The following is a 72089-nucleotide window of genomic DNA, read 5'->3' on the forward strand; positions in this document are numbered from 1 at the left end:
AAGTCAATTTTATTATAATTTAAATTTTATAAATAAATAAAAATTTAAAAATTAAAATTTAAAATTAAAAAAAATCTTTTATATTTATCCTAATCACATTTGTAATATAAAATAAAAATAATCCATAAAAAATCTAATTCCTTTTCATTCATTTGGAAACAGTCATATTTCTCCTTTCACAAATCCAATGTCTCAACGAATTTTCGATGCCACCGCCCACCAACCATCGCGGTGTCTTTCGTCGCGCTGCGCGGTCTCTTCTATGTGTCCCATCGTCGTCCTTCTTTCATCGACACCGTCGCCCACTGTTGCGACGCAGCCACCGCCGGTCCCCTATTCGCGACGCGCGATCAACTACTCCAATCCATGGTGACTCCTCAACTCGCGATGCACAGTCTCCGTGGCTTCCTCCTCGCAACGCGCTATCACGAGTTTTCCACCGTACACGCAACACCGTCCAAGATGTCATCGTCGGTCACCCTACAACTCTTCTTCTTCTCCTCTTCTATTTTGGTTTTGAATGATTCTTTTAACTAATTTTTTATGTTTCTTTATCCTGAATTTCGGATGATTCTTTTTATTATTTTGGATGATTTTTTTCATATGTTTTGTATGTTTTTTTTCTAAGGATTTAGATAATTCTTTATCTTATGTTTTGGTGTTTTTTTTTTAGAGTTTGGACCCTTTTTTTAAAAGAGAAATTAGGGTTTGAGTAATATATGGTAAAAGATGAATTAGAATAATAAAAGAGATAATTAATAATCATTAATTTTATATTTTAAAAAAAGTAAAATTTAAATAATTAATGATAATTAATTAGTATAGAATGTAGTTTAAATATATTTGTTGGCTTGTTGTTGGCTATATCCCTCTTGATTTCCTAGCGGAATTGATAAATTAACGATGGGTTTTGTCTTGTTACTAACGAAAATTTCTTTCAAAAACATACATCGTATTGTAAATTTGCCAATACATCCACCTTTTTAATAGATTATTCGTTGACAAACTTGGACACTTTCACATCCTACACGAAATTCTATGATTATTATCAAATTTATCATCGTTTACTTAAAAAATCTGACGATTAAAAATGTTTAAATTTTAAATATAGAATCACTTGTATTAGTAGAGCCTATTTGTTTCTCAAATCAATAATTTTAAAGAAAATAAAAGATCAGTACAATGAATTTAAAATTATTTTATTTATATTTATTAATTATTATAATTATGTAATTTTAGATATAATAAATATGTAATTATAAATATTATACATATAAAATAATAAATATTAAATTAAATAAGATAACTTTAACTATTTTTTCTCAATATTTAATTCTTCCTTTCAAAAGAATGTCTAGCCCATTATATATTTCTTAAGAAGTAAGAAGCAATTAAAATTGTTTCATAAACTTGAAATTCACATTTCACCAACCAACTTAATAAGAATATTGCTTCTGCTTGGTGTCGTTCTCTTTAGTCAAATCCCTACGTTTTATGAATACTAATTTAGTGAACAACATAACTCATTCCCACTTATAATAGTAAGCCTTTTTTGGTCCTCTCTTATTGTCAACTATGTCCAAAGCAAATAATGTGAATGGAAATCTAATGGAGAAGAGCAATAATAGTAGTAACAAAGAGTCACATAAATCATTGTTGAACCACCAAAGATTTTTCCCCAAACACCACAACAAAGTGCACCCAATTAAGCTTCAGAGAAGCTCTTCTCCATCTCCATCGTTGTTGTCATCACAAAACTCAGATGATTCTTTGTCACTACTTGATGAGAATATTTCATTGACTCTGCATTTGGCTTCTCATACCAAAGAATGGTAATTAATGAACATGAAGTTAAGCTAAGTCCACCACAACAGATCAATAAGAATGAATCTGGTGAATTGAAAAGGTGCAACTGGATCACAAATTAACAACTGTGGTGTGATAGATCAAGTTCATTCTTTAGCTTATTTGATTTAATATTCTCTTTCATTTAGTTTAATTTAATTTGTTGCACGGATACTTCAAAACTGGTGTCATCTAGTATTTAATTTATAAATATTTTATTAATAGTTTTATTATTGCCTTAGTGTTTTAATTTACTTTGAAATAACTAAACTCTTGATGCTTTATTATGCCACATAATTTGGAGATTTTGACCAAAACATATATGTTTACTCAAGAAGAAAAAGCAAAGATGCGTGTATTTGACTTGCATTTTTATTTTTTATTTTTATTTTTAAAATTTTGTGAAAAATAAAAAATATGAGGTAAATAGAGAAAATATAATTTTATTATTTTTGTTATTTTTTATAAAATCAAAAAAATAAAAAATACTAAAAAAAAAATAAAAACGCAAACCAGAAACATCTTAATAATCTTATACTTTGTTTTTTTTTTTTTGTTTAATATTTTCGCCAAGAGAAGCAAGAAAACAGAGCAGTTTTTGGTGGATTTGATCCTAATATTGTGGCCAAGATGGAGGAGACCGAAATCAGGGAGATAGCTTCAAACAAAGCAACTTTCTCAGCGGAATGCAGAGTTAGGTGCATTGTAGCCAATGCCAAATGCATCATCAAGGCTAGTACAAAGTGATTGTGTCATTAAAAAAGAAAAATTATTCATATATCGTTACAATAACTAAAACTTCTTCTCATTATCTTTTTATGATTTTATAGGATAAAATATTATTTTATTCTCTAATAAATTATAACTTTATCTATAATGTTAAAAAGTGTTTTATTTTTGTCCAAAATATTTCATTTCGTTTTATTTTTGTTCTTTAGTCAAAATTATATTTTTTCTTCTAAAATTATTATTTTTTTATTTATTATCTTCTTGTTCATATTTTCTTTTACTTTCACTTTTAAATCACTAAAACCATTATTACGACTACTAATGATTGCTTTGGTTAACCTTCTTCTAATTGAAATAAATCATGTTTAATTATTCTGTTAATGTTATCATTTTACTAAATTTGTAATTGAATACTTTTATTTTAAAAGCTTTTAATTATGTCTCTACACTATTTTTAATTTTGTAATTAGATCTTTGTCATATAAAAAAATATTAAAATCAACAAAATATTATTTCATAAATTAAAAGTACCTACAATTAAGGGTATAATTAGATCTTTGGCCACATTTTTTTTTGAAAAAAGTATTCTATTAATATGATAAGGACCTAATTACAAATTTCAAAACAGCATAGGAACCCTATTAAAAGCTGTTAAACTATGAAGACTTAAATACAAATTGAGTAAAATTATAGAGATTGACAAAGTAATTAAATCAAATTGTTAATTATATATTTTTAAGGTAAACTACTAAAATAGTATACAAAAGTTCACAATCACTGACAACAACAATCCCAATAGATATAAATAACAAATAAGGCTTGAAAAATTTTAAAATAAAATAAAAATAACTAGATATCGAATATATATTAAAAAAAAAATTTTAGAGATCAGAATTTAATATAATTTTTTACAAATATTATTGAATGAATAAGATCTTTTCTCATCTTTGAAATTTGGTAATTTTACGTCAAGTAATTTTTTTAAAATAAAAATATTGTGAATGACCAAGCTTTTTTGAAAAAAAAAATCTAGAGATCAAAATTTGCTCTACATTTAAAATGAATAAGTTATTTGTTAAATACAAAAATTTTGTCACTTATATAAAAAATATAATATTTATTGGTTAGTTAGGTTGCATTTTTAAATTATTCAATGGCTTATTTATTACTTGTATCTTTAAGAATTATTTTTGACAGTTGTATAAATTTTTTAATATCATTTTAATAATTTATTCTATATTTTTATTTTCAAATTCTTAAGAATAATTATTTTTCATATTTTCACTTGGTACTTTGATACGTTTTGGTAGTATTTCATGACTATCTTAAGAAAAATTATATTAAAAAAATTTAAAAAGTTGTAATATTTGGTTGTTTCAGCCATTAGATTATAAAATTTTATTCAAGATAACTTGATGAAAAATATTAAATTAAATTAAAGAACCATAATTAAAAATTAAGTCAAACTATATATAAGGTCTTATAGTATAATAAAATAATCTTGAAAAAAAAATGGAGAACCTATTCTATAAGTGAATTTCTTTTTTTTTTTCCCTGTATAATGCCATAAATATGTTTAAATGTAATTTGTTAAATTGATGTCAAGACGAATAATATCTTCAATTACTTTGATTTGATGAATTTACAGTTAGTTATTCTGCTTTTGATTCTCCAGAGATTGTGAAGGAACGTGGATCATTCAGTAGTTACATATGGGGTTATGTAAATCACAAGCCATTAAACAACAAATACAAATTGCCAAGAGATGTTCCACCAAGGACTCCCAAAGCAGATACGATATATAAGCAAGGATCTCATAAAGCGTGGATTCAGATTCTTGAGTCCAGTCATAGTCTACTCTTTCATGCAAGCTGCAGGGTTAACCAATGGTCATCTTTTGGATTGTTATATAGACACAATCAATGTGTAAGGCTAGCAGAAAGATCTTGGAGACATATTTAAATTAACTTGGAACTTTTACTTTATTGTTTAATTATTTGGAATTTTATTATAAGGTATATATTAATAAGTTTTCCAAACATGTGTAGCATGAAAGATACATTGTTTTGTTTGCTGCATTTTATTGGGCTTCAAATATATAGGGTCAATTTTCTTCTTCTCTTATTATTATTATATAGCCCCATTACGTATGGTGCAGGGATTTTTTCCATGAGGAGTGGATTCTCTCCCGGTGGTTAATTTTGTTATTAGTCTCGATAATTATTTAATATTTATTACTGTAAATATAATTGTGGTATTCTGGTTTTGTTGTTGTAGCCTATACGTGTTCTGACTCCGTATGGCACACTTGTTGATGTTTTCACGTTCGAGCCGGCGGATCCAACCATAAATCTCAGGCGGCAGAGACTTGAACCATATTTACGACGAGCAGGATTCTATTATGCGTCATTAATAAAGCATTTTGAGTATGACAATCCGCTGATAAATGCATTTGTTAAACGATAGCGTCCTGAGACGCACACATTTCATTTTCCGTGGGGTGAGTGTACCATAACACTAGAGGATGTGGCAATGCAGTTAGTGTTACCCATTGATGGCGAGCCTGTTAGTGGTACTCTAAGGTCACGGAGCAAGTTTCACCAAAGAGATATATGGCAATGGTGCGAAGAGACCGGTATTCATCAGGATCACGTTCTTTAGCTCTTCCAAAGACGTCTGCGACGGGATCATTATCCACAGTGGATCATCACAAACAAATGTAACACCTTCAGATATAACAGAAATTTCTTCATTAGGATATACGACAACGTAAACATTTTCGGTGGCCATAGACACAACACAATAGCATCTACAGAATTTTTAGAAAGGAAGGAAACACATAGAGATAGGAGAGAGTTGCTTGAGATGAATGTTTCGGCGAGACACCAAAAAATTTCCAATCATGCTTGCAAATTGTCTTCCACGCCCTTTTATATAGCGAATTCCTGGCTCCATTTCGTGTGGAGTACAGCTGTTATGGTTCTTTTTCGCGTCTGGTCCAGAAGAATTGTCCATCTGGTCCAATTCGTGTGTATCACCAAGGTATTGGCCCAATTTGCGGACGCTGACCTAGAGATGTCCATTTTGTGGGCGCTGACCTTGAGTTGGAATTCTGACTCATTTCGTAGGCGCCCGAAAGGAAATGGTGACAAAAACTATTTCGTGGATGATTGCCATGACATGGACCAGCGTATTCTGAAAAATATTTTCATGTATGCGTATTTGAAGAAATAATGTGTTTTTTTTTTACTTATTTTAATAAAAAAAAGCCTTATACTTTCATCCAAACAATTATAAAGAAAGAGAAATCACAACATTTAACTTGAATTCAAAAGGTTACTACAATAATTATCATATATTTATTTTAGAATAAGGTAGAAAACTTATTTTTAATTAGTAAATATTAACCAATTTTTTAATATAAAATTATTTTTTAATCTTTATGTTTTAGAGAATTTAGGATTAAAATATAGAATTAAATTTAAAACAAAAAAATGTTTCAAAAAAATTATCTATTATTGATGATAAAATTTTTACCGAAAAATGTTAACTCCTTAATTTAACTCTTTGCCTTAAAGTAGATAACATCTTTTTTTAATACTCATTTTTACTCATTACTTTAAAATAAGAGTAAACACCCAACCCGGTCCCTGTCCATTTCTAATTAGGACAACGCGATCTCTCACTAAAAAACTAACCCACGCCGGTCTCTGTCTATCCAAAAAATCACTCATCGTGCCCCCTCCCGTTTATCCCCCGTCCATAGTTGACGGAAAAAGCTTATGTGTCACTTACCGGCGCTGATCTGGCAGTTAGGCCAAAGTTATGTGGCAAGGTGGATAAGTGGGAATGGACAGGGGTCGATTTGTCCCCCTGTCACATTAAAAAATGATGTCGTTGCTAGGTTAATAAGAAGCAAATGTCTCCTTCATCATTTCATTTCCCAACCACTGCACAAAGTATTCATAGTCTAAACAAGAAACCTTAGGGGACCATGGTTGGAAGTGGAGAACGTTGTGCATCCTCCAACCTGCGAGCTGGTGATAGTTGGAGTTATAGCATGAACTCTAATGAGAGTATTGTAGGTAGAAGGAAGAAGAGATGGGTCTTCCCAAAATGCTATTTGCGGGTCTGATGCTGTTCTATTCATGTCTGGGACCAAAAGTAATCCGAATAGGTTATTCTTATGGTGCCCTAAATTCAAGGTATGTTCATGTAAAATTTTATGTTGAATGTATAAAAATTCTATATTTAGTTCCAGGTCTGTTTATAGTTTTAACCTTTTTGTATCTGTCTATATGTAGACTACAGAAGGATGTTGCTCATTTTTTGTATGACTAGATGATTATGTCTCTTTCTTTAATGAGCATTTTTTGAACACAACATCAAAAGGGGTACTGCAGAAGAACTAGCAGCGATTTGAAGGCCTTAGTGATGCGGTGGATGACAAAGTGGAAGAGTTAGAAATGAGGTTGATTGGATTAGAAAATCAATTGGGGTTAGGTTTAGGGATGTCAATGGGGCGGGGCGAGGGCGGGGGATGCCTCCCTGCTCCCCGTCCCCGCCCCCAGAATTAATCCCCGTCCCCGCCCCGATCCCCGCCGTGGGGGGATAATTGTCCCCATCCCCATTCCCCGCGTTCTCCGTATTTCCCGCGGGGCCCCATTCCCCATCCCCTTATGTTTAACATTCATATGAAAATTATAGTAAAAAATATCAAAAAAATAAAAAACAAACTAGAAAATACTATTACAAACACACAAACATATCTTATCCAAGATTATAAGTCCACAAATACAACATAGTAAATTATAGTCCATAAAATAAAATCTTAAAATACAATTTCCATTCTAAAAAAAATAAGATATAGTCTTTAACATCAAGTGAAAACTGGAGAGAGTTGGGGCTGTGGGAGAGAACAGCGTATGGTGCTGTGGGAGTTTTGGAATTTGAACAAAGTGGAGATGGAAGAGAGTTGGGACTGGGAATAGAGAGTAGATGGCGCAGTAAACAACACAGTGAGTAGGGAAGACTGAATAATAGGATTACGATTTTTTAATTGGTGAAATTACTAAGAAACTCCTATATTAGAAATAAAGTAAGGTTATTTAAGAAATTTCAAACATTCGGGGAATTATCGGGGATAGGGCGGGGATCCCCGCTCGGGTCCCCGCGCCTGTCTCGGGGGAATTTCGCTCCCCATCCCCATCCCCACGGGAAAAATTCCCTACCATCGGGGCCCCATTCGGGGTGGTCCCCGCGGGGATCCCCGCCTCCTAGGGATTTTTGACACCCCTAGTTAGGTTGTAGTATTTTTGCATTTTTGATTGGGGTTATGGTTGCCTGTTTATTTAGGACAACTATGTATGCAACCTAATGAATAACTTTAGGGTATCTAAGAACTGTGTGGCAAGATGAGATTGAAAATGTAAACATTTTGGATGTAATTTATATGAAGATGAATTATTATGATGAGTGTTTAAAGTTTGTTACTTAAACTTAATGCAAATTAGAGCAGCAAATATTTGTGCATGTAACATAGATTGAAGTAAACATTGTAAAGCATAGCAAAAAGTACTATTATATTCATATTGTCAAGAAAGATGTAACTGATATGTTCACAGTGATAATATCATTGCAGAGGCAAAATGGCCCTAATCAAAACTTAGACATTTGTAAATACCAAAACACCAAAATAACAGCAAAACATTTGCTGACATAATTGTATCCTTCAAACTAAAGTCTCAAAATACCAAAATAACAGTATCACATATCTCAGTATCACAAATCTAAATTCCTATTATAAGTGTCACCCCTGCTTAGGAGGCCTAAGTCCTGGAGGCCGGTAGCCGGGTGTTGCACAAATTTTAGAAGTCGTGATGCTGTAGTTGAATTTGCAGCTGCCATCGTCTCTTCAGAAATCGCATCATGACTGGTTCCTGTAGTAGTCTTCCCAGCTATTGAGTCATTTGATTGGAGCTGTGAGCTGTGAGGTATCAGGTTTGGGGCTTGGGAAGGTTGAGATTTGAACCATAAGGTTTACCCCGGTGCTGGTATGGGTGGAGGCACGAAAGATGGAGTTGGAGGCCTAACAATCTGCTGCTTCTCCCTAACTGTTGGAAGGTTGTCATTGGAATTTTTTCCTGCAGCCTGTAACAATGTAGATTTAGCAGCTATATGAATGAAAACTTTAAGGGATTGAGATGTAATAATTTGTTGGATGAAACAGGTTTTGTTTTTTTAAACAATAGAAAAAATATTACCTCCTCAGCTGGTGGTGCAGATTGCGAAACTGAAATTTCTTCTCTCTGATTTTTGGGTAGTTTCTTCTTAGCTTTTCTGGCTTTACTCTGTGACAAAATTCAATTTATTATAGAAAGCAAGCAACAAAAAACAATTCTCAAACACGTCCATTGTACATAACACAGCCATTTTCAATCAAACAACATTTAAACCTAATTAGTTCATAACACAACATTTCTCAAGAAAGCAACAAATAAACCTAATCAGTACATAACATAGCCATACTCAACCAAGCAACATATAAACCTAATCAGTGCATAACATAGCCATTGTATCTCAATTCTCAAACATAGAATAAAGAAGTTATTGTTTGGGACAAGTCAATTCTTAAAGCTAACACATTGTACCTGATCAGTGTTTGGGGCTGGAGCAGTGTTTGGAGCTGGATCACTACTTGTTGCTGGATCAGTTGATGATTTGTGAGTTGTTGTCTTCTTCTGTGCTCGTCTCTCCTTTTTAGTCATAGGCTTCCAGTTGGGATTTTGTGCTGCATTCGGACATGTCTTGTAGTAATGGCCCTTTTGGCCACACTTAGAGCAAGTAACAACGAATGTCTTCTTTGGCTTGGTGGTGCTCATCTCTCTCTCAACTGGATCGGCTCTTCTCTTCATCTTAGATCTATGAGCAGCTCTCTTGATAGTGGGAGGCAGTGGCCTTGGTGCATTAGTAGGTGTCCAGTACTCTTCACTGTTGACTGGTTTAATGCAATGTGTATAAGTTGCTCTGATGGCTTCCATAGTTAGCCACTTATGCACAAAATCTTCAGCCTTAAGACCCATTTTAGCTAGTGCTGCAACGACATGTCTACAAGGCATTCCTATGCACAATAACAAATTGATATAGAATAAAAAAAAGACAATGGACATATAGTGATAAACCAAAAATTATAACAACTAAATAATTATCCAATAACTATATAGCCAGACTTACCAGTCAACTGCCATACATTGCATGTACATGTCCTCTTGTGTAGATTCACACCCACTTTATGGTTTTGAGAATGAACCTCAAAGAGGACTCTTTCTGAATCACCAGCCCATATAGCTCTCCATTTATGACTCTTAGGCTTGATAAATTGATCCAACTTCTTATGTTGGACTGGTGCAAGTGGTCCAATGTGAGCCTCTAATTTTTTCTTGTGCGTTGCCATTTTTCTCATTATGTAGCACTGCAAGCCTTCACACATGGTTAGAATAGGCTTTTCCCTATGCTCTTTCCTGTGCATTCCTCTTAAAAATTTCTCCATGATGGAAAACAGGAACTACTTCTAACTCATCCATCTGAAAATTATTTTTACTAATCAAAATCTATTTCATGATAATTTAATATCATTGTGCTAATCATCTAAACTACTGACAATTAACATGAATAATTTAACAAATTAACTAAAAAACTTCAAAATCCATTCAGTATCACAACATTTATAATAATAAACAACCAGGTAACCCATTTCAAACTACTGAACACTAATACACCCACATGCAATTTAGGAACAGATATTGGATTAGAATGATGTTTTTGATACCTAGATTCATTACTAACCTGAATGCCAACTCAAGCTGCCTCCACTACACGACGTCAGTCACTCCGTCAACTACGGCGTTAGAGAAGTCCTCCGAGTGCGGCCTTGTCAGCACCCTTGTCAGCACCAACAATTGCTACTTCCACCACTCTCTGTCCTATCGCGCGAAGAAGGTTGAGGGATTTTGGTATTTCTATAAATTTGAGTTAAGGCTTGGGGGGTTATGAAATGATGAAGGAGACGTTTGCTTCTTATTAACCTAGCAATGACATCGTTTTTTAATGTGACAGGGGGACAAATCGACCCCTGTCCATTTCCACTTATCCACCTTGGCATTTAACTTTGGCCTAACTGCCGATCAGCGCCGGTAAGTGACATATCAGCTTTTTCCGTCAACTATGGACGGGGGATAAACAGGAGGGGGCGCGATGAGTGATTTTTTGCATAGACAGGGACCGGCTTGGGTTAGTTTTTTGGTGAGGGATCGCGTTGTCCTAATTAGAAATGGACAGGGATCGGGTTCGATGTTTACTCTTAAAATAAAAGAAATTAAAAAGTAATTGTTAGGGACTATTTTGGATTTTTCTCAAAAAAGAGTGAATACTCCACCCAATCCCTGATAATTATCTCGAAAGAACAACGAGGTCCTTAAGAAAAAAAACACTCAATCCAGTCCTTGATAATTTTTTTTAGGACAGATTAACTCATGTGCAAAAAAAATAACATTAATTTTTTTTGTACAGGGACTAATCCATCCCATAAAAGTAAAATTCAGAAATCAGGTTGGTATTTTTTTTGTCAAGAACCTTATTGTTTTTTGAAAGTAATTGAGCTATTTTAAATTTTTTCTCAAAAAAAAAAATGTTATATGATTATTCAAAAGTCAAAAGTCAAAACATAACCCGAAAATGGCAAAATGTATGTCGTTTTGAAGTTCAACGAGGTAATAAACGGTGTCGTTTTGAATCAGGGACCGTTTTCCGCAGTAACAAACACACTTGGAAGTTGAAACCGCAGAGGACGGCGATGCGAATCACCATCGACGCAATCCCTTTGGACCTTCTTCCCCTGAATCTGAATGTGCTCTAAGCCATGTCCTCCGTCCACGTCGACATCGCCGACGATGCTGCCGCCGCAGCCACCGACGGTTTTTATTCTCCGGCCAAACAGAAGGCCGCGAACCGCCGCCCCACCGTCCTCACCATCCAGCGAGCGAGGCAGACCCTCTGCGCCGCCAAGGTGAAGCTCATCCTTGCGGTTCTCACCTTCTCCTTCATCATTTACGTCTCCTCCAAGCTCAGCTCCTTCATGGGTTGGAACCCTCACTATCCTTCATTCGTTTCTTCTCCCTCAAGGTTTACAAAAATGGATCTTTTTTTCTTTCTCGATTTTCAGTTTACGGTTGTTTTGCTTTGCAATTGATTGTTGATTGTTCCCTTTTTTTTAATGTATATTTCAATGGAAGATCATCTTATTTACTATTTTAGTTTTTGGAAGCATTGATTCCCCCCCCCCCCCCCCCCCTTTGCGTATTTATTTATTATGTTTATATGGGAAAAATTCTAAGTGACATGAAATTTCATTGGATCTCATGTTCTAGAAGTTAGATTATGGTGACGAATCAGGACTTCACAAAGAATAGTGCCAACCTCAACATTTTCATCATTTAGAAAAATTCTCAGAATGAAAAATGCATCATGATTGCTAAGAACTAGTAAATTATTATATTTTATGATAATTATCATGGATTTATGATGATGGAGATTACCTTGAAAAAAAATTTGTTGTGTAAACCGGATCTAATAATATGAATGATTTAATCCATGGTTCAGGGGTGGCTATACTGTGCTGATAAACAGTTGGAAGCAGAGCTCTGTCCTTAAACAATCTGTTGCTCATTATGCATCATGTCGTAGTGTTGAAAGAATACATGTGTCATGGAGTGGAAGTGAACCACCATCGGAGAAGCTGATAGCCCGTCTAAATGAGATTGCGGTTCTGAAGTCCGAGGGAGCTCAGAAAGCAGACTTTATATTTGAGGTCATTTCGGGAGATCAATTAGCCAGCAGGTTTAGGCCAAAAAGCTACCCCAACACTGATGCGATTTTCTCAGTTGATGACAATGTGATTGTTCCGTGCCCTTCTCTGGATTTTGCTTTCTCTGTCTGGCAAACTGCTCCATTGTCAATGGTGGGATTCGTTCCTCGAACACACTCAGTAAATAAGGAGGTTTGTACTAAGATTTTATCATAAGCTGTGCTTGCATTTTACTCTCATTGATTTCTTATAAGCAGAATAATACATTCTTGCAATACACACACAAAGGTAAACAAAGATAATGCTTTCAAATTCCAAAGGCATATTTTAGGAGAAGTTATATGGTTGTATTGGTAGTGTCTCCTTAAATTCAAAGGTTGGCATTGAAAAAGAAGAAAAAGGGAGAGGAGGGAGGTGAAAATATAGAGGGCAACATGTGGGAAAAACATGGTGTTACAAGCAAAAATAACAAAAAGATGCCCTAACCTAATAGTAAGATAACTGAAATGTGATTGACACTTTTTGCATACCGCTATGTTATTAGTTTTGCATACTGTATCTGACAAATTTGTCTTTTTATATCACAGCAAAATAATGTTGCATATTATAGATATGAAGGATGGTGGTCAGTTTGGTGGACGGGAACTTATACCATGGTTCTCTCAAAGGCTGCATTCTTTCACAGGAAATACTTGGACTTTTATGCTCATATGTCTCCGTCGATTCAGAACTATGTTGCTAACGAGAGGTTTGATATATCATTAATTTCCTTTTAGTGGTTTTCACCCTCCCTTATATAATCTTCATGTATGCTTATTAATATTTTCTTTTCTGTTTTTGGTTTTGGTGGGTGTTCAATTTCGTGTCCTTGATTGATGTATGGACTTGTGTAACTGTTATCTTCAACAGGAGTTGTGAAGACATTGCAATGTCCCTCCTCGTAGCTAATGTTACAGGTGCTCCTCCGGTATGGGTCAAAGGTAGCGCTTCTCTCTTTCTCCTTTAAGCCACTTCAAATCTTCAATCACAGGTAGAGAAACATGAATATAGCAATTAGGTCTGTTTGACACACTTGATAGTATAAGGCCTGTGAAGAGATTTTACGAGCAATTATATATTGCTCTAGTAAGTTGTAGTGTTTCTTTTGGCATGGAGCTCTTTTTTCCCAATCACTTATTTGTTGTATTGCTTTAATATCTATCAACCGGCTAGTACTTCATCTATCACTCAGCTTGAAGCTAATAAAAGGTCAACATCTTCAATGAAATTTGCAGGCAAAATCTATGAGATTGGGGCATCTTCCATTGGCAGTCTGAGAGGGAGAAGCCTACTGAGAAACAAATGTCTCAACGATTTAATATCACATTATGGTAGTATGCCTCTTGTTCCGACTAATTTCAAAGCGGTTAGCGCTAAGAATGAATGGCTATGGTAGTCATTTTGTTTTATTAATCAAGGCAAAGCCATTTCACCTAGAAGGAAAGATTTTGTGTGATTTATGAAGGAATCTGTCAATAATGTGAGGTGTATATAGATGTATGTTCTAGGGTCTCAATAGTTTTTTTATTCATTAATGTTTGGTACAAAACAAGCCTGGTCTACTGCCAAGAGTGGTGATCTTGTGAAGGCCCTTTACTCTATGTAACTATGTATGACTCTAAAATTAAATTACCACAAACTAGAATGGAATCATTGAAAATCTCTACTGATTAATCAACTATCTTTACAGTGAATGTTTGTTCTGTGTCTGTACCTACCTAATGGAGGATGACTCTGGCCTTTGGTCATGTAGATAAAGTGATAAACAGAAAAAGTTAAGATGAAACTTGATGAACTAAGGATGGTAAGTGCATGATTTAAATTGCTGTGGTTTGTTGATTCGTGTTAAAATAAAGAAAAGTTGAGTTGAACTTTATTAAACTTTAGGAGAAGTGTGTTAACTTGTTCTTAAAAGAAAAAGGTATGAAAATGATGTAACTTTGTTTTGCCCCCAAAATGAAAAAACACAGAAAGTTGGATTTAATTTAATAAAATTCAAGAGAAATGACTAATGAGTATAATTTATCTTAAAAGAGGGTTGTAAAAATTATGTATCTTTGATTCTTTGTTCTATTCTCCAAGATGGAAAAATGTATGAAGGTTGTACAAATGGAGTTGTGTATCCAATTAAAAGAAATTCAGTGTTTATTTGATGAATAAATAAATAAATATGAATAAAAATGGTTCGATGTTCAGAAAATACAAGTATTAATGTCAACAGGTGTCTAATGAAGAGAAATAGAAATGGATGCTTGCAAATTTGAATCTTAGAAACTTGGTGTATGCAACATGAAATCATGCATGCATCTTTATCATATTAAAACAAGAGCATCACTCTAAAAATCAAGAATATTATAAGTGGTTGAGCCAGCTCTTCTCTCTCATCCATTTAGTAAAAATTGGTTAAAGGAAAAAAATAAAAATAAAAAGGAAAAAGAAAAAGAATGGTTGTTCAATCTTGAAAATCAGCTCATATTATTAACTCGCTTTGCCAAATTAATCAAATCTCCAATGCTATAAGAGTAAGCACACATGGTTCCTCAAATGATTCATTCAAGTTCTACGTCTTTGACCAAGGGAATTGATTCCTTTATACTTATTTCCTTTTTAATTTTTATGCAACTTTCTTAAGCACAATTTACACCAAGTATATATATTTAAGAAAAGAAAAGAATTTGCTCATGTTGAATTGTTTTCCCACCAAATAAAAAAGGCTGAATTGTTTTTTCTTTCATCAAAGGTTCCTTTCATATTTTACCGACGAGTTGTATTAGTCATGATAAAGCGTATTGTTGAATATTTCAAATCATGATGTAAACTTGTTTGTGTTGAAAATCTTCAATTATAAGATTACAAATTTCCATCACTAAGTTAAGCATGGAACAATTCCACGTTTGGACGCATTATATTAATGAGCTTAATTCTAACTAAAATTCGTGTAGTTTACTGTATTTTGTAATTGAGAATTGATTTGAAAAGTGTTGGACGACTCATCAATTTGTGTGGCACAAATTTCGGAAAAGCTTTTGCACTATTGGCTTGGTAGGTGTCTCCAATTGAATCAAATTAAAGTAGCACTTTAAAAATAAACAGAGTGCTAGCTAGATTAATCAAGGTTGGATAATGTCTCCTAAACTGCGTTTGATTTAGAGAGTAATATTATGATATATAGACATAGAAATATAAAATTATATTTAATAAATAAAATATAAATAAAAATATTATATTTTAAAATATTAAATTAATATATTATATATATTTTTTTAAAATATAAAAATATTGAATAAAAATACAATATATTTTATTATTATTAAATTTTATAATTGTATTTTTTATTATTTTTTTTTCAAATTTTATATAAAAAATAAATTTAACTTTTTAGTTTTATTCTATTTTATATTTAATTTATTATAAAAATATTATACTTTATGTCATTATATTTTATATCTTATTCTTAACGTATTTTTTTGTTCAGTATCCAAAATTAAAAATAGTCCTATGGACCACAAATTAAAGTCCTACACTCCTACTTCCTTAATTTTCTCATGAATGCATGACACATGAGATATGTATGTTCATGAACTAGGGTGCCCTACATCTACAACCACCATCCTCCTAATCCTATGTATCAATCGCTTTCTACTCTTTTTTTTTTAATCCGTAAATTATTAGGATATAAAGTTTTATTTGATTCTACATAGAAATAGTATAGATAATTAATTTTTAATTAAATTTTATTATAAAATTAACTTTTCAATTATTATTTTTAGAGGATTATTCAGAGTTTAAAAAATTAAAATTTAGAATTTAAGAATAATATGCTTTAAAATATGTTAATTTATATTTATTGCAATTGTCTAAATCGGACAATGAACTTTTTACTGATAAGTGATAATTAATTCAAATAGTTTGTTATTTAAGAGAAGATAAGTGTTATGGGTCAGTAATTTTAGTATTTTATAGTCATTAATGATATTTTTAATGTATGAGATTTTATCTAATGATATAAAATTATTCAATTTTTTTTATTAATTACATACTAACCAAAATTTAATAAAAGTGCTACCCTTAAATACTTTCTTAAGAAAAAATTATTAATGATGAGTCTTTCTTTGAAGTTCGAATAAAAAGTACAACTAAATAAGAAAAAAAAACTCTAGAAGAATAAATGTAAGAATTTATAGGAGAAAATTGTACGCAAGCAAAAAAAAATAAACAAATATTCTTTGAGTTGCTTTATATACAACGAAATTAAAAATGGATAAGCTTAAGAGTCTAAAATAATTGATGCTGACTTAGCTTAAGGGAAAACGAGTTTCCTTTATTCAGAAAATAAATACTATATATAATAATATAATAAAGAATCTATAGATATTTTTTAAATAAATAACGTGTATTATTAAAATAAAATTCTATATATACATTATATTATTTCATATTAGAAGAGATAATGTATGTTTAATAATTGATATATATGATGATGACTTTCTAGCTATTGAGCAACATCACTCTCCTACGAAACAAATTAAATAGAAAAATGCAAACTATCTATCTACGAAAAAAGCTTTGCTCTAAAAGCTGCAAATTCGTATAATAGATTGGGTGGAAAATTAAATAGTTGTGACTAACTCACTTAATTAGCTTCAATAATTTCAAATTTTATGAGAAAGATCGATGAGGATATAATGAATTACCATGAAAGAAAATCAAACAATAATACATTTAACTTTTGTATGTGATTATATATAGAACTTCTTAAAAACAATAATAAACGGAATATTAAATATCGACATTATTCAAAGGAAGAGAATATTTGGGTTGAGGCTTCCATTTGACTAAAACATTCTCATTTAGTTTACTAACCTTTTTTTTTTTTAAAAAATAATATTAGATTTCTAACATTTAAATTATCTTAATTTAAAAAATAATATTATGCTGACTGAGCCCGAGTTAGTAGTAAAAGTCAAATTTGTTGGCCATAAATTAAAGTCATTAGCAAGATAGCAACCTTATTATATAAAAAAAAATGTTTTTCAACCGAAGGCTCAACAAATCAATTTACAGTGACAGAGACTCATTAATTTAATTTAAAGATAAAGTATATTTTTTATTTTTGAAGTTTGATAAAAATTGTAAAATTATTTTTAAGTTTTATTTTGTTTTAATTTTGTCTCAAAAGTTTTTAATTTGTATTAAATATATTCTTAACGGCTAAATTTTCAAAAAATTTATGACCAATCTTATAATAATGCATGAAAATTATGATTGATTTGCTTGTGTTAAGAGTTGTTCTTATAAAATTGCTGTTGAATTGGTCTAAAATTTTTTGAAAAATTAGCCGTTAAAAGTATATTTGATGCAAATTTAAAACTTTTTGGACAAAATTAAATAAAACTTAGGGGTATTTTTAAAACTTTTGTCAAATTTCAAAGACAAAAAATATATTTTATCCTTAATTTAAATTATTATTGTATTAAAAAAACAAAAAAAATTTCTCGTCTGATAGATACTGATTAAATTTTTTCATGTTTTCTTAGGCAATGTGGTAGCACACTAGTACATAAGTGGCAAAAATGAAAACAACTATAGCTGCATATCGTTGTATATAATATATTTATTTTATTTAAATAAAAAATCCGGTTAAATTAATATTTGACTATGTTCAAAAGAATTTAATGTTTTCTTTTCTGAAGTTTAACTAAGATATATTCTAAAGACATATTAGCTAAGAGTATAAAGTAACAAAACTTTCTGTTGTCAATGCATTTATTATGTAGAAAATTTTAAATGTTTAAGTTTGATTTATATATTTTATATAAACTTTCTAATTTGTAGTATCCTTAAAGCGGGTCCTAACGAAGATTTCTTTTTTCCTAGTAATTAATAAGGGACAATATATATATATATATATATATATATATATATATATATATATATATGTGAAATAAAAAAAGACTTATATATTTATTTTAATAATACATTTTCTTATCATATTTGTCCAAACAAGAATTTTAAACTACATAATCAAAACAGTGAAGGATATTATTGCTTTGAAGAAGAAAAAAAAAAAAACTCAACGACATGATGATACCGAAATCATAAAATATTAATTAGATTTGATTTGGCATTTCATCACTATGCCCTTATCTATCCATCTCATACATAAAATAATGAAGTGCAACTGTGTGTAAATTGACCTAAATTAAGAAAGAGAATTTATTTAAGCATAAATTAAGTATGATACAGATAAGAATATTGAGATAGAGATAAATAGCTATATATATATAGACAAAAGAAAGAATGAAGATATTAAAAAAAAAAAATTGAGTAGTATTTATTAAAAAAATGGTAAAATTTTATTTTAAGTGATTTGGACACGTAAAAAAATATTAAGACCATATCTAATTAAAATAATGATAAGATGAAAAATAAATAGATGACAATAATAAAAAAAAAACCTAAAAAGAGTAAAAAATTAAATCATACATAAAATGGTAAAAGAAAATATATATATATTAATAACCTTATTATAGATATAATATATGATTGAACATAATAATATCGTTTAATTCATATAGTTGATTTCATCTAATAGAATAAGACTTTGTCTTTATTGTATACTATTATAACCGTCATTATCATAATGCGGCATATTAGCAATTAGAGGATTAGAAAGTAAAATGAAACAAAAGAAACCAGCTAATGCGTGTTGATCTTCTTCAACGTAACCCTTGAAACACCAAGGTCAAGTGGGGTTTCATGGCCTCAAGAGTCATATGATAGGTGAAACAAAGCATTAGTAGTAGTTGGTGCCAATTAAATTTGAAGAAGCATGCAAATAACTAGAAAAAGGGAAATTACCTACTCCACTTTAATTTGCCACGCCATTTTACTTGATAACATCTCCCATCCACTGCCACCTCTCTTATTGCTTGCTCCATTTAAACATCCATCTCCCACATCACTCTTAAAAGCCATGGAACCTCTCATACACTTTCTATTAACATCTCTTTTTTTCATAGATTAATTAAACAACTCTTAGCTCAAATTATATTATTTATTACTTTAGTTATTTACATAGTTTAAGAAATCTAAAATTAAGAGTCAAAACCCAAATTTTACTAAATTTTCAATTAGGTATTTATATTTTTTTTATTGAGTCTCTATACCATATCAGATTTTGTAATTAAGATCATATTGTGACAAAATAATGGAATTAACAGAATATTCCGTTAAACAAAACAAATATACCTAACACTTGATTGAATATTTCGTACAATTTAATAGAATATTTTGTTAATTTCAATATTTTTATCACAGCAAAAACTTAATTATATAATTTGATATGGTATAAAAATTTAATTGAAAAGAAAAAAAGTATAAATACCTAATTAAAAATTCGGTGAAATTAACTATATAAAAATTAATAGAATAATTAAATCTATAATAAAAAATAATCCTAGTTAACAATAAATAAATATTATTATTTATTATGCTTGGAATTGTATAGAAGCTAAGTAATATATTTTTTTTTAAAAGTAATTAATTTGTTGTTTTGTTTTAAAAGTGATTAATATTATTTTATGTTTTGCTAGATATCTTTAGCATGTCATTGCAAAATTAGTAGGTTTCACAACCTATCTACCATAACAAACATACTCTCACTTTTCCAAAGAGATCCTTTAATAATATATACAACTCCATATTAATTAATTAATTAATTAATCAGGTTTAGATGTGTTGGAGACGTACTATATATATAGAAAATCCCTTAATTATATGAATAAGACTAGTAGTGTAAACATTCCAGTAAAAGGCAGACTGAAAGAGAGAGGTGATGACAAGTACAAATGCCTTGGAATAAAAAGAAAAGAGGCTATGAAACTTTATGAATGTATGAAGATATAAAGAAGGTATTATGAATTTTAGGCAATGATTTAATTGTGAATAACAACCACATGAAAAGAATGAACCATAACAACTGGAAAAGTGGTGCACTTGCGGGTAAGTTAGGGATAAGACGTGGTCAATCAAACGTGATATGAGGCAAAAAGAGTAACGCCAGAGTCCCAGCATGTGCTTCATTAGTTCATTTGTAGTTATATAGCAGAAAACCATGAATTATATTTATATATATGCAAACAAACTAGAAAGAGAAAGTCTAAGAGACCATTATTTTTATTAAAATTTGATTAGTATTTAATTATTAAAAAAAAAACCGAATAATCTTATACCATTATACACAAGTTTGCACTATTAAAAATATTGATAAAAACTAATTAATGATTATAAATTACAAAATTTATTGATTTCTAGCACTCCTCAACTAAAAAATTGCATTGCTGAGAGAGGCGTATTTGCAACAATTCACATAAAAATTAAAGACTTAAGAAGATCCTAAGCATAATTATAAGCAAGAAAAGGTAGGTGTCATGTGTATGGCATGGGTGATGGGTCCCAGTCCCAATCCCAGTGCAGACAAACAACCTCAGTTAAAAGTCCAACAACTAAACTGGGTTTCTACCTCACATACACACAAGCTTCCCCAATTCCATCATCAATTCTCAAACTCACTATGACTAAACATTTTTCCTTAACTTAATACTTACAACCTTCTCCGTTGCCATGCCCTCCCGCCAACTCCTCCCTCACCGCCGCCACCACCACCACCGCAGTATCCTTCTCCCACTTATCACTGCCACCGCCGCCTCCCTCCTTCTCCTCGTTCTCTTCCTCCTCTTCCTCCGCCGTCGCAAGCGCACCTCCCCGTCCACCACCTCCACCGCCGGAGACGACTCCAAGCCCCCCCACCGTCTCTCCTACACCCTCCTTCGCCGTGCCACCAACTCCTTTTCTTCCCCACTGGGCCATGGTGGCTTCGGCACCGTCTTCTCCGGCACCCTCCCTCCTCCGGCGAGAACCCCCGTCGCAGTGAAGCTCATGGACCCCACAACAACCTCGCAGCAAGGCGAGCGCGAGTTTCACAACGAGCTCTTCTTCGCCTCCGTGCTCCGCCAATCTCCCCACGTCGTCGCCGCCGTGGGATTCTCATCGGACCCAAAACGGCGCCGTTTCCTCCTCGTCTACGACCTCATGGTAAACGGAAATCTCCAAGACGCTTTATTGCATAGAAAGTGCCCTGAACTCATGCAGTGGAACAAGCGCTTCTCTGTTGCGTTGGACATAGCAAAAGGTGTTCTTTTCCTTCATAGTTGTGACCCCCCTGTGATTCATAGTGATATTAAGCCCAGTAATATTCTCCTCGATGCTGAATTCAATGCCAGAATTGGGGATTTTGGACTTGCCCGTTTGAAATCGGATCCCAATTTGGATGTTTTGGATGGTGGGGGTGATTTTGAGAAGAAAAAGGAGGGGTTTTTGGAGTGTGATGGTGGTGGGGTTGTTGTTGCCGTGGATGATTGTGAAACGGAAAGTGTGAACACTGGTTGTTACTTTGAGGAGGGTAGTTTGGGTGTGGATCAATCTCCTGAGTGTTTTGTTAAGGTGCCCAACTTGGAGACCTCGCCGGAGACTAGTGGGGCTGGTGTGTCGGCCTCACCGGAGATGGCAATAACATTGGCGGGGGCGGCGTCTCTGTCACCAGGGTTTGACAAGGCTAGCAGTGCTCAGAGTGAGAAGGGTGTTAAGAAGAATGGGAAAGGGATGAGGAGTAATTCAGTGAGGGATTGGTGGTGGAAGCAGGACAATGAGGAGGTTGCAGCCTCAGGATCAGGATCAAATCCTGTTGGGGAGAGTAAGACGGTGAAGGATTATGTGATGGAGTGGATTGGGAGGGATGTTGATAAGGAAAGGCCAAAGGGCGAATGGGTTGGAGAAGGTGGGCAATTGGGGAAGCAAGAGAAGAAGAAAATGAAGAAGAGTAGGAAGCACCAATTGGAATGGTGGGAATCAATGGAGGAGGAGAAGTTTGATGATGTTTTAAAGAAGGAGAAGAGGAGGCCAGCGAGAGAGTGGTGGAAGGAGGAGTACGGTGAAGAGCTCGAAAAGAAGAAGAAGAAGAAGAAAAAGAGGAAGGGATTGAACAGCGATGATGATGATGGCAATGGGAGTGAGTGGTGGGTGAGCGACGATGTTTTGTATGGGGATAGGAATTTGAAGAAGGCCAAGAGCAAGAGCAGGAATAACCGTGGAGGCACAGATTGGTGGTTGGAGGGGCTAAGTGGCGACTTATGGAGAACTCGCCGGAACAGCTTCGATTCGGCTAGTGGAGAAATTCCAAAGAGTGGTGGTGTGAGTAGTACTCCAAGCATGAGGGGAACCGTTTGTTATGTTGCTCCGGAGTATGGCTACAGCGGAGATGTCTCTGAGAAGTGTGATGTATATAGTTTTGGTGTCTTGTTGCTAGTTATCATTTCAGGGAGGCGACCCCTTCAGGTGAACGGTTCGCCATTGTCCGAGTTTCACCGTGCAAATCTGTTGTCTTGGGCGCGACATTGCGCTAGAAATGGGAAGCTCGTCGAGCTGGTTGATCAGTCTATTCAGTCATTAGATAAGGATCAGGCTCTTCTGTGTATCAAGGTGGCTTTGCTTTGTGTGCTTAAGTCCCCTGCTCGCCGCCCTTCGATGAAAGAGGTTGTGGGAATGCTTTCCGGGGAGTTGGAGCCACCCCAATTGCCCATTGAATACTCGCCTTCGACCCCTTCTCGATTCCCATTCAAGACCCGGAAGAAAGGCCGGTGAGTTTCTAGTAGCAGCTAACCCTTTTACATGAGCAATTATAGTAATATACTTGATACTTCATAGCTCAATTTACCAATGACCCATAATTGTATAGGAAAAATAGGAGGGAAAAGCTCTGTTCTTAGTTCTTACAATTGGTTTTCAAGTTCTCTCTATATTTCTTTTTTCTCCTTTTAGTTTTTATTTTAGCCTTTTGATCTTATTGTTTTCAATTATCCATGATTTCATAGTAATACCATTGTGGCCTACTAGTTGGAGATTGGTATGTGTATATATAGATACACCTCACATATTCTTTCACACTAACTTATAGGCTTTGCCTTGTGATTGTTGTTTATCTTTTGCGAGTTATCAGTTATGACTTATGAGTTATGACCCATTCTTTAGTGATTAGGATTCAAGAATGAGGCCATCTTTGTAGTTTACATTTGGAGATTAATTAATGTTAGCAGTATACATTACATTTAGCTAAACTTGCAAAGGAAGTTACTCCTTTATGGTGTGGTCCATTTTATGCAGCTTTTGTAAATTTGAGTTGTATAGGATTTTATTTCACAGTTTGCATCATTTGATTTTATGCATAGAAGGAAGAGCCTTGTTATTTATTCATTCATATGGTAGCTGTTGTAATAAAAACAGAACATTGGAGTTCGAAATGGTGAAAAAAAAATCAATGGAAGTAGAATCTTTCTACAAGCTTTTTCCATGTGATCCATTGTTTGAATTCATGATTGTGGTATAGTAGCAAAATAAGGCCAAAATTGTGGTCCTTTCTTTTTATGCAAAGGGTTATGATATAACTAATGATTTTTTTGAACAATATCAACAACGGGTCTTAAAATTAGCTAAATTCAAGTAAAACACACTACATCTCCAAATTATTCATTTAAATCTTAATATTATAATAACCATTCACACGCCTAATGAATTGAACATCCGATATATCTATTGTTCACATTGTTTAATATTTTTATTATTTACCTATAGTTTATTATGGAAATCATGGTGCTATACATTAACCCTAACATTAGTTAGCACATTAATTAATTCACTAACCCTAGTTATTATACTATTCCATTGTTCCCTTGTAGTGTAAGACAATTAGACAACCATTTCAAAAAGAAACTAAAAAAAAAACAATTTAAATTCTGATTGGGTACAGATCTATGATAGAAGTTTGACCAAACTTAATTGGATGGATATGTCTCTTCAGTTTAAGTCACCAAGGTCAATATCATAATTCATATTCTTAATTTGGTTGGAACTTGCTGCAACAAAAATATATCTTCCTATTTTTGAATTACATATATTGAAATGTACTTGAATATTTATGTAAATGAATCATGTTCTTTACTATTACAAATTTATGTCATGTATTTGTAAATGAAATTGTATATAGCTCAATTACAAGCTTACTTGCATTTGAAGTTAGATGCATTATTGCATTCATAACTATTAATAAAGGAACCTAGTGTAATGGCATGTTACATTACCACATGGTATAATAATACAACTAATTAATTGGCAACTGTCCTCAATTAATTGTATGGTCCTAACTAACCAACTCCTAGTTATTGACTAGCTAAAAGCTAAATAATGGATCTTCAATTCTTTATAAGAAAATTTTAGACATTGTGATTATTGTGTTGATTGTTATTATTGATAGGGCCAAAAATGGGACCCATAAAAAACCTAATATGAAATAGTTTTATATATGTATTACATTATCATGTAACCTCACCTCAGTGAAAATAATTGTTTTTAAAACCGGACCGGACCGGCCGGTTCGACCGGATTAATTGGGACCGGTCATTTGGCCGGTCCGATTAGCCTCTAGAACCGTTCTGCAAAAAACCGGTTAAAAAACCGGCTGAACCTATGGTTAACTGGCAAACCGTACGGGTTTTTTCAAGTCCCGGTTCGCTGATCCAACAATCAAAACAGCGCCGTTTTGATTCCAGAGAAAACAAAAACCCAATGCTGACTTATCCCCTTTCTTTCTCTAACAAACACACCCTCACCAACCCAGGATTCTCCTAAACGGCGAAACCCTATTAGAGCCACCATCACCATCTCCCCTTTCATTCTGCTCTTCTCCTCGCGTCGCCAGAAGCTAAGGTCGGTTCGGGGCTGTTGTTGGCGTCGCCGTTTCTCTGTCCGAGCTCTCTGTCGCTCCTTCTTTGCTCTTCACCGTTGGTCGTTGCCGCTTCTCCACTCCTCGCCGTGGGTCGTCACTGCTTCTCCCCTCCTTGCCGTGTCGTTTCTTCTTCTCACCTCCTCGTCGTTTTTGGATGTGGCCCCTTCTCGTCTCCCCGCCATTCTTGTCGTCGCTTCTCTGTTTCACGTTACCAAAATTCCCAATTTGAATTTCTCTATCTCGCTGGCTCTATGCTGTCTTTTCCTCTCCTTCATTAAATCCAGATAACGTAAAACATCCCCTTTATCCTCTTCAGTCTTCAATAATGTTCAATTTGTTGTAATTGTATTACATTGTTTTCTTCTTTATTTTGTTCTGAATATACGTATGATAAATTATTGATGATTCTGCTGAGTTTTGAGATATGTTTTATTTGAATTCAGTCAGTTGATGTTGAATTAATTCTGCCAAGATTGAGTTATAAATTTACTTTTTTTTAGTTTAATTTATTAATTATGCTGAGATTATATTTGCTGAGATTGATATTGAATTAATTCTACTGAGATTGGGTTATAAATCCAATCTGTTTTTCTTGTTATTTTGGTAAATTGTTATTTTGCTGTCATTGATTCAAAAGAGAAACATTGCTACAATTCTGCATTGGATTTACTCTATGGCTTTAAAATAAGGGTTGGATGAAGTTCAGACAAGGAGATAGTTTATTCATAGGAAAAGAGAATGAAGTTAAGAAGTAAAGAACAAAAAGATTACCTAATTTATGAAAATGGAAAATTCAGGAATGGAAACCTAATTTATAAAGGTTATTCATGCTTTTATATTGTGTTTTTTTTGTTTAGTTAATTTAATTGTCAGTTTTTGTGCATTCTGAGCTTCTTACTGTGTTGTGGAATTGCTTCTTCTTGTTCAAATTGAAGACTATACTGACTTCTTTTTCTCCCTGCACCATACTAAAATTTGTGGCCTCAAATTTAGGTAGCCTACAATGGATCATTATCTTCTATTATATCTGGAACTGATATTGTTTGACCAAGCTTAGAAGTTGCTAATGTGTTATATATATATGAAGATTGAGAAACTTAAATGAAAGAACCAAGCTTCGACCAATTTTAATTCATACAATGCTTTAATTGCTCTGCACCTTATCTCACAATATATGCCACTTTGAATTTTTAATAATTTTATGTTATATTTGACACTACCAGCCATTGACTAAGGAGACCTACCCTGTGATGATGCATTTGGGATTTTCGAAACAGGTGCAATTGCAATAGGTGTAGGAGCAATTGCTGCATTTGAAACAATAATAATTAGTTGGTGTACAAATGCATTGTAAATTCATTAAGTCTATCACTATTTTTTCTTTTTGGAAAATTCTATGGTGTGAATTGAATAAAATGTCCACAGTACGGATCATGTGTGGTTTGCTTCCTTGGATAGCAATTCTTGTTTTGCTTGATCAATTTTCATTTGGCCAACCCAAGCTGAATTTTATATGCAAACTTTTCTGTTTCATTTTTTTTGTTAAATGAGAGGAAATTGCAAGAGTTATAAAGAGAATGATGGAGGAGAATGAAGAAGGTTTGCAAATGAGAAAGAGAATCAAACAGTTGAGTGATGCTGCACTCACTCAAAATGGTTTATCTCTACTAAGGCATTCTCTACTCTTACACATAAATGGAAAATTGTTTAGTGGCATTTATAAAGGAATAATGCATGTAACTTGTCAAAACAACCCAAGTTTGTGATCCTTTTTTTTTAATATCAATAGCATGCTTGAAAGCTTTTGAATGTTAATGCAGTTGCTTATTCTAATTTGAGGTTACTTAATGACTAATCTTCTTTGGTTTATTTTTAGGGTACAGTGTGGTATTAGCAGGATTGCTTTCTACCTTAAAATTAGTTAGGGGAACCTTAGCAGGATTGCTTTCTACCTTAAAATTAGTTAGGGGAACCTTAGCTGACGGCTGACCATACCTTCTTATTTTTGGGTGCTAGAGAGGTTAGTGTCTTGGAGGAATTTGTTTCATTATTTCTATTCATTTTACCTTAGTTGCAGAGTCATTTCAATTCTTTTGTGATGATTTATTTTTTTTGTTCACTTACTATTGGATCAAATTAAAATTTTGTCCTTTGAGAAAAGCTGTGTAATGATTTTGATGGTAAAATTGTGGGGCAATATTCACTATTCTTGTGAGCCTAGAAAAATGAAATGTGTGGAAGAGTAATATGCTTGATATGTTTTTAGGATCTCCACTATGGTTGAGGGAGAAACTTCCCACTTAGAACTGAACCAAACAACTCCAGTGGTCAGAGTCTCGGTTACATAGATGATCATAAGCAAAGGAGAGTGGAAAGAATCGGATTTTTGGACGGTACCATCATGTATTCAACTTTTCAAACAGATTGTAAGGTGGTGCAAGTACCAAACATGAACCAGAAATTAATAGACCACATGTGCCAACGATTTGATCTGTCGTCAGGAAAATTGTATGTCAGGATTCTTCCCACTATAAAGCGTTTTAAAGACGCAGATTATACATACTTCTGTTATAAGAAAACTTTTTCAGTTTACATGAGGCTGGGCAAAAAAATTTTGTGGCACTCAAGAAGGCTTGCCGTGGATTTATTACAGGACTGGTGAATCTTCACCAGTCAGGTAAGGTCCACGGTAATATTACTCGTTACGATTTAGTAACGAGTAATGGCGATGGGTATCTAGGAGGAGGAAACTTATATTACAGATAGATGGGGAGTTCCAAGGTTGGTTACTGATCCTTTCAAGAAGGATATGTTTGACCTTGCAAAAGCGCTCGAGAATTGTTTCAAAGACAGAGATCTTCTCAACTATCCTGATGATAATCTTGGAATGTTCATCAATTATTTGAAGAACAACAATATACTGTAAGTTTTTGTTTAATCAGTTTTATCATAACTCTTGCATGTAAAATAACATTTGTATTCTTTTATAATTTCAGGAACCCAATAACATTCCATCCGTATGTTTTAGTTTCAATGGAAGTCCGTAGTCTTTATGTTATAGTTGAAGAAGATTTTAGACAAATGTGCCCTGTCACTTTGAACGCGAGATTCAAGACCCTTAGATGCGTTAGGAATTATCGAACAAATGGCTGGCATAGTGTTGTAATGAGCTCGGGCGACCCAATTCTGCTTACAGTTTTTATGCGTCCAAATTCAAATTATCGAGATGATGATAGGAATTTAGTTAGGTTTTTTAGAAACATTTGGGTGCACGCAGTAAAGGATGCTAAGGTTGGATTTTTTTGGTTTTTTTTTATATTTTCCTTTTTTAAATTGAATTTTATTTTAACGACACTTATATGATTTTCCATGATAACAGATCTCGTGTATGAGATAGCACATACCAAGCAAGGGAGAAAAATACTTTAGGTAATTTGTAGGGATGATTGTTTATATATAATTATGTTTATGAACTTGTGGTTTAAGTTTATTCTTTTGTTTCTATATGTTCTGAGATCAAATGAACTGTGGTTGAATATAATGTGCTTGAATATAATACTCTGTAGCTATATAGCTTACGAAATTTATAATATTTTATTACCTAAAGTATTTTTTTCCCTTGCTTGGTATGTGCTATCTCTTACACGAGACCCGAAAATCCGTGGAAATACTTCTCGAGCAGTGCGTGTATATAATCACAAAGCTCACGGCACTAATCTGTTATCATGGAAAATCATATAAGTGTCGTTAAAATAAAATTCAATTTAAAAAAGGAAAATATAAAAAAAATCTAATAAAAAAAAAATCAAAAAAATCCAACCATAGCATCCTTTACTGCGTGCACCCAAATGTTTCTAAAAAACCTAACTAAATTCCTATCATCATCTCGATAATTTGAATTTGGACGCATAAAAACTGTAAGCAGAATTGGGTCGCCCGAGCTCATTACAACACTATGCCAGCCATTTGTTCGATAATTCCTAACGCATCTAAGGGTCTTGAATCTCGCGTTCAAAGTGACAGGGCACATTTGTCTAAAATCTTCTTCAACTGTAACATAAAGACTACGAACTTCCATTGAAACTAAAACATATGGATGGAATGTTATTGGGTTCCTGAAATTATAAAAGAATACAAATGTTATTACATGCAAGAGTTATGATAAAACTGATTAAACAAAAACTTACAGTATATTGTTGTTCTTCAAATAATTGATGAACATTCCAAGATTATCATCAGGATAGTTGAGAAGATCTTTGTCTTTGAAAGCGCTTTTACAAGGTCAAACATATCCTTCTTGGAACTCCCCATCTATCTGTAATATAAGTTTCTGAAAAAGACGGTCCAAATCCTCCTCCTAGATACCCATCGCCATTACTCGTTACTAAATCGTAACGAGTAATATTACCGTGGACCTTACCTGACTGGTGAAGATTCACCAGTCCTGTAATAAATCCACGGCAAACCTTCTTGAGTGCCACAAAATTTTTTTGCCCAGCCTCATGTAAACTGAAAAAGTCGGCGTCGTATTTCTTATAACAGAAGTATATATAATCTGCGTCTTTAAAACGCTTTATAGTGGGAAGAATCCGGACATACAATTTTCCCGACGACAGATCAAATCGTTGGCACATGTGGTCTATTAATTTCTGGTTCATGTTTGGTACTTGCACCACCTTACAATCTGTTTGAAAAGTTGAATACATGATGGTACCGTCCAAAAATCCGATTCTTTCCACTCTCCTTTGCTTATGATCATCTATGTAACCGAGACTCTGAGCACTAGAGTTGTTTGGTTCAGTTCTAAGTGGGAAGTTTCTCCCTCAACCATAGTGGAGATCCTAAAAACATATCAAGCATATTACTCTTCCACACATTTCATGGCTCACAAGAATAGTGAACATTGTCCCACAATTTTTCCATCAAAATCATTACACAGCTTTTCTCAAAGGACAAAATTTTAATTTGATCCAATAATAAGTGAACAAAAAAAATAAATCATCACAAAAGAATTGAAATGACTCTGCAACTAAGGTAAAATGAATAGAAATAATGAATGACTTTGTAAAAGATAGAAATAATGAAACATTCCTCCAAGACACTAACCTCTCCAGCACCCAAAAATAAGAAGGTATGGTCAGCCGTCAGCTAAGGTTCCCCTAACTAATTTTAAGGTAGAAAGCAATCCTGCTAATACCACAGATGCTGTACCCTAAAAATAAACCAAAGAAGATTAGTCATTAAGTAACTTCAAATTAGAATAAGCAACTGCATTAACATTCAAAAGCTTTCAAGCATGCTATTGATATTAAAAAAAAAAGATCACAAACTTGGGTTGTTTTGACAAGTTACATGCATTATTCCTTTATAAATGCCACTAAACAATTTTCCATTTCTGTGTAAGAGTAGAGAATGCCTTAGTAGAGATAAACCATTTTGAGTGAGTGCAGCAGCAGCAGCATCACTCAACTGTTTGATTCTCTTTCTCATTTGCAAACCTTCTTCATTCTCCTCCATCATTCTCTTTATAACTCTTTGCAATTTCCTCTCATTTAACAAAAAAAATGAAACAGAAAAGTTTGCATATAAAATTCAGCTTGGGTTGGCCAAATGAAAATTGATCAAGCAAAACAAGAATTGCTATCCAAGGAAGCAAACCACACATGATCCGTACTGTGGACATTTTATTCAATTCACACCATAGAATTTTCCAAAAAGAAAAAATAGTGATAGACTTAATGAATTTACAATGCATTTGTACACCAACTAATTATTATTGTTTCAAATGCAGCAATTGCTCCTACACCTATTGCAATTGCACCTGTTTCGAAAATCCCAAATGCATCATCACAGGGTAGGTCTCCTTAGTCAATGGCTGGTAGTGTCAAATATAACATAAAATTATTAAAAATTCAAAGTGGCATATATTGTGAGATAAGGTACAGAGCAATTAAAGCATTGTATGAATTAAAATTGGTCGAAGCTTGGTTCTTTCATTTAAGTTTCTCAATCTTCATGTATATATAACACATTAGCAACTTCTAAGCTTGGTCAAACAATATCAGTTCCAGATATAATAGAAGATAATGATCCATTATAGGCTACCTAAATTTGAGGCCACAAATTTTAGTATGGTGCAGGGAGAAAAAGAAATCAGTATAGTCTTCAATTTGAACAAGAAGAAGCAATTCCACAACACAGTAAGAAGCTCAGAATACACAAAAACTGACAATTAAATTAACTAAACAAAAAAAAAAACACAATATAAAAGCATGAATAACCTTTATAAATTAGGTTTCCATTCCTGAATTTTCCATTTTCATAAATTAGGTAATCTTTTTGTTCTTTACTTCTTAACTTCATTCTCTTTTCCTATGAATAAATTATCTCCTTGTCTGAACTTCATCCAACCCTTATTTTAAAGCCATATAGTAAATCCAATGCAGAATTGTAGCAATGTTTCTCTTTTGAATCAATGACAGCAAAATAACAAGAAAAACAGATTGGATTTATAACCCAATCTCAGTAGAATTAATTCAATATTAATCTCAGCATAATTAATAAATTAAACTAAAAAAAAGTAAATTTATAACTCAATCTTAGCAGAATTAATTCAACATCAATTGACTGAATTCAAATAAAACATATCTCAAAACTCAGCAGAATCATCAATAATTTATCATACGTATATTCAGAACAAAATAAAGAAGAAAACAATGTAATACAATTACAACAAATTGAACATTATTGAAGAGGATAAAGGGGATGTTTTACGTTTTAATGAAGGAGAGGAAAAGACAGCATAGAGCCAGCGAGATAGAGAAATTCAAATTGGGAATTTTGGTAACGTGAAACAGAGAAGCGACGACAAGAATGGCGGGGAGACGAGAAGGGGCGACATCCAAAAACGACGAGGAGGGGAGAAGCAGTGACGACCCACGGCGAGGAGTGGAGAAGCGGCAACGACCAACGGTGAAGAGCAAAGAAGCAGCGACAGAGAGCTCGGACAGAGAAACGGCGACGCCAACAACAGCCCCGAACCGACCTTAGCTTCTGGCGACGTGAGGAGAAGAGCAGAATGAAAGGGGAGATGGTGATGGTGGCTCTAATAGGGTTTCGCCGTTTAGGAGAATCTTGGGTTGGTGAGGGTGTGTTTGTTAGAGAAAGAAAGGGGATAAGTCAGCATTGGGTTTTTGTTTTTTCTCTGGAATCAAAACGGCGCTGTTTTGATTGTTGGATCAGCGAACCGGGACTTGAAAAAACCCGTACGGTTCGCTCGGTTTGCCGGTTAACCATAGGTTCAGCCGGTTTTTTAACCGGTTTTTTGTAGAACGGTTCTAAAAACTAACCGAACCGGCCAAATGACTAATTCTTGATTAATCCGATCGAACCGGCCGGTTCGATCTGGTTTTCAGAACCTTGAATTATGTAAAATTTATACTATTAATGTATTAAAAATAAACTCATAATTAAATAATGATGTATCTTAAAAGTTTAGGTGCGAGAGCAACAATTATTCATAAATAAAGTAAGCAATTTCATAAAATTTTTAATTTTATTGTGATTCAAATATAATAAAATAATTAAGAGCAAAATATATACACACCTAAAGAAAATTATAAATTTTAGTGGTGGCATAAGCCTCCTTGTTTTACAATAAAAAATATGAGAAAATTTCACTCCTCTCCCCTATGAGATGCTAAAATGATACTCCTCTCCCCTCTATTTTATAAATGTACATTTTCTTCCCTTCTAATTTTTAAAAAACCTCATTTTTAATCCATTTTAAACTTTTTGTGTTAACTAATGTTAACTTTATCTATTTTTTAAGAAAAAAATTATTTTTTAAAAAAATATTCATTAGCAAAAATTTTATTTTTTATTATTAAATTTTGCTTAATAAAATATTCTTTAATAAATTATTTTTTTTATTGATTAAATTGTATTTTTAAAAAATTTAATAATTATGTTATTTTTTTAAATACCCTTTAATAATTTTTTAATTATTAAATTATAATTTTACCAAAATTTTTGTTAACAATTTGTTTATATTTTACTATTAATTTTTCGATATCTATATATTATTTTAACATTAAATAAAAAATTTTAGTAAGATTATTTTTCAATATCAATAAATATTAATTGTTATACATATTACCAGTGGTAAGATTTTTTATTTAATATTAAAATAATATATATTAATATAAAAAAATTAATAGTAAATATAAAAATAATTGTTAACAAAAATTTTAGTAAAATCACAATTTAATAATTAAAAATTTATTGAAAAATAGGTATCTTAGAAAAAAATAATTTAATTATTAATTTTTTTTGAAAATATTTCGTTAAAAATACAATTTAATTAATAAAAGAATAATTTATTAAAGGATATTTTGGTAAGCAAAATTTAATGATAAAAAATAAAATTTTTGTTAATGGATATTTTTTCAAAAAATAATTTATTTTTTTTTTCATAAAAAATGGATAAAGTTAACATTATTAACACAAAAAATTTAAAATGGATTAAAGAGGAGGTTTTTTAAAAGTTAGAAGGGAGGAAAATGTACATTTATAAAATAGAGGGGAGGAGAGTGACATTTTAGCATCTCGCAGAGGAGGGGAGTGGCATTTTCTCAAAAAATATTTGGTAATCAAAAGTAACAAGTTTGGAACAATAGATAGACTCGAACTCCCAACTTTTTACGTGAGTATGAAAAGACTATGTCATTTAAGCTATAACTCATTGGCTATTTAATATTTATTAATTATTATAATAATTAATAAATATTAAATAAAATAAATTCTGATTTTTTTTTATCTCCTTAGCATTACTGTATCAAAATGCATATATGATTTCATGAAAAATGAGAACATAGATTTTCATGATTTATGAATTGCACCTAAAGTTATGACATCTTTTATTATTATTATTATCTTCAACTTTATTTACATGAAATGTTGCATCACTTGATTAGCGGCTTTACCCATGGAAATGTGCCTATATATATATATAATTCAATAATGAAAGTGTTAAATTTAAGAGTGCAACAGAAGTTTACGTAAGACCAAATCTTTTCATGTGTTACCTTGTCACCTCCGAAAGTGGCTATAAATTTGCTCTGAGCCGCGCCATTTTGTTTATAGCCATGGGTCATAACCATATTTCTTTCATACAAATATGTAAAAGCCCAATTGCCCATTTAGGTTAAGGATAATACTGAATGAAGAGGTTTTGTGTGAAGAGAATGAAGATGAACGTATATATTTATTTTTAAAAATTAATAAAAAATAAAATGACATATTGTCTTAGACAGACACCTAATTATTTATGAGAGTAAATCTTTATCTTTTCATCATTTTACTTCTTCACCATAGTATGCACTTTAACATATGCCCTAGTATATTCTTAAGGCAGGTTTTTGCTAAATTCCGTATTCCATTGACAATTCATCAAAAAAAATTTTGGACATGAAAATTCATCAATTAATAGCAATGAGGATAAATAATTAAACAAAAATGCTATTTGTATATTAATATCAGTCACGAAAATTAGTCACTATGTATTTATATATGAATACATATACTGTTTAATTTATTTTTGATATGTATTTTATATTCTAATATATATTTTATACTAGTAACTAATTTTAATAGCTAATTTTGGTGTGTATCTAACATAGTTGATAATTAAATATTTTTTGGCTTCGTTGGCGTTTTAAAATATATTTCCAATAAAGAGTTTGGTTACAAGAAAAATTCAGTTTGTGGGTTTCAAAATCTAAATCCTTTCCCTTTATATATGGTCTGTTATTCTGTACCCAAAAATTTTGTTTCTCTTGGACTTATAAAAAATTGTTTAAATTGGGTTTGGAGTAATCCTAAACTTTAGTCGCTGAGCCTTAATGGGCTCTATATACTACACTAGTGGAATTAAGGCCCAATACTAGTTTACTAAGTTGGATCAGAAGTTCAGTTTACTAAGCTTCTTGACGTACGTTTGGTAAACAAAAATGAAAAATAAAACGCAACGTTAAGTTATTCCAAATATCCATGACGAAAATGATTCGTAAACCAAAAAAAAAAAAAAGAAAATGATTCCAAATATGATATTATTTATTATCTGCTGGTAATTCCTGAGCACGGGTCGGTTTGGTTCGGGTTCAAGGTAAAATTAGAACCGAATCGATTAAAAAATAATTGGTTCGGTTTGGTTCGGATTTGCGTTTTTTAATGCTTGTACCCGAACCAAACCAAACTGATTAAGAATGGGTTGGTTCGGTTCGGGTAGCGGATACCCGATGACTTTGAAATTAAAAAAAAAAATTTATGTTAAAAATTAAAAATTCAACAAATACAATAAACATATAACATCAACAAAAATAATGCAAACATATTAAACACCAAAGACATTAAAAACTAAACTCATCAAAATCCAAACATATTAATAGTGAATAATCTTGTCTAATGAAAATATAAAAGTGCAATAGAAATATTAGAAGTTAAATACAAAAGTCTAGTGAATAATCTTTAAAAAAAGCTAAAACCAAAACACAATAAAATCTAAACATTAGAAGCTCAATACAAAAGTGCAATAGAAATATTTGTTTTTCAAAGTCTTCACTCCATAATTCTTCACTCCATCAACCAAGCATATTCAAGAGAGGAGTTGTGACCTTCAAAAAATTAGCATATAATTAGCTAATGTCAACATATAAAATTGATTAATTAAATGAAATTCAACAAATAACAGTAAATAAAAATGTTAACCTCAAATTGTTGTAAACAACATCAACTCCAATGGCTTGATTAGATATTGTTAAAGCTGAGAGCTCTACATTAACAGTAATTAAATTATTATTAGAAACTCAACAATAACAACAATTACATAATAATTTAAAGAAATACAATTTAAAAATAGTTACCTAATTCAAGTTTTTCTTGGTCCTCAAGTTCTTGCTTTAAGTCATACATCTTCTCTTGAGTCTTCAACCAATTTTGTGAGCAAATTAGAGACTCAACAGTAGAAGGACTTAATGAGCTTCTAAATTGGTCAAGCACACGACCACTAGTACTAAATGCCGACTCAGAAGACACGGTAGAGACGGGAATAGCCAACAAATCCCTAGCCATGTGAGCAAGAGCATAATACTTCATTGATTTCAATTTCCACCAACGCAAAATGTCAAAACCGGGAATGTTATCCTCCACATCATCTTCCATGTATCTTTTCAATTCATTCCTTTTGACCTCACCTTGCTTTTTTTTAACTCTCAATCTAAACTCATCTTCAAAGCCATCTTCCTCCTCATTTTCATTTTCACCACCAACCCCATGATCATGAGAGGCAATGCTAGAATTAAAACTACTAGAAGAACTACCATCCGGAAGGGGATACATCATGGAGTAATACTCAAACAACTTATGAATGATATCCTTCAATTTTTTCAACATATCTTTGGCTTGATTCAATCCATACACCCGATTAAGATAAAATTCAACATACTCATACTTGTAAGAGGATCAAGAAAAACAGCCACAAAGAGAAAGTAATTTATGCCATCACCCTCCCAATATTTGTCTAGTTTCACTTTCATTTGTGTCGCCATCTTTTGCAAACCAACATTATTACTCTTTCTCCACTTATTCAAAGTTTTTTGAATGTCACACAGCTTATTGAAAAAATTATTACATGTAACATTCAAAGAACCAGAAAAAGTAAGAGTTGCATCATAAAATATTTTCAAGAACTTCACAAACACACGTGCCCTTTTTCCAATCATTAGCATCAGGTGGTCCGCCTTCAGACTCAAGCGCCAACAAATAAAATGAGTCTTGATAACTAAGCCGACTAAAAGCCGATTCAAACTTCTCAGCAGCCTCTAGCATCAAATAGGTAGAGTTCTACCTAGTAGGCACATCTAACACTACACTAGCCTTACAAGTTATATTAGCCTCTTGAACACACCTTTTAAAAGCTTGCATCCTAGCAGGAGATGACCTAACAAACTTGCATGCAATTCTGATTTTAGTTATTGAGCTATCAATCTCTTTCATACCATCACCGACAATTAGATTTAATATGTGAGCACAACATCTCATATGCATGAACTCCCCATTTAACAATGTTGACCCATTCCAATCTCCCATGCCTCTAAGTAAATATGAAATTGCAACACCATTAGCACTAGCATTGTCAACAGTTACACAACATATTCTTCTAATACCCCACTCTTGCAAGCACTGTTCTAAGGCTCTCCCTATAGTCTCACCCTTATGATCAGTAATAAGACCAAAATTCAAATTTTTTTTGTGCAATGTCCAAGACTCATCAATATAATGTGCAGTCACACACATATAATTCAAATTCTGAATTGAGGTCCAAGTATCAGTAGTTAGGGAAACCATTTGGCGATTTTCAGATAACAAATTTCTCAACTTCTCTTTCTCATATCTAAACAAAGCCATACAGTCTCTAGCAATTGTCCAACGGGAGGGAACCTTAAACCTAGGTTGTGCTTTACTCATAAAGTGTCTAAAGCCTTGAGCCTCAACAAATTTAAAAGGAAGTTCATCAACAATTATCATATTTGCAAGAGCAAGACGAGTTTCCTCTTGATTAAAATCAACAAGCTTCATAGTAACTGCATTAGGGTCATTCTCAAATTGGCTCCCAAGTGCAATAGTTTTCTGCCCCTTTTCAACTTGCTTTTGAGGGTTTTTAGTACAAATCCTTAAATGTTTATGCAAGTTTGTTGTACCATGACTAGAACTATTGCATGCATATTTTTTTTACAATAGTTACAGCAGGCTTCATTAGGAGAAGTTTTAGAAAAGTGAGCCCAAACACTACTAGGTGCCCTACTGGGTTTACGTTTTACCTCTTTTGGAGGCTCGCCAGTAGTCCCAGCAGCTTCGGTCTGTGTTTCCGATGAAGGATTTGAGGCAGGCAACGGTAGGGGAGCTGGACTTTGTGATGTTCCACCAGAAAGACCATCGTCAGTAGCAGCGGGAATGGCTGCACTTGGAAAAGAAGTACTTCCAACAACTGTATCACTTTTTGGGTCAGTTTTCCCCATTTTTTGAATCTGTAAAATACATAAATTAATTCATTAATTAGTACTTGATTCGAATAAAAGGAAAAATGTCAAAATCCAGTATACTGTATATTAGTGCAAGTGTGCAACTATTATGAACGTGATAAGTGATTTAATTTGTGTTATATTATATGTGGAAATTGAATGTGACAGTGACACCACTTACAAATTTAGTTCATTGGTTTCACAATATAAACATAATCAATATAATCAATATAAACATAATCAATATAATAAATTGAAAGTTCTACATTATATGTTTGTGGCACTTAAAGTAAGTGTTGTGAACCAAAAAAATGAAAAAATCAGAAACATTATGATACTAAATACACAAGGTAAAGAAATATAGTATCTACTGTTGTTCCAAAAATCAGAGAAAAAGGTATTTCAACACAAAATTCACCAACCAAATTTAGAAGCAAGAAACCATTAGTGCAAGTGTGCAACTATTATGAACGTGATAAGTGATTTAATTTGTGTTATATTATATGTGGGAATTGAATATGACAGTGACACCACTTACAAATTTAGTTCATTGGTTTCACAATATAAACATAATCAATATAATCAATATAAACATAATCAATATAATAAATTGAAAGTTCTACATTGTATGTTTGTGGCACTTAAAGTAAGTGTTGTGAACCAAAAAAATGAAAAAATCAGAAACATTATGATACTAAATACACAAGGTAAAGAAATATAATATCTACTGTTGTTCCAAAAAATCAGAGAAAAAGGTATTTCAACACAAAATTCACCAACCAAATTTAAAAGCAAGAAACCATTAGTGCAAGTGTGCAACTATTATGAACGTGATAAGTGATTTAATTTGTGTTATATTATATGTGGGAATTGAATGTGACAGTGACACCACTTACAAATTTAGTTCATTGGTTTCACAATATAAACATAATCAATATAATCAATATAAACATAATCAATATAATAAATTGAAAGTTCTACATTGTATGTTTGTGGCACTTAAAGTAAGTGCTGTGAACCAAAAAAATGAAAAAATCAGAAACATTATGATACTGAATACACAAGGTAAAGAAATATAGTATCTACTGTTGTTCCAAAAAATCAGAGAAAAAGGTATTTCAACTCAAAATTCACCAACCAAATTTAGAAGCAAGGAACTTAGGGAGAAGAATAACTTAAAATATATATATATATATATATATATATATATATATATATATATATATATATATATATATATTAGGAATAATGTATTGTGATTCAGATCTGAACACTTACGAATCCGTGAAGTAGCTAATAGACTGGTGTAGATTCACTATATTTGCCTCCAACCAACCCAATCTCGTTTCTCTGAACAAATGACAGAGTTTAAAAAATTACCAACCATTCAAATTCAGAAGCACTTTTAACAGTGACAATCACAAACTAAAACCAAAGCAAATGAATTACAAAAGCAAAGTACGAAACCCTAACATTACTTGAAAATGCACGCACACAAAGAACTAAGAATGTATAAATTCAAAAATTGAACACTCAATAAAACAATTAACACTAACATATAACATTCCCCAAAAATTAGACTAACCTGATTGAGTGACCCGAGAAGACGACGCTGGAGCCTGGAGGAAGTTGGCTGCTAGAGAGGGAACGGCTAACCGAAGAAGTAGTTGGCTGCTAGAGAATGAACCGCAAACGAAGTTGGTTGGTGGTTGCTGCGTCCTGCTACCAGGAAGACGATGCGCCTGCCTCTGCAGCTTGTGGGATTTTTGGGTTTGTTTGAGGTGAGAGACTGAGTCATTGAGAGTGTAAGAGGGAGGGTGCCGCTGATGACATAGTGTTAGGGTTACATGTTTTAAAATTCACTAAAAGTCTAAAAGCTATATATATATATATATTTATTTTTTTTATTTAATTAATATATGTTCGGGTTCGCGGGTTGGTTCGGGTTCCGCACCACCAAAACCGATACCCGAACCAATCACTTACAAATACAATCGGTTTGGATCGGGTTAGACCCGATTACCCGTTGGTTCTAGAACCAATTTAATTGGTTCGGTTCGGGTTCGGACGGGTAATCGGATACCCGCTACCCGTGCTCACCCCTAATAATTCCCGCCATGGGTAGGTAACATATGTGCAAAAGAAAGTGATTCCAAATATGATATTTATGTTTTGGACAATTTTTTTCTCTATTTATACGATGACCTTAATTAAAACCTAAGTGTTCTCAATATAATGTAATTTTTTTTCTCCATGATATAATGCCATTTGCGATCCTATTCAGCTATATGCTTCATTATTAATAAAGTTGTTGTGATCAGGCAACCTAATTATAATTAATCCTTTAAATCACAATTTGGAACATGTGTAAAAGCATATGCAAGGCTACAAATTTGCATTGATCAGAGAAGAGGAAACCCATTTAACCATTTTTGAAGATATTTGGATGCAGCTACATGCATAGCAAAATACATAAAGATAAGTCATTGGCATCAAAAACCTCATTGGATGCTTAATTAAATGTGTGTGCTCTCCTATAAGTCCTATACCTAGTCCTTTGAAAATTAAATTTCATGTTGCCGAATTTTGAAAGAGTGAATATCCATATGACCCCTGACAATTACTTTGAAAGGACTACGAGATTTTCAAAACAAAAAAAATACTTAACCCAGTTCCTGATATTTTTTTAGATTGATTAGTCCCTGTGCCAACAAAAAACAACATTGATTTTTTTAGCACAGGAACTAATTAGTCCCATAAAAGTAAAGTTCAGGAGTTAAATTAGATTTTTTTTGTTAAGAGCCTCGTTGTCTTTTGAAATAATTGTTACGATTGTTTAGAATTTTTTTTCCAATTTTCGAAGGCCTTTCATATAATAATGGACATCATTAAATTTATTGCTTGCTGCAACGTATTGCAGACAACTTATATTGTTAATTAATTTACAATAAATTAGCCAGTAATAAAACTGAATAAGATGCTAAAGAGGATGGCAATTAAGTTCAATTGTTAATTAGCTTAACGAAAATATTTGATAACAAAAAAAATTAGTCAAGTTAAAATTTATTTTATTTAGTATTAATTAATTGTTGTAATAATTAATAAATATTAAATAAGATAAGTTTTGACGAATTTTTTTACCTTTATAGTATTATCGTTAACTTAATTAGCTATTAGCTTACAATGAAAAGATATATAGAGATTTTGTTATGATTAACATATGTAAGAATTTATAGATGCATTCCATTTGTATATACTTCTTGTTGTAGGCATATTGATATAAGAAAAAGTATATTTTTGTACTTTATATTACTGAATATGAGTTTATAATGCATCAAATCAATCCAAGTCCAATGGATTAGTAAAAGGTTAAAAGAAACTGAAGAATATATTGTTAAAAGAAAAAAGTACAAAGAAGAATCCAAAGCATACACAATCCTTAAACACTATAGTTCACATAGCATATTATTAGGATGTCTTTTAAATACTGCAGGGTTGAATTTTCAGGTAAATTAAAACTGGATGTAGTTTAAGAATCCTATACTGTGTGTGATTGCGGCTAGGAGTGTTATCGGTTCGGTTTGATTCGATTTTAGATCAAAAACTAACCGAATCAATCTATTTGGTTTTCACAGAATACTAATTAGTCGATTTGTTGTTTGTACAACAATTGAACCGAATCGAATCGAACTAAAAGTAGTTTGGTTCGGTCGTTTTTTTTTTTAAATTCTAACTAATAGAAAATTAATCTCAGTAAAATGATGTTCAAAACAATCAATATACTGAAATAACATTACATTACATTCAAATTCAACACAATTTCAACTCATTCCAACAACTAAACATAAAACAAACACATTTGTTAAGTTTAAAATTTCCATTTCAATGTATTATTAAGCCACTTCTTCAGTTCGGTTTGGTTCGATTCGGTTTTTGCCGAGCCAACCAAAAATCGAACCGAACCGATCGGTTTAATTTGAAAAAAAAAAACAAAAAAAATCGATTTTTTCGGTTTTCTATTCAATTGTTATAAATTTCGACTCGATTTTGCGATAAATTTTGGTTCGATTCGGTAACTTATACCCCGAATTGCGTGTATAAACAGTATATAATGACAAAAAAATCTTAAATTAATTTAGGTTAGTCTAATAATTAATTTACTAATTTATTTAAATAAATATTAAAAATTAAATATTATTTTATGTATATAATAATTTATTAATTAATATTAAATTTTTAAATAGAATTTAAATTTACGGTGAATTAATCTTACTCACAGGGAATATCATGCGAAGCAATATATACCTTGAATTTGCAACAATAAGCTAGCTAATGCATAATATAAGGTAAGTGGCATTTTTTTTCAACCTTGAAAGGCTGTTTTGAATTAATACCGGTTAACGAAATCAATCAGTTACAAACTGAATGAGAGATGTTTGATTGCTATTGAGGAGTGCTACACATACAAGTCTTTTTGACTTACAAGTCTTACAAGTTACTATGTCTTTTAATGCGTTATTTAACGTTTCCTATTTTCAAAGCGCTACAACTCACAACGGTTCTTCTTCTTCTTCCTTTTTCTCTTCCTCTTCGTCTTCTTCTTCTTCTTCTTCTCTTCTTCTTCCTCTTCGTCTTCGTCTTCGTCTTCTTCTTCTTCCTCTTCCTCTTCTTCTTCCTCTTCCTCTTCCTCTTCTTCTTCTTCTTCTTCGTTTTTTTTTTCGATTTTCATGATTTCTGAAATCAAGCTTTAAAAACGTTTTGAAGAAGAAAAAGCAGCAGAAGATGAGGAGAAAGAGAAATAGTTCTAAATTATGCAATAATTTTTTGGTGTATTTTCTGTAATCATTTGGGTGTATTTTTGTAATCCTTTGGGTGTATTTATGTAATCCTTTTGAAGATAATGGAACTTCAGAAATACACCCAAACGATTACAGAAATACACCCAAATGATTATAGAAATACACCCAAAGGATTACAGAAAATACATCCAAACGGTTACAAGAATTCACCCAAACGATTATAGGAATACACCCAAAGGATTACAGAAAATACACCCAAAGGATTTAAGAAAATACATAATTCAGAACTCTTTCTCTTTCTTCTCCTCATCTTCTGCTGCTTCTTCTTCTTCAAAAATGATTTTACCATGAAAAATCGAAAAAAAACGAGAAAACAGAGAGAAAAGACGTAAATGAAGAAGAAGAAGATGATGAAAACGAGGAAGAAGAACGTGCAGAAACGAAAGAAAAGGAGAAGAGTAAGAGGAAGAAGAATGTGCAGCAAGAAGAAGAAGAAGAAGAAGAAGGAAAAAGAGAAGGCAAGAAACAAAAGAAAAGAAGAAGGAGAAGACAGAGAGGAAGAAGAAGAGAAGAAGGAGAAGGCAAATAGTTTTAATTGAACTTGTAAGGCATACAAGCGATTATCGCTTGTATGTGAAGAATTACTCATTGCTATTATGCCACCTATGATTTATATCGTATTTTATTTGTGCTCAAGACTTTATATATATCACGCCACCATTAAATAGCTTATTATGAGAATTAAGATGGTTAGAAGTATAATTATTTATACTTTTTTTAACAATAATTTAAGTTTTTTTTTTAAATAATTTTATTACATAACGTTAGAGTTTCTATGATTAAAAAATTTTAAATTTGATATTTATTATTTTAATAGAAAAAAACCAATATAAAATAAACTAAAAATAAAAGAAAAAGATCTATTCATAGAATTCAAAAAAAAATATACTTTAAGAAAAATAATTTTATGACAATAATAATGGAATCTATTTTTTTTTTTACTATATCAAATTCAATGATACTCTATGATAGTTTCAATCAATTCTTCTCTTTACTCCTTATATTGTTTATGTTGGGAAAACTAAACACAGGTTTAAAACAAGAACCTGTCTAACAGCGAAAGCATCAGAAATAATTTTTCCACAACCTGTGCAATTAAATGGGCAACATCAAAGATACTCCAAGCAGCAAATATAATGGCAAAAATTAAATAATCAGACACCAGAATTTTAACGTAGAAAAATCTCCAAAAAAGGGACAAAAAATCCACGGGACCTAGTCAAGAAAATCTTCCACTATCAGAATAATGGGTACACAAACAGTCTTCCTAGTGACATTAGGGCATCTCAACAATCAACAAAATACATCATCAAAACTGATGGAATCAACATAAACCCTCCACAAAGTGGGTATCTCAAATCAGGCAATAGAGAAGGCAATACAACAAATAAGTTATATCCTAATGTTCATCTCTACACCAGGAATAACATACTAAAATTTCATAAGAAATGGAGCAAGTTTACCAAGTCAATGTGATCAAGGTTGGCTTGCCCTTTTCCCCCAAATTTCTCTTCTCCTTCGGCGCTGTTTTTCCTTTCATGCAAGAGAATGAAGCTTGTTGCTTTCTTTTCAAAACATAAAGAAAGGTTCTCTCTCTCCCGTGGCCTTTTTAGCCACTTTCTTTCTTTATTTCCCTTTTTTTGTTTTTAAAAACTGTGGGCCCCACCTGGTTGGGGACCCACCAATCCCCTCACCAACTCAAGTGGGGATAGGCTGCTCCACCAAGCCCGCCTTCTCTTTGCAGGAATCAAACTTCACTGCAGGTAAATTTTTAGTCATCATATCTGAACCATTATCATCAGTATGGATCTTCTCAAGTGCATATGACTTCATCTCAAGCGCTTGACGTATCTAATGATACCTCACCTCTATGTGCTTCGATCTGGAATGAAACGTCAGATTCTTGCTAAGATGGATAGCACTCTGACTGTCACAAAATAACACAAACTTCTCTTGATTGATGCCTAACTCTTGTAGAAATTTCTTCATCCACAAGAGTTCCTTAGAAGCTTCAACAACAGCAATGTATTCTGCCTCTGTAGTAGACAAAGCAACACATTTCTGAAGTCGAGATTGCCACGACACAGCTCCCCCTGCAAAAGTCATCATATAACCAGAATTAGACTTCCTTGAATCAAGATCCACAGCCATATCCGCATCTGTGTAACCATCCAACACAGGTTGGCCACTCCCATAGCATAAACAAACTCTGGAAGTACCATTAAGGTATCTGAGAATCCACTTCACTGCTTGCCAGTGTTCCTTGCCAGGATTAGAGAGAAACCGACTAACAACTCCAACGGCATGAGCAATATCCGGCCTGGTGCAAACCATAGCATACATCAAACTGCCAACTGCAGATGCATATGGAATCTTCTTCATTTCCGCTTTCTCTTTCTCACTTGTAGGACATTGCTGCGAACTCAGCTTGAAATGACTAGCAAGTGGAGTACTAACAGGTTTGGAATTACTCATGCTAAACCTCTCTAAAACCTTCTCAATATACTTCTGCTGTGACAACCACAGTTTTCCATTCTTCCTGTCACGAGTAATACTCATGCCAAGGATTTTCTTTGCAGGACCCAAATCCTTCATAACAAAGGATCTGTTCAAGTCTTTCTTAAGACTTTCAATCTTCTTAGTGTCATGACCAACAATCAACATGTCATCAACATAAAGCAAGAGAATTATAAAATCACCATCAGAGAATTTCTTAACATAGACACAATGATCAGAAGAAGTCTTACTATACCCATGACCTTCCATGAAGGAATCAAACTTCGTGTACCACTGCCTTGGCGCTTGCTTCAACCCATATAAGCTCTTCTTCAACTTGCATACAAGATGCTCCTTTCCTTTAACCTCGAAACCCTCTGGTTGCTCCATATAGATTTCTTTATCTATGTCACCGTGAAGGAATGCAGCCTTCACATCAAGCTGCTCAACCTCTAAATTCAAGCTAGCCCCCAATCCAAGCACAACTCGAATAAAGGACATCTTCACAACTGGAGAGAAAATCTCCTCAAAATCAATACCTTTCTTTTGCTCAAAGCCTTTCACAACCAATCGAGCTTTGTACCTTGGTCGTGAGACATTTTCATCCGCTTTCAACTTGAACACCCATTTATTCTTGAATGCTCTATTACCTTTCGGCAACTTCACCAATTCAAAAGTATGATTCTCATGCAAGGATTTCATTTCTTCTTGCATGGCCTTCAACCAATCTTCTTTATGCTCATCAGACATAGCTTCCTGGTAGCTCTCTGGCTCTCCAGTCTCAGTGTTCATCACATACTCATGAGGAGAGTATTTCTGAGAAGGATGACGCTCTCTAGTAGATCTTCTCAATTCAGGCTCAACTGGTGGTTCAGGTGGAACTTCAACATCTGGCACCTCAGGTTGAGGTATAGGTTCATCATGCAAATCATCACCATCATTATCAACTTGTACATCTCCCCCATCAACAGGAAGTCTAGTGGAAGGACCAGGTTCATCATCAACAGAACGTCTAACAGTTACTGTTGGCTTATCTGTCTTCTTGAGATCTTCAATAGTTTGGTCTTCAAGAAAAATCACATCTCGGCTTCTAATTATCTTCTTACTCACCGGATCCCATAATCTGTAACCAAAGTCTTCGTGACCATAACCCACGAAGATACACTGCTTTGACTTTCCATCAAGTTTAGACCTTTCATCTCTTGGAATGTGAACAAAAGCTCTGCAGCCGAACACTCTCAAGTGACTATAGGAGACATCTTTCCCTTTCCAAACTTTCTCTGGAACATCACCATTAAGTGGAACTGAAGGAGAAAGGTTGATCAGATCTACTGCAGTCCTCATCGCTTCACCCCAAAAGGATTTAGGCAACTTTGCATGAGAGAGCATACACCTGACTCTATCATTGATAGTACGATCATTCTCTCAGCAACTCCATTATGTTGAGGAGTCTTAGGAACCGTCTTCTCAAGCTTGATCCCATGTCCTTTACAATACTCTTCAAACGGACCCCTGTATTCACCACCATTATCTGCTCAAACACATTTCAATTTCCTTCCTGTTTCTCTTTCAACACTTGCATGAAAGTGTTTGAAGATTCCGAGCACCTGGTCTTTAGATTTCAAAACAAAAGCCCACACTTTTCGAGAGTAATCATCAATAAAAGTAACAAAATATGATGCACCACCTAGTGTCTTAGCATCCATAGTGCAAACATCAGTGTGAACTAAATCTAGAACATGTGATCTCCTATGAGGTCCAGAATTATGAAATGATACTCTAGCATGATTTTCAACAAAACAATGAGTGCAAGTATTTAAAGTTGTACCTTTCACTGGAAGTGAGTGCTTCTTGGCCAAGATGCTTAGTCCTTTCTCGCTCAAGTGACCAAGATGTATATGCCACAAATCAGAAGATGAATCATCAGCTACATTCACATCTTCTTTGCACAACTTTGCTTGCAACCGGTAGAGAGTAGAGAGACTATTGTCTTCTCTAGCAACAATGAGAGCCCCTTTAGTAATCTTACATTTTTCACTACCAAAGGAAGTGCAATACCCCTCTTGATCCAATGCCTTCATTGAAATGAGATTGAACCGCATATCTGGCGCATGCCTAACATTCTTCAACTGCAACTTGCATCCCATATTAGTTTCAAGCCACATATCACCCATACCAATGATATCACACACTCCTTTATCTCCCAATTTGATCTTGCCAAAATTTTCAGCAGTATAGGAAGTGAAAAATTCACGTTTCGGTGTGACATGACATGAGGCACCAGAGTCCATAATCCAAGTGGAATCATCACAGACAAGATTCACATAATTTTCATCATATGTGATAAGAACATCTTCATAAACAATGGCAGCAGTCTCTTTATCACTATCTTTACCTTTGTCTTCGTTTCTTCCCCTTGATTGTTCTCTTTTCAAGAACCTACAATACCTCTTGATATGCCCCGGCTTGCCACAATAGTGACAAATGAACTCCTTTCTTGGCTTGTACTTTCCTCTTGACTTGCTTCGACTCTCTGACCTGTCAGAACTGTGAGGTTTTCTACTTTGACTTCTCCCCCGTGACTCTGAAACAAGTGCTTCTGACTGGGAGGAGGCATTAGTCAAACCTCGCTCTCTTCTTCTGGCTTCTTCATTCAACATGCTCTCTTTAACCATTGCTAATGTCAACTTTCCTTTTGGAGCTGAGTTAGTCAGTGTCACAACCAGAACTTCTCAACTATCAGGCAAAGAGCTCAACAATAACAAGGCTTGCAACTCATCATTCAAAGTGATTTCATTATTTGTCAGTTGGTTCACTGTCTCCTGAAAAATGCTCAAGTGCTCCGGCATTGATTTACCTTCAACATACTTCATATTGACAAGCTTCCTAATCAAGAATGCTTTGTTTTGCACATTCTTCCTCTCATATAACTCTTTCAATTTCTTTCACATCTTCTCAGCATTCGTTTCGGTGTCAACACGTGGATACACACTAAGATCAAGCCATTGCCTAATCAAAGCAACTGCCTTCCGATTCAGCTTCTTCCATTCAGCATCGGATTTAGTACCTTTGGATTTATCTCCCTCCACAGGATCATACAAGTCCTTACTATACAACATATCTTCCATGAGGGTCTTCCAAATTGAATAATTTTGGGAATTCAATTTGACCATATTCGGTCCATAAGTATTTTCCTCCATTTAATCAGCACAGAAATAAACAACCAAAGCTCTGGATACCAGTTTGTTGGGAAAACTCAACACAGGTTTAAAACAAGAACCTGTCTAACAGCGGAAGCACCAGAAATAATTTTTCCACAACATGTGCAATTAAATGGGCAATACCAAAGATACTCCAAGCAGCAAATATAATGGCAGAAATTAAATAATCAGATACCAAAATTTTAACATGGGAAAACCCCCAAAAAAGGGACAAAAAACCCACGGGACCTAGTCCAGAAAATCTTCCACTATCAGAATAATAGGTACACAAACAGTCTTTCTAGTGACATTAGGGCATCTCAACAATCAACAAAATACATCATCAAAACTGATGGAATCAACATAAACCCTCCACAAAGTAGGTATCTCAAATCAGGCAAAAGAGAAGGCAATACAACAAATAAGTTATATCTTAATGTTCATCTCTACACCAAGAATAACATACTAAAATTTCATAAGAAATGAAGCAAATTTACCAAGTTAATGTGATCAAGGTTGGCTTGCCCTTTTCCCCAAAATTCCTCTTCTCCTTCGGCGCTATTTTTCCTTTAATTCAAGAGAATGAAGCTTGTTGCTTTCTTTTCAAAACATAAAGAAAGCTTCTCTCTCCCGTGACCTTTTTAACCACTTTCTTTCTTTATTTCCCTTTTTATTTTGTTTTTAAAAACTATGGGTCTCACTTGGTTGGGACCCACCAACAGTTTCTAACGTAGCATCTTACCTGAAAATATTTCAAATATATTAAGCTTCAATTAATAAATATTCTAACATAATTATTAGCAATAATATTGGAGGCCGTTGTTTTTACTCATTAGGGGCCATCTAGTGTACAGATGTGCCTGTACAGATTTTTGTCCTTTTGTGGCTGAAAAAGTGTGTCATTAAAAGTATTGCTTAAAGAGAAAGTGTTACCCTTAATCGTTAACTTAGCTCTGATACCAATTTTTCAAATGTATAAAATGTAATTTCTTTTTCAAAATTATTAACTCTTCATATTTTGCTTCGAATAAGTTTATAATTTGTATAGATTTGGTTGGTGGTACTTTATAATTTGTAATTTCAAAAGTATTGAGCATTATTACTAATTCTGATTTTATTTTTATAGTTTTTCAATCTTGTTTTAGTTTATAATATTGATTATTGTGTATAAAATCTTTTATCTGTTTGTCTTTTTCTTTAATATAATTTTTCAAATCCTCCAAAACTTCTTTTATTTCTACGCTTTCTGTTGTTTCTAAATATCTTTTTAATTTTTCAACTTCATTCTCCATTTTTTCTTTCAACAGCTTTAATTCTTTTAAGTCATAATATGGTGTTCCAGTCATTTATAAATTTTTTAAGTTTAGCTCCAACTTGTTTATATTTGTTCTTATTTCTATCCTTTTTATTATAAGGTCATTAATTTCGAACTGAAGATTATTTAGTTCCCTTTTATACTCCTTTATTTTACTTTTTAATTTTTTCGCCCTTGTTCTTTTTATTTTGTTTTCCGGTCTTTCAATCTTTGTATACTTCATTATTTATCTTAGAATTTCTGCAAATTCTATCATCGATTCATCACTATTTTCTAGAGATTCTATTAATTTTTCTAACTCTTCAACTTCTTCTTTCAATTTGTCATAGATTATTTTTAGAGCTTCAAATGCTCTTTGATTTATTTCAGAAAACTGTAAATAATTCAACCAATTTTCTCTTTCAAAGAGCTCTTGTTTCTTGTCTTGATAGGTTACATATATTTTCTCTTTATTTATTGTCATAACTTAGTGTTTAGGGTTTCATTTAATTTTTTGACCTTTTTTGTTAATTCTTTTATTTCAGAATTTTCTTCTTTAATCTTTAACTTAGATAAACTTAAAGGGCTATTAATTTTGGATTCTCTTATTTGAAAATTCGATGAAACTAATTTTCCTGATGGTTCTTTTAGTAAAAGAACTGGGTTTTCAATAGCTTTATATTTTGGTATTTATGTTTTTACAATTTTCTGAAATAATTCATCGACATAAATTCTTTCTCTGTTTTTAAATATTATACTATGATGGCTATTTGTTAAAGCATAATTTATTGCATATGTAATTGAAAATGGTTCATCGTCTTGTTCCATTAGATTCTTTCTGTGAAATTTATAAGCCAAACTTATAGATCTTCCAAGATTTTCAGTTGATAAAGGTATAGCATATCCAAGATGGGCATTGAATTTAACATTTACGTTTGCCAAGTTTCCATGAACAATTCCAATTATTTGATCAATTGGGTCATCAGTAATTCTTTTGTCACAAATTGCTAGGCTTATTGGTGAATTAATTCCTTTCATATATGTAGATTTGATTAAGACTTGTATGGTACTAATATGAATCCATCCAATTTTAGATCTTTTTTGTTGATCCTTAATTTTCTCAATCTGTTTACTCAATTCTTCATCATTTATCAAGGCTATTTCAAGTTCTCCATTAGCAGATTTTATCTTTATAGGGGCTTCAAGTTGAATTTTTCCATAGTATATTATATTTTTTCTATTAAAAACTTCTTTTAAAAGATTTTGTTTATTAAAATTTTCATTTGATTTAAGGTTTAATTTTGTTTTTAGAACAGCCTGTTTTTCATTATCTAATAAGGCAGATAATCTATAATAATCAGATTCTTCCGTTAATTCTAAACTTTCTAAATAATTCATAACTATGAGATTAAGATAAAGGCGTACCTTTCTGGGGAAAAACTTCCTTTATTTAGAATATTTTACATAAGATGTTTTTATCTCCAGAGGGGAGATTGTAGATACTAACTCCAGAGGGGAGTTTAGAATTGGTTTTTCCTAAAGGAATTCTTCTTCAAACTATAGAATCGCCTCGGCCGCTTCCTCCTTGCTCTCCTAGCATATGAGTACTCTTAGCCTTCTGCTTTCTATTGTTTGATGATTTCTACAATTGCCTAAGCAACCTATTTATAATGGTTGGGTCTGATGGACAATTCCTATCCTTACCCTTTGATGAGCGGATAATTTATACACTTTTTGGCATTGTTTTTAGTATGATTTTGGTAGTTTTAGTTTAGTTTTTATTATATTTTTATTAGTTTTTAGTTAAAATTCACTTTTCTGGACTTTACTATGAGTTTGTGTGTTTTTCTGTGATTTCAGGTATTTTCTGGCTGAAATTGAGGGACCTGAGCAAAAATCTGATTCAGAGACTGAAAAGGACTACAGATGCTGTTGGATTCTGACCTCCCTGCACTCGAAGTGGATTTTCTGGAGCTACAGAAGCCCAATTGGCGCGCTCTCAACGGCGTTGGAAAGTAGACATCCTGGACTTTCCAGCAATATATAATAGTCCATACTTTGCTCAAGATTTGATGGCCCAAACCGGCGTTCAAAGTCACCTCAAGAAATTCCAGCGTTAAACGCCGGAACTGGCACCTAATTGGGAGTTAAACGCCCAAACTGGCACTAAAGCTGGCGTTTAACTCCAAGACAAGTCTCTACACGAAATTCCTTCATTGCTCAGCCCAAGCACACACCAAGTGGGCCCGGAAGTGGATTTTTATGTCATTTACTCATTTCTGTACACCTTAGGCTACTAGTTTTCTATAAGTAGGACCTTTTGCTATTGTATTAGATATAGAGAGATAGACACATCTGGGTAGCTATCTTTGTTTTATGCTATCTTAGACCTTTGGGAGGCTGGCCATTCGGCCATGCCTAGACCTTGTTCTTATGTATTTTCAACGGTGGAGTTTCTACACACCATAGATTAAGGTGTGGAGCTCTGCTGTACCTCGAGTATTAATGCAATTACTATTGTTCTTCCATTCAATTCCGCTTGTTCTTTATCCAAGATATCACTTGTTCTTCAACATGATGAAGGTGATGATTGACGCCCATCACCATTCTCACCCATGAACAAAGTGACTGACAACCACTCTTGTTCTACAAGCATATGAGGCTTAGTGAATATCTCTTGGATTTCTGATTGCATGATGCATGGTTGATCGCCTGACAACCGAGTGCTCGCCTGACAAACGAGCCAGCCATTCCATGAGATCAGAGTCTTCGTGGTATAGGCAAGAACTGATGGCAGCATTCAAGAGAATCCGGAAGGTCTAACCTTGTCTGTGGTATTCTGAGTAGGATTCAATGACTGTGACGTGCTTCAAACTCCTAGCAGGCTAGGGCGTTAGTGACAGACGCAAAAGTATCAATGGATATTATTCCGGCCTGACCGAGAACCGACAGCTGAATTCCGCTATGCCGTGACAGGACATATGCAATCGCTTTCACTGAAAGGATGGGAGGTAGCTGCTGACAACAGTGAAACCCTACACGAGCTTGCCATGGAAAGGAGTAAGAAGGATTGGATGAAGGCACTAGGAAAGCAAAGAGACGGAAGGGAAGGCATCTTCATACACTTGTCTGAAGCTCTTACACCAATGATATACATAAGTATCACTATCTTTATCTTTTATGTTATTTTCGTTCATCATCATATACATCTGAGTTTGCCTGACTAAGATTTACAAGATGACCATAGCTTGCTTCAATGCTAACAATCTCCGTGGGATCGACCCTTACTCACGTAAGGTATTACTTGGACGACCCAGTGCACTTGCTGGTTAGTTGTGCGAAGTTGTGTAATGCCATGGAATTGAACCACCAAGTTTTTGGAGTTCATGACCAGGGATTATGAGATTTGTGAAAAGTATTGTTCGCAATTTCGCGCACCAAGTTTTTGGCGCCGTTGTCGGGGATTGTTCAAGTTTTGAGCAAGCTTTTGGTAACAATGCCTGGGATTGTTCTAGTTTGGACAACTGACGGTTCATCTTGTTGCTTAGATTAGGTATTTATTTTTTTCGAAATTCTTGAAGATGAATTCTAGAGTTTCATGATGATTTGTTGAAATCTGGCTGGCTGAGAAGCCATGTCTAATCTGATTGGACCGAGGTTTCAACTTATCACCACAAGAGCTTGTTGATTTTCATCAATTTTGCTTTTGGAGCAGTGATCTGCTAAGGCTTGGCTGGTCTTTGGCCATGTCTAGTGTTTTGGACCGAAGCTTTCCTTGAAAGCTTGGCTGGCTGTGAAGCCATGTCTAATTCCTAGACCGGAGTCTTAGACTAGCATTGCACTGATTCCTGGAATTCTCATTAAGAATTTTGATATCTTTTTCCACTTAATTTTCGAAAATCACAAAAAAAAAAATTTACAAAATCATAAAAACCAAAAATATTTCTTGTTTGAGTCTAGTGTCTCATCTTAAGTTTGGTATCAAATGCATGTTTTTGTTATATTTTTCGAATCCATGCATGTACTTCTTTGTTTTGATCTTTAAATTCTATTGACTTGAGTGTTCATGTGTCTCATATAGTGTCGGTAGTATACAAACTGCTAAGTTTGGTGTCTTGCATGCATTGTTATTTGATTCTTGTTGCATTCTAATTATTAAAAATCCAAAAAAATTTTTAATTTGTGTCTTTTCAAGTCAATGATACAAAGAATTGAAGATTCAGAACATACTGCAGAGGAATTATACAGAAAAAGCTGAGCATTCAAAAATGCCCAGTAAAGAAGACAGACTGGCGTTTAAACGCCAGCCAGGGCACCTGGTTGGGCGTTTAACGCCCAAAGAGGTAGCATTTTGGGCGTTAAACGCCAGAATGTATACCATTCTGGGCGTTTAACGCCAGGATGGTGCTAGGGGGAAGATTTTGTTTTCAAAATCAATTTTTTTCAAGTTTTCAAAGTTTTTCAAAACCAAATCTTTTTCAAATCATATCTTCTCAATCAAATGTTTTCAAAATCAATTTCTTTCCTTTTTCAAAGATACTTACTAACAATTAATGATTTGATTGAACATTTTTTTTGCCTTTTCTGTTAAGGAAGGTTTTATGTTTGAATCATATCTTTTCTTGTTAGGCAAGTCATTAATATTTCTTTTAAAACCATATCTTTTCAAATTGTTTTCAAATCATATCTTTTAAAATTGTTTTCAAATCATATCTTCTCAATCACATCTTTTTAAAACCATAACTTTTCAATCAAATCTTTTTAATCACATCTTTTTCAAAATAGTTTTCAATCAAATCTTTTTGATTTCTAATTTCAAAATCTTTTTCAAAAATCACTTGATCTCTTTCTCACTCTTGTTTTCGAAAATCAATTAAGTGTTTTTCAAAATGTTTTCAAAATCTTTTACTTAATTTTCGAAAATCCTCTTCCCTCCTTCTCACATCCTTCTATTTATGGAGTACTACTCCTTCTTAATGCACAATTCGAACTCTAACTAATCAAGTTCGAATTCTTCTACCTTCTTTTCTTCTATTTTTCTTTTCCTCTGACACTTCAAGGAATCTCTGTACTGTGACATAGAGGATTCCATATTTTCTTGTTCTCTTCTCTTTCATATGAGCAGGAGCAGAGACAAAGGCATTCTTGTTGAAGCTGACCCTGAACCCGAAAGGACCTTGAAGAGAAAGCTAAGAGAAGCCAAAGCACAACTCTCTTTAGAGGACCTGACCGAATTCTTCAAAGAGGAAGAAGACATGGCAGCCGAAAATAACAACAATGCAAACAATGCAAGGAAGGTGCTGGGTGACTTTACTGCACCTACTCCTGATTTCTATGGGAGAAGCATCTCTATCCCTGCCATTGGAGCAAACAACTTTGAGCTTAAGCCTCAATTAGTTTCTCTAATGCAACAGAATTGCAAGTTCCATGGACTTCCAATGGAAGATCCTCATCAGTTCTTAGCTGAATTCTTGCAAATCTGTGACACAGTCAAGACTAATGGGGTTAACCCTGAGGTCTACAGACTGATGCTATTCCCTTTTGCTGTAAGAGACAGAGCTAGAATATGGTTAGATTCTCAACCTAAAGAAAGCCTGGACTCTTGGGAAAAGCTAGTCAATGCCTTCTTGGCAAAATTCTTTCCACCACAAAGATGGAGTAAGCTTAGAGTGGAAGTCCAAACCTTCAGACAGAAGGATGGAGAATCCCTCTATGAAGCTTGGGAAAGATACAAACAATTAATCAGAAGATGTCCCTCAGACATGCTTTCTGAATGGAGCATCATAGGTATTTTCTATGATGGTCTCTCTGAACTATCCAAGATGTCCTTGGATAGCTCTGCTGGAGGATCTCTTCATCTGAAGAAGACGCCTGCAGAAGCTCAAGAATTGATTGAAATGGTTGCAAATAACCAATTCATGTACACTTCTGAAAGGAATCCTGTGAACAATGGGACTAGTCAGAAGAAAGGAGTTTTTGAGATTGACACTCTGAATGCCATATTGGCTCAGAACAAGATATTGACTCAACAAGTCAATTTGATTTCTCAAAGTCTGTCTGGAATGCAAAATGCACCAAACAGTACTAAGGATGCTTCATCTGAGGAAGAAGCTTATGATCCTGAGAACCCTTCAATGGAAGAGGTGAATTACCTAGGAGAACCCTATGGAAACACCTATAATTCTTCATGGAGAAATCACCCAAATCTCTCATGGAAAATTCCTTAACAGAAAAGGCAAAAAAATGTTCAATCAGATTAGACATGGCTTCTCAGCCAGCCAGATTTTCAAGGAAATGATTGAGATAATTGTTTATTATCTTGCACCAACTACATTGTTGGTGCTCTATGACCTAAGCGCTTACGTCACTATGCAATAATGTTGAGAGATGCTTCAGATGTGCTGTCCTCCTCTTTCATCATGTGACCTTCAGATGCGTTGTCTTCTTCCTTTATCATGTGGGTTGATTCCGTTTCATTATTGCTTTCTTCAGATAACTCTGAGACACATAGCTGGCACTTGTGGTCTTCTCTGTCTTTTATCAAATAGCAGAGATTCCTCTTTATCCCTTCAGAGAGCTTTTCTAAGAGTCCAGATAAGTTGTAGAATGCTGATTCAAATTCCACTAAGAGTCTCATCTCTCTTTCTTCAATTTCATTTCTTTTACTGGATACAAGCAGAGTATTTCTACTTTTATAATTGATTCTTGTGTGAGATTCCCTTGTTATCTTTTGAGTTCTTTCGAAGATCCTTGCTAGTGTGCTGGCTAGTCTACCTTCATGACTGTAGATTGTTAAATCTTGAACTTGATCAATTGGTTGAAAATTTCCTGGGAAGACGGACATGAATATTACTTGGTGTGCTGGAACCAAGCATTCTTCTTCTTCATTAAAAATAGGTTGACTGTTTGTAAATTTTAGGGATATATCCCTTGGATTTACGTTGTCAATCATATTTTTAAATCTCTTTACTGCATCAACGAATCATGCAGGAAACTCACTAATAATTTTCAAATCATTAAAAATTAAAATTGTATCAATTAATCCATACTGGAAAAACTGATAGGTGTCAGATGGGGAGGCCTCTGGAAATATAACCACCTTTGTTAGCTGTTCTTTGACAATAGGATAATATCCCAAGATTGCCCTCTTTTCTTCAGTCCAATTCAGGACTATGTTAAGGGTTTCTCTGAGATTTGATCTACAGACCCTTTTCTTTTCCTTGATTTCAGCCCTTGTAGGAATGTTTCTTATTATCCCTGTTCTCTGGGTTTGAATCGGAGCTTTATCTGCTTTTTTTAGGGTTTGCTCTGGATGAAGAGCTTCATATTCCCTGAAGGATTCCTTTGCTTCTTCCAGTGTTAAAAACCCTCCTTTATGAATTATCCTTGATTGATGTGTAAATGGTGCTGCTTTTTCCCAGGCATCATATACTCCTTTCATGGGGCCATTATAAATTACATAATATTTTTTATCTTGGGTGGATTTTTTGATAATTTCAGCAATTGTTTTATTTTATGAAATTTTTTCCTCACCTGATTTGTCCACCACGCTTAGCTGGCTGAACTCTGATAGTTTTGGTTGTTGTGTTGATTTCATTGCTTCGATGGCCTTCTTGAGGGATTGGATCTGTGTCCTTATTTGTTGACAATGCTTGCATTTTTCGAGTTCTTGTTCGTATTTTTGAATTTCTTGATCTAATGCGTTGTAGACGAACTCCATTCTCTTGTTAATGTATCTGCAATAACATTTTTGTCACCCTTAATATATTCAATTTTTATTGGATATTGTAACAAAAATAATTGCCATCTTACCAATCGTCCATGATTATAATCAACTTTTAAATTATATCGTATGAAACCTGTTAAATAACTTGAATCTGTCCTTAATGTAAATTCTCTGGGTAGTAAATCAATTTTTCATTTCTTAAGAGATTTAATTACTGCTAGAGTTTCCTTTTCATTAGTAGTATATCTCCGTTCTGTTGGAGTAAAAGTCCTTGAAATATACCTGCAAAGTAATTCCTTTGGGGAATATTTAGAATCTAGTGATTCTTTTTCTTGTTCCAAACTTTTTATAGCTTTCTTAGCTTTTAGACATCCTGACCAGGTTATGTCTGAAGCATCTGTTTCTACTATTAAGTAGTCATTTTCTTCTGGAATATAGAGTTCTGGAAGTTTTTCACATAATTCTTTAATCCTTTGAATTTGCATACTGTCTTTTTCATCCCACTTTCATTCTTTTTTAGTACTTATTTTTGGAAATAAGCTTTTAGTGTATTCTGTTATATTCTTTAAAAATCCTTGATCAGAAATATAATTTATACATCCTAAAAATCTTTGTAATTGTTTTCTATCTTCTATTTTATTAGGAAATAAATTTACCTTTTCTAGGACATTTGGCTGAAGTTTTAGTTTTCCTTCAGTAGATAGAATTAATCCAAGAAACTCTATTTCTTGTTTTGCTATTCTTGCTTTCTTTTTGCTAAGAACTAGTCCTTTTTCTTTACATCTTTCTAAAACTATTAATAATTTTTGAAGATGATCTTCTTTATCCTGTTTTGTAAAAATTAGTATATCATCAATGTACACTAAAACAAATTCATTTAACCCTTTTAGATTTTCTTCCATAAATCTTTGATAAATACCTGGAGCTTGTTTTAATCCGAATGGTAATACATTCCATTCATAGAGTAACACACTTGTTGATTCTTTTGTTGGGCAAGTAAAAGCAGTTAATTTCTTTGTTTCTTCGTCTAAACGAAGTTGTCAATATCCTGATTTTGCATCAATGGATGAAAACCAAGTTGCTCCTTTTATCTTTTCTAAAATAGAATCTTTTCTTAGAAGTTTATGAGCATCACCAAATAGTTGCTTCATTCATCTTCTTATAGTTAATAACCATTCTTCGTTTTCCCTTTTTAATTTCATTATTGTTTTCGACATAAAAGGCTGGAGCCGCATAGGACTTTTACTTAATCTTATAATTCCTTTTTCCAAAAGATCTCTACATTCTAAAGAGAACTCTTCTCTATCTCTTGCGGAATAAGGAATTTTATTTGGAACATTTATCTCTTTTGTAGGATCTTTTAATTTAATGCTTACTAATTCGTTATTTGTATTTTTAATATCTAAAGGATTTTCAGCACAAATTTCATCCAAAAGTTCCTCTATCTTTATTTCAAGATTATTTTTTGGAATGTTTATCTGAAAGTATAAATTTAAATAACATGTTTCTAATATAGAAAATATTTTGAATTTTAAGATCTTATCTATAGTAGTAGTTGATATTTTTATACGCTTTGATTTTTGATTTATTGAAGAGTCGTGTGGAGCTTTTAAAACTATATATGTTAATTCTTGAATGAATGGATGATATAGTTTTAAAAAGTTATTTCCTATGATAAAATCCATCCCAAAATCTAACATATATATAGATGGAACAATGAACCTATAATTTTGAATAAAAATTTCAGCCATCTCTGCTTTTTGGTCAATTTTATGTATTGATTTGTCAGCTATTCTAACTCTTAATGGTTTCTTTAATTTTTTCCAATCAAGTTTTATATTTGAACTAGCAAAGCATTGTGTTGCTCCAGAATCTATAAAAGTATTTATAAATTTTTCTGTTATTTTTATAGTAATAAATGTGGCATTATTACTCAGCAATTTCTAAAGGTTCCATGAAACAAGACTTAACAATTTCTATTTGTTTAGTAAGATCTTTTTTATCCTTCTTTTTCGGACATTCATTTGTATAGTGTCCTTCTTCTTGGCAATACCAACACTTACAGTTTTCTTTTTTATTTGGGCAATAGTCACTTTTTTGCCTTTTGTTTTTATTGTTATTTCTTGTTCTAAAATACCTCTTTTTTCTCCAGTTTGGATAGTATTTTCTTTTTCTAAATTGGTATTTTCTTTTTCTCTGAAAATATTTATTAAACCCATATTTTTGGGGTATCTCTTCATTATCCTGACAGCAAATTCTAATTATATTTGCAAATCTTTTTTGAGTTGCTTCTTGCATACAACGTTCTTTTATTTCCTCTCTTATTGCAGCGGTTGCTCCACCAAAATTATTTTCAATTGTCCCTCTATTTATTTCTCTTATAAATCTTCCCATTATAAATTCATTAGCAGGATATGGAAGTTTTGTTATATACATACTAAGATAATGATTTTTATCTTCTTCTTTTAATTTGTAATAATGTATTCTATATTCACATATATAAGATTCCACATTACATAGATCATATATCTGGATATTAGCTAAATGGTTTTTTGCTTCTTGATATTCTTTATTATAGACTTCTTGTCTATGATCTATAATATTTTTTCCAAAAAATTCTTTATATAGAATCATCATTATATAATATCTTATCATAAGCTGTTGTTTTTGTTGCTAAATCTTCTATTATTTGGTTTTCTATTGATGTCATATAATCTCTTATAGTTCCTTTAGTATGAAATCCTATGTAATTCCAAATATCTCTTCCAGACAAATCACTAAGCTTTGGATTAGTAAAAGCTTCTAATAAAAAGGAATTCAACCAATTTTCGAAAATTTCTTTTTCATTCTTTTTACAGTCTAAATCAAGCATTCTTTCTCCTTCCATTTCCTGGATTTTAGGAACGTATTTTGATGGTATTTTTGTATATTTTGAATCTTTATTTATAAACCCTTTTTTAAAAGCATAATTATCAAAACATGTTTCCCATTTATATTGAAATTGGTTATCTTTAGATGTTCCAGCTTCATTTTTTACTTGTATTGGAATTGCTGGTTCTTCGTCACTTGAATAATCTAGGATGTGTTCTTCATTTTCTATATTTTCAGAATTTACTAATTCTTCTTCTATTTGAAATCCTTGTTCCATAATATTATTTTCTTGAGCCATTTTTAATTGTTTAAAAAGCATTGTAACTTCTTCTAATTTTTCTTCAATATTCATAATTTTAGTGGTGGTTTTACTTTTAGATCTGTTATGTTGATTATATTTTGAAATTTTTCTTCTTTGGGATTCTCTTTTTCTTTATTTCTTTGAAATTTTATGGATACTAATATTTCTTCAAGCATATCTACTATAGAATTTAATTGTGGGTTAAAAGTATGATAAAGATGTGGGGAATCATTTCCATGGTAACATTTCTTAGAAATTCCGTGTGAAAAATAAGTTTTTTCAGATTTTTGAAGTCCTTCAATAAAACTTATAATAAAATAAAGATTTTGAGAAAAATCATTTTGTATTGATTTTAAGAATTCGGTGTCATTACAGTTAACATTAGTTAAAATCATTAATTTTTGATCTATTAATTTTGATAACTTGATTATTTCTTCTCTTAAATCTTCTAATTTACTTTTTTCCATTAGGTGACGCTTTTTTTGGTAAAGAGTTACGATTTAAAGTGTGACTTTAGAAAGTGTGGTGTAAACAAATCTTTAAATCTGTACAGATTTAGATCTGTAACATATAATTTTCTTACTCATTATTGCTTGTCCAATCTTAAGAATGTCCATGTATACCATTAATTAAATATGTAACTATAATAGCCATTTTATAAAGTGATTGGACAACTAACTTTGGTGTTGAGATTCTAAATTAGTTTTATATGTTAATAGTTTGGAAATGGCCTCCCAAACATGACAAATTTATAGGATGACAAATTTAGCCATGAAGAGTCTATTAGATAATGTAGTCATGGAGTATATATTTAATACTTGCTCTAATTTATAACTACAAATTTTCATTTATAATCATTAAAATTTATATAAAAAATTAAAAATAAATAACTGGTTGATCCTGAATTAATCATCAGATCAAAAGTGATGAATACCCATGCAAGAATAATTCTATTACAGACGTGTGTCATCATCACAAACAATTTTATTAGGTTGTGTTTGGAATGGAGAGTGAGTATGGGAGATAAAAATTAGGAGATAGAAATTAAGAGATTGAGATTAAATTAAGTTTTTGTATTGTTTTTTTGTATAAAATATATTAAATTGAGTTATGTCTAAGTATAATATATATTTAAATATATATTTAGTTTAAGATAAATATAAAAATTGAAGAGATAAATATTGAAATTTAAAATATTCAATAAAAATATTTTTGAAAAAAAATATTATATATTAAAATTTCAGTTTCTAGTTTTTATCTCTACTTTTTAGAAGTAATGAAGAGATTGAAATTTTATATCATAAAACTAAAATTTCAGTTTTAATTTCTGACTAAGTCTCAATATTTCCGTGCCAGTTCTACTAGTTGAAAATAAATACTATCTTAAATAAAACTAGCATAAAGGATTGTTTCGGATACAGAATTAAAATTGTTAAATTCATATATATATATATAACTAATATCAAATGCTAAATCAAATCAAATTTCACAATTCTTTGTTTCAAAAAAAAAATTTATAATATAATATCAAATATTTGTATGATTTTTAATCTAAAATTTAATTATTAATTTGTCAATCCAAAAAAAAGTTAACATAAAATAAATAAAAAATATAAATTTATATATTTTCTCCTATCAATTTAATTAATTTTTTGTGAAAAATAATTGTATGAATTACATCTACAAACTTTATTGATGTCTTAAACAAGTACAACATAGAAAATCAAAATTGGAACCTCCTTTAAATATATGTCCGTCCTGATAATACCAACAATCTAATATGTACCTTGTCATACTGGACCTTGTGTTTAGCCAAATTTCTTCAATTTTTTACATTTAACTTTATCTAAATCAGCAAAAAATACACAAAAATAGATAATAGTTTAACTTACAAGTTTATACTACTTAACAATAATATCTCATGTAATTGACTTTTAATTTCTAACTATATCTCATAGCTAAGTCAATACCATTCCACAGGCGTAACTAAATAATGAAATCTAAATTGATAATCAGGCCACCTAAAAACTCTTAACCGCATAATAAACATATACAATATGCACACTAATAGTGGTTAAATTAGCTGTATACATTTTTACATGCAGTCACTGATTGAATTCTTTTGATTAAAAAAAACTGTATGTATGTAAAAAAGAATTATTAGAAATAAAAAGAAATGAAATTTCTCATTTCCATAGACCATATTTGTGTCTCCAAAATTTTTCTACAATATCCGTACAACTTCAATTTTTTCTATAAAAAAGAATGATTAGAAAAAGAAGTTTTAAGTTGAAAGTTCTAAATCAAAAGACGGAGCCAGTGGCAATATAAAAGAAATCATTTACCAAACAAAATCCTAATCATCATGCAGTTAGAAATTAAGAGCCACAATGCAAGAATGTTAATTATATGTCATCAATCTCATTCCTAACATTAGCCAAATTAAATTGTGAGCCTAGCTAGCTAGCTCCAATAATGCAACCACAAATTAAAGTTAATTAATCAGAGAACATAATCCAAATGGTGATGATCATGGAAACAATCATTGAATTAAACTTGCAAGTTTCCTTCTCAGCTCAAATAGATCTACACTGTTGGAATTGACTACCTGTGAATCAATAAGTACAATAATTCAACGGTAAAAAAAATAAAATAAAAATAATATTAACATAACAAATTAAATTTAACATAAAAATGTGTTGAATAATAATAATTAAAAAAAAAAGAGAGTATAAAACCAAAGAGATAGTACCTCACACTGAACACTGTGGACCAATCTTCCATTGACTTTGCTAGAAAGGTAACTAAGAACTTCAAGTCCTTCTTCTTCAACCAGTAGCCCCAGAATCTCTGATAGTGTGACACCTTCTTCTTCTCCGGCGGCGGCGGCGCCACCGGTGATTTCAATTCCGAGAACACCATTATCACTCTCATGGAGAGTGAAGTATCTGTTAGTGCTAGATGTAGGTTTATCATTGTTATCATGGTGGTGGTAATAATTTGAGAGCTTCTTCTTCTTCTTCAGTTCATCTCTTTTAGCACCAAGTTCCTTGATGTTATTTTGCATGTACTTTATGTAATTCACTGCCTCGTTCATGTGGTCAGATATTGAACGCTTTCCCTAAACACAAAAATTAAAACCCATCACAAATTCAGATATATATATAACCCTAAAAAAAATAACCCATAAATTTTTAAACAAAAAGTGCACAACTTTATGGTAAAAATTAGCCTAATTTCAAAAGGGTATCTTCTAATTGAAGTGTTTTTCTCAGTTAGTGAAATATAAACACTACTTTAATTTGTTTGATTACAAAATTAACGAGGTAGGAACAATAAAAATGATTTATTCACCTTGATGAACTGAAGAGGAAGAAGGGATCTAAGAGAGGAATAAAGGGTAGCCATTTCTTTCCTCCTTTGCCTCTCAATCTCTCTATGACTAACAGATGTATGTAAGGATTTATAGATGCATTCCATATGTATACACTTCTTGTTGTAGGCATATTGATATAAGAAAAAGTATATTTTTGTACTTTATGTTACTAAATATGAGTTTATAATGCAGCAAATCAATCCAAGCCCAATGGATTAGTAAAAAGTTCAAAGAAGAATATATTGAAATTGAAGAATATATTGTTAAAAGAAAAAAATACAAAGAATGATTGTATATTAAAAATATAAATTTTTTTATATAAATAATTTTTAAAATAACCTAAAAATATGATAAAAAAAAGAGTCAAATTTTTTTTAAAAATATTGGGTAAAAGAATAGAACTCAAAAGAACATCTTAAACAGTTGAATTTTTTTTAGTGAGAACTAAATTGGTAGAAGTGAATTGGTTGGATTTAGAGTGTAAAGAGTGTCATCTAATTAAAAGAAAATCAAACTAGATGTTCCTTCACTAATGTCATATGTCATGAGCTTTAATTTAACTTGTGTAAATCATTAACTTCTTACATTTCCAGTTGAAAAGACTTGAAGTGACGAAAATACCTAAAAATATTTAGGATAAAAGGAGTAGGTCAAACATGAGACTATAACTATTTGACAATAAATTCTTTCCTCAAAATAGTTTTACACTATAAAAGAATATCAAACCACCTTTTTAAAGGGATCTTTTTTTTTTGTTTTCTGAAGCTGAGAAGCTCAAACAATCCATCTTTTTCTTTTCTCGAATTTCTCTCATTATTTTTCATTTTATTCATCAATTTCACAAGCAAAATTGACTTTCAAGTATTCCACCAGAACACTTAGACAATTATTAACCAACTCATGTCCACTTTAAACAAAGCTCTTTCATTCACTTGTGATATTAGTGGAGGTCTCAACACTTATTCTCCATCTCTATTTTTCATCATTAGTTTTTATATTGTTTATTTATCATTAACAGAAGTATTTTTCTCATAAATTTACTTACTCTAAATCTCTCATTTTAACTATTTTTTACTTTAATCTATTTTTTACAAAATTCGCCCGAATCAAAGAAGAATCCAAAGCATACACAATCCTTAAACACTAGTTCACATAGCATATTAGGATGTCTTTTAAACACAGCAGGGTTGAACTTTCAGCTAAACTAAAACTGGATGTAGTTTAAGAATCCTATAATGTGTGTAAGTGTGTGTATAACAGTATATAATGATAAAAAAATCTTGAATCAATTTAAATTAGTTTTTTTTTTTGAATTAAAGGGAGCTCAACACCATAGAGTGGAGCAAAGAAAGAAGCAACAATGTCATGAAAACATAAATTACAAACAACTCCTTATTAACTTCGACAATGTGTCAACAACCAAAGGGTTCACCGCCAATCCATTCCTCTGCAGACGCAAATGACTTGGTTATAATTTCCTGCAAACTGGATCTGTGATTTCGAAACAGCCTGCTATTCCTTTCTAACCAGATTGTCCAGACAACAGCAAAGAACCCAAGAAACCACCTCTTTCTCTCAACCTTCCATATTGCCATGTTTATCCAGCTTTCGAAGTGGTCCTTGAGATTACCGGGAGGGCACCAACTCCTTCCAAACGCATGCAGCCAAGCACACCACACCTGCCAGGTGATATCACAACCAAGAAACAAGTGGAACACAGTTTCCTCAGACTTAGAGCATAGCACACACAGCGTATCATGCTGATCAATAACACTTAGTCTACACAACCGATCCTTAGTGTTCACCCTTCCAATTAGCACAAACCAAGACAAGAGCTCAATCCTTGGAGGGACGAACCCTTTCCAAATGGCACGCGTGAAACTATAGCTTGTAACTTCAGCCGGAAGGACTTCCGCTTGCATCATCTGTGTAAAAGAGTTCGTTGAATAAACACCTGTGTTATCAAATTTCCAAGACACCGTATCCTCTCTTTCATGTGTAGGCTTAGCTGACTGTAATGTCTCGTGAAGTTGTCCTACCAGTTCCAACTCCCACTGAAACAACTCCCTCCTCCACTGGAAGCTCCAAATCCAGTCCAATCTATCCCAAAATCCACATTCCCCTACAAAAGCGCCAGTAAGGGCTGAAACCGAGAATAGTCTAGGAAACTTATCTTTCAACGTCCCATGAGGCAACCAGCTATCCTCCCAGAATCGGATCGTTCTGCCGTTCCCGAGCTCCATAGACAAACCACTTATCATCTTTTCTCTCAGTCGCGGCTCACAGACTTGAAGCTGACAGATATCCTTCCAAGGACCTCCTTGTGTGGGTACAGGCTGATCTCGCAGCATCACCGCAGGATCCATATTGGTACATGAGCATACCACCTTCTTCCATAGGGGGCAGTCTTCCTTTGAGAACCTCCACCACCACTTAAATAGCAACGCAGAATTTCGAATAACTGCATCCCCGACCCCCAGTCCACCTGCTTTCTTTGGAGCCATAATTACTTCCCATTTCACAAGGGGTATCCCTTGCTTCCCCCCATATGTACTCCACAAGAACTGCCGTTGTAAAGAAATCAGCTTCTCAGCCACTGCCTTTGGCATCTTGTACAAGCTGAGGTAGTAAATAGGGAGGCTATTAAGCACCGACTTAATTAGGACCAACTTGCCTGCCTTGTTCAGAGTCTTCGCTTTCCACAAACTCAGCTTCCCCTCAACCTTATCAATTACTGGTTTCCATGTCTTCACCCTTTTCGGATTTGCACCCAAGGGAATGCCCAGATATCTGATCGGTAGAGACGCCTCTGTACATCCCAATAACCCACACATCCTACTGACCCACAGTCTATCACAGTTGACAGGGATAATGTTGGACTTCTCAAAATTTATGCTCAGGCTAGACATCAGTTCAAAACACCGCAGAAGTCGCTGATAATTCCTTATGGTCGCCTCTTCAGGTGGGCAGAATAGAATAGTATCATCTGCAAACTGCAAGTGAGACAGCTGAATACTATCCTTCCCAACCAGCAGCGGAGAGATGCGTCCGTTCCTTACTGCCTCGCCAATCATCCTATGCAGAACATCCACGACTAAAACAAACAGAAAAGGTGATAGCGGATCTCCTTGTCTCAATCCCCTCTCCATTTTAAATGGCTTCGACGGTGATCCATTGATAAGAACCGACATAGAGGCAGAGCAAACACATTCCCTGATCCAGCCCCTCCATCTCTGACCAAACCCCATCTTCTGCAATACAATATCCACAAAGGCCCACTTGACTCTATCATAGGCCTTTTGGAAATCCAGCTTGATTATCGCGGAGCTCCTTTTCCTTGCTTTCAATCAGTGCACAGTCTCACAGACGATCAAAGCTCCATCATGTATTTTCCTACCCTTCACGAACGCGCTTTGAGTCTCACCTACAAGATCCGGCATTACCCTCCTCATTCTCCGAACCATAACCTTAGATATTACCTTATAGACACACCCCACCATACTAATTGGCCTTAGATCCTTTATTTCTCGCGCGCCAGTAAACTTTGGTGCCAGCGCCACCCAAGTGACATTCGACTCACTAGGCAATTTACCAGACTGGAAGAAACCTGACACCGCTCTAGTGAATTCGCCACCTAAATCCTCCCAACACTTCTTTATAAAGTTCATATTATATCCATCGCTGCCTGGAGCCTTTGTTGACTCACAATCCCAAACTGCCTCCTTTATTTCTGCAGGTGTTGGCATCAGCTCTAGCTCCCTTGCCTCTTCCTCAAGAATCTGCTTTACTAGCCCATCCCTAAACCCAATATTCGGCGACGGTTCCTGATGGTACAAGTCCTTATAGAAATCCCGTATAGCAATCTTTATCCTTGCTTGATTCCTTACCAACCTCCCATTAACCATTAAAACACCAATCCGATTGGATCTCCTTCGCGAAGAGGCTAGGGTGTGGAAGTAGCGTGTGTTTTTATCCATCTCCTTTGCATGGCGAGACCTTGACATCTGCTTCCAATGTAATTCTTGTCGTATGTACCATTTTTTACAGCAGTTCACAAGCGCCTTTCTCCTAGTTTCAACAATCCCATCATCCATTCCAAAGCTTGTCATATCATCCACTTTTTTTATTTCATCCTCAAGCTGTGCAATCCTTTTTTCCATGCCCCCAAAGTTCTTTTTATGCCAACTGCTCAATGGACTCGTCAAAGCCTTCAATTTGTCCATGAACTGTCTGTCACCTAGAGCTCTCCACTCCTCTTTTACCATCTTTAGAAATCCATTATGCGTGAACCAAGAATCTAAATTTTATTTTATATATACAATAATTTATTAACTAACGTTAAATTTTTAAATATAATTTAGATTCACGACGAATTAATCTTACTCATACCATGTTAGAAAATATCATAGGAAGCAATATATATATATATCCAAAATTATGAGTGAAACTTGAATCTATGACTTTTAAATAAGTATGAAAAAATTATGCCATTTGAGTTATAACTCGTTCGTAAGCAATATATATACTTTGAATTTGCAACAATAAGCTACTGCATAATATTAGGCAAGTGGCATTTTTTTTCAACCTTGAAAGCTAAGGCTGTTTCGAATTAATATCGCTTAACGAAATCAATCAGTTACAAACTGAATGAGAAATGTCTTATTGCTTTTTTTTTTTTTTTTTTTACTAAAGATAGGAGATTCAAATCCACAACTTTTTAATTGAGTATGTGAATGACAAAAAATGTTTTATTACTATTATGTATGCCATCTATGATTCATATCCGTATTTTATTTATGCTCAAGACTTTATATATAGAAGTATAGAACACCAACATTAAATAGCTTATTATGAGAATTAATTAAGATGGTTAGAAGTATAATTATTTATATTTTTTAATAATAATTTAATTTTTTTATATAATTTTATTACATAATGTTAGAGTTTCTATAACTAAAAATTTTTAAATTTGATATTTATTATTTTAATAGAAAAAAATAATATAAAATAAACTAAAAATAAAAGAAAAATATCTATTCACAGAATTCAAAAAAAATATACTTTAAGATAAATAATTTTATGATAATAATAATGGAATCTATTTTTTTTTACTATATCAAATTCAATGATACTCTATGATAGTTTCAATCAATTCTTTCCTTTACTCCTTATATTATTTTTAAGGTAGCATCTTACCTCGAAATATTTCAAATATATTAATTAAGCTTCAATTAATAAATATTCTAACATAATTATTAGCAATAACATTGGAGGCAGTTGTTTTGACTCATTATTGCTTGTCCAATCTTAAGCATATCCATGTAGACCATTCATTAAATATGTAACTATAATAGCCATTTTATAAAGTGATTGGACAACTATTTTTGGTGTTGAGATTCTAAATTAGTTTTATATGTTAATAGTTTCGAAATGGCCTCCCAAACATGACAAATTTATAGGATGACAAATTTAGCCATGAAGAGTCTATTAGATAATGTAGTCATGGAGTATATATTTAATACGTGTTCTAAAACCAATCATAACTACAAATTTTCATTTATAATAATTAAAATTTATATAAAAAATTAAAAATAAATAACTGGTTGATCCTGAATTAATCATCAAATCAAAATTGATGAATACCCATGCAAGAATAATTCTATTATAGACATGTGGTGTCATCATCACAAGCAATTTTATTAGATTGTGTTCGGAATGAAGAGCGAGTATGAGAGACAAAGATTAAGAGATAAAAATTGAAATTAAATTAAGTTTTTGTATTATATTTAGTATAAAATATATTAAATTGAGTTATGTTTAAGTATTATATATATTTGATTTAAAATAAATATAAAGATTGAAAATGTAGATATTAAAATTTAAAAAGTTAAATGAGAGTATTTTTAAAAAGAAACATTAAAATTTCAATCTCCAATTTTAAAAATTTTAATTCATTTTATTTCCACTTTTTGAAAATACTGAAAAGACTAAAATTTTATGTGAAAGATTAAAATTTTAGTTTTAATTTCTAACTATCAGATATAATACTAAGTTTTAACCCTTTAATTTCAGTTCCTGTCTTTAAAAATAAATATATACTACCTTAGATAAAACAAACACAAAGAATTGTTTCGGGTACAAAATTAAAATGGTTAAATTCATATACATATAACATCAAATACTAAATCAAATCAAATTTCATAATTCTTTGTTTGTTTTTTTGGAATTTATATCGATATTTTATAAATATAACAATTTATATGTTTTTTATTAAGTTTTTTTAAAAAAAATAATTTTATGATATAATATCACAACTTATATAGTTAAAAAATCTAAAATTCAACTATTAATTTGTCAACCAAAAAAAAATAACATAAAATAAATAAAAAATATAATAATTATATATATTCTCCCATTAATTTAAATTTTTGTGAAAAATAATGGTATGAATTACATCTAGAAACTTTATTGATGTATTAAAGAAGTATAAGATAGAAAATCAAAATCGGAACCTCCTTTAAACATATATATGCCCGTCCTGATAATACCAACAATTTAACATATATGTACCTTGTTATACTGGACCTTGTGTTTAGCCAAATTTCTTCAATTCTTTACATTTAACTTTATCTAAAAATCAGCAAAAAATACACAAATATAGATAATAGTTTAACTTACAAGTTTAATTTATACTATATCTCAAGTAATTAACTTTTAATTTCTAACTATATCTGATAGCTAAGTCAATACCATTCCACAGGCGTAACTAAATAATGAAATCCAAATTGATAACCAGGCCACCTAAAAACTCTTAACCGCATAAACATATACAATATGCACACTAATAGTGGTTAAATTAGCTGTATACATTTTTACATGCAGTCACTGATTGAATTCTTTTGATTAAAAAAAAAAACTGTATGTATATAAAAAAGAATTATTAGAAAAAGAAATGAAATTTCTCATTTCCATATATGTGTCTCCAAAATTTTTCTTCAATATCCGTACAACTTTAATTTCTTCTATAAAAAAGAATGATTAGAAAAAGAAGTTTTAAGTTGAAAGTTCTAAATAAAAAAGACGCAGCCAGTGCAGTGCCAATATAAAAGAAACCATTTACCAAACAAAATCCTAATCATCATGCAGTTAGAAATTAAGACCCACAATGCAAGGATGTTAATTATATGTCTTCAATCTCATTCCTAACATTACCCAAATTAAACTGTGAGCCTAGCTAGCTAGCTCCAATAATGCAACCACAAATTAAAGTTAATTAATCAGAGAACATAATCCAAAGGATGATGATCATGGAAACAATCATTGAATTAAACTTGCAAGTTTCCTTCTCAGCTCAAATAGATCTACACTGTTGGAATTGATTACCTGTGAATCAATAAGTACAACAATTCAAGGGTAAAAAATAAAATAAAATAAAAATAATAATAACATAACAAAATTTAACATAAAAATGTGTTGAATAATAATAATTAAAAAAAAAAGAGAGTATAAAACCAAAGAGATAGTACCTCACACTGAACACTGTGGACCAATCTTCCATTGACTTTGCTAGAAAG

General features: G+C 32.7%; 4 protein-coding genes, 2 long non-coding RNA genes and 1 other non-coding gene across 11 annotated transcripts in view; 3 read left to right on the forward strand and 4 right to left on the reverse strand.

Annotated features, from left to right (window-relative positions):
• Positions 1-11370: 11370 nt before the first annotated feature.
• Positions 11371-14149, forward strand: LOC130979298 (glycosylinositol phosphorylceramide mannosyl transferase 1-like). Of its 2 annotated transcripts, none has more exons than XM_057902709.1 (5): positions 11371-11754; positions 12232-12628; positions 13024-13184; positions 13346-13466; positions 13711-14149. In XM_057902709.1, the coding sequence occupies exons 1-4, from the start codon at positions 11492-11494 to the stop codon at positions 13440-13442; spliced, it is 918 nt and encodes a 305-aa protein (XP_057758692.1). In that variant the 5' UTR covers positions 11371-11491; the 3' UTR covers positions 13443-13466; positions 13711-14149. The 2 variants fall into 2 exon arrangements, with proteins under 2 accessions (XP_057758692.1, XP_057758690.1); XM_057902707.1 differs by having other exon boundaries at positions 13346-13416.
• A 6807-nt stretch (positions 14150-20956) lies between these two features.
• Positions 20957-23643, forward strand: LOC130983061 (receptor-like serine/threonine-protein kinase At4g25390). Its single transcript, XM_057907236.1, has one exon. The coding sequence runs from the start codon at positions 21101-21103 to the stop codon at positions 23174-23176; it is 2076 nt and encodes a 691-aa protein (XP_057763219.1). The 5' UTR covers positions 20957-21100; the 3' UTR covers positions 23177-23643.
• A 1236-nt stretch (positions 23644-24879) lies between these two features.
• Positions 24880-28879, forward strand: LOC130980113 (uncharacterized). 3 transcript variants are annotated; one of them, XR_009086882.1, is made up of 5 exons: positions 24880-25602; positions 26537-27333; positions 27580-28235; positions 28310-28604; positions 28693-28879. It is a non-coding gene; the product is annotated as an uncharacterized LOC130980113 (long non-coding RNA). The 3 variants fall into 3 exon arrangements; XR_009086881.1 differs by having other exon boundaries at positions 25103-26940; positions 27190-27333; XR_009086880.1 differs by having other exon boundaries at positions 25106-27333.
• A 309-nt stretch (positions 28880-29188) lies between these two features.
• Positions 29189-32458, reverse strand: LOC130980114 (uncharacterized). 2 transcript variants are annotated; one of them, XR_009086883.1, is made up of 4 exons: positions 32088-32458; positions 30420-30525; positions 29501-30154; positions 29189-29428 (listed from the first exon to the last, which is right to left on the reverse strand). It is a non-coding gene; the product is annotated as an uncharacterized LOC130980114 (long non-coding RNA). The 2 variants fall into 2 exon arrangements; XR_009086884.1 differs by having other exon boundaries at positions 30746-32458.
• A 23443-nt stretch (positions 32459-55901) lies between these two features.
• On the reverse strand, positions 55902-56009 carry LOC130984297 (small nucleolar RNA R71). The gene has a single exon (XR_009088240.1). It is a non-coding gene; the product is annotated as a small nucleolar RNA R71 (small nucleolar RNA).
• A 7551-nt stretch (positions 56010-63560) lies between these two features.
• On the reverse strand, positions 63561-64600 carry LOC130979645 (transcription factor bHLH126-like). Its single transcript, XM_057903133.1, has 3 exons — positions 64494-64600; positions 63892-64260; positions 63561-63747 (listed from the first exon to the last, which is right to left on the reverse strand). The coding sequence occupies exons 1-3, from the start codon at positions 64545-64547 to the stop codon at positions 63682-63684; spliced, it is 489 nt and encodes a 162-aa protein (XP_057759116.1). The 5' UTR covers positions 64548-64600; the 3' UTR covers positions 63561-63681.
• Positions 64601-71605: 7005 nt separating this feature from the next.
• The window catches only part of LOC130979646 (transcription factor bHLH118-like), a 1399-nt gene continuing 915 nt past the window's right edge, over positions 71606-72089 (reverse strand). The window contains exons 2-3 of the mRNA XM_057903134.1: positions 72042-72089; positions 71606-71898 (exon numbers count right to left, since the gene is read on the reverse strand). The exon at positions 72042-72089 is cut by the window's right edge and continues 243 nt beyond it. Coding sequence (XP_057759117.1) covers positions 71833-71898; positions 72042-72089 — 114 coding nt within the window. The 3' untranslated portion in view covers positions 71606-71832. The remainder of the gene's footprint in view (positions 71899-72041) is intronic.

Source organism: Arachis stenosperma, chromosome 5 (genome assembly GCF_014773155.1).
Source record: "Arachis stenosperma cultivar V10309 chromosome 5, arast.V10309.gnm1.PFL2, whole genome shotgun sequence".
Classification (NCBI taxonomy): domain Eukaryota; kingdom Viridiplantae; phylum Streptophyta; class Magnoliopsida; order Fabales; family Fabaceae; genus Arachis; species Arachis stenosperma.

Coding starts and splice junctions, on each gene's coding strand:
- LOC130983061 (XM_057907236.1), top strand. CDS start 21,101: ATGCCCTCCCGCCAACTCCTCCCTCACCGCCGCCACCACCACCACCGC.
- LOC130979298 (XM_057902707.1), top strand. CDS start 11,492: ATGTCCTCCGTCCACGTCGACATCGCCGACGATGCTGCCGCCGCAGCC. Junction 11,755..12,231: donor TTCGTTTCTTCTCCCTCAAG/GTTTACAAAAAT, acceptor TCCATGGTTCAG/GGGTGGCTATACTGTGCTGA. Junction 13,185..13,345: donor AACTATGTTGCTAACGAGAG/GTTTGATATATC, acceptor TATCTTCAACAG/GAGTTGTGAAGACATTGCAA.
- LOC130979645 (XM_057903133.1), bottom strand. CDS start 64,547: ATGGCTACCCTTTATTCCTCTCTTAGATCCCTTCTTCCTCTTCAGTTC. Junction 64,261..64,493: donor TTCCTCTTCAGTTCATCAAG/GTGAATAAATCA, acceptor TTTTGTGTTTAG/GGAAAGCGTTCAATATCTGA. Junction 63,748..63,891: donor TCCACAGTGTTCAGTGTGAG/GTACTATCTCTT, acceptor ATTGATTCACAG/GTAGTCAATTCCAACAGTGT.